The sequence below is a fragment of the Trematomus bernacchii genome, unplaced genomic scaffold, assembly GCF_902827165.1.
Source record: "Trematomus bernacchii unplaced genomic scaffold, fTreBer1.1, whole genome shotgun sequence".
In the NCBI taxonomy this organism is placed as follows: Eukaryota; Metazoa; Chordata; class Actinopteri; order Perciformes; family Nototheniidae; genus Trematomus; species Trematomus bernacchii.
The window spans coordinates 390,121-454,185 of NW_022987604.1; the positions used below are offsets into that span (position 1 = coordinate 390,121).

General features: G+C 41.0%; 1 protein-coding gene across 1 annotated transcript; it reads right to left on the reverse strand.

Annotated features, from left to right (window-relative positions):
* Positions 1–548: 548 nt before the first annotated feature.
* LOC117482643 (protein NLRC3-like) lies at positions 549–43,555 on the reverse strand. The gene is made up of 17 exons (XM_034130817.1): positions 43,465–43,555; positions 33,100–33,255; positions 31,171–31,275; positions 30,033–30,100; positions 28,407–29,885; positions 27,983–28,307; positions 27,022–27,195; positions 20,368–20,538; positions 19,109–19,282; positions 18,531–18,696; positions 17,410–17,508; positions 17,285–17,331; positions 16,673–16,890; positions 9,537–9,796; positions 1,875–1,991; positions 1,614–1,755; positions 549–1,126 (listed from the first exon to the last, which is right to left on the reverse strand). Exons 1-17 carry the CDS (start codon positions 43,509–43,511, stop codon positions 738–740), a joined length of 4,137 nt encoding a protein of 1,378 aa, XP_033986708.1. The 5' UTR covers positions 43,512–43,555; the 3' UTR covers positions 549–737.
* Positions 43,556–64,065: the final 20,510 nt, after the last annotated feature.

Below are 64,065 nucleotides of genomic sequence, written 5' to 3' on the forward strand. Positions count from 1 at the left end.
TAGTTTTGTTTCTCATTGTAATGACTACAGAGATGGGAAAAGTACTCAGATCTTGTATTTGAGTGAAAGTAGAAGTACTCAGATATTGTTCTTGAGTAAAAGGAGAAGTACTCAGATCTTGTAATAAAAGTAGAAGTATTCAGATCTTGTACTTGAGTAAAAGTAGAAGTACTCAGATCTTGTACTTGAGTAAAAGTAGAAGTACTCAGGTCTTGTTCTTGAGTAAGAGTAGAAGTACTCAGATCTGGTTCTTGAGTAAAAGTAGAAGTACCAGAGTGTAGGAATACTCTGTTACAGTAAAAGTCCTGCATTCAAAATGTTCCTCAAGTAAAAGTAGAAAAGTATTAGCATCAAAATATAGTTAAAGTACCGACAGTAAAAGTAGTCATTGTGCAGATTGGTCCATTTCAGAATAATATATATGATATGTTTTATAATGATTGATCATTAAAGTGTTCTCAAAGCTGGTAAAGGTGCAGCTAGTTTGAATGACTTTGTATACTGCAGGGTAGCTTGTGAATTTACTCCAGGTGGAACTAAAGTCTGATTTAACACTTGATTATATTTCACATCATTCATCCAAATCTGTAAAGTAACTAAAAGTATTACATACATGTAGTGCAGTAGAAGTACAAAGTACCATACAATTGCAATACTGAAGTAACGTATGAGTATCTCAGGTAACAAAACAGAGGACTAGGACTTCAACTGTCACACACACTCCACAAGGTTTTGCCTCAGCTCAAATTGAGCTCTTCGTAAAGATACGGGTCCAGCTCACGGAGAGCATTGATCAGAACCCTGCTGGCTGCAGCTCCTTTTCTCCGCACCGCGTCCACCACCTCTCGTGCTCCGTCATTTTGGGGTTTGGTTCTGGCCGACGTCATTTCAGATTCACTGATCACTTCAGACTCAAAGAGTTTATCCAGAAGGTCGATCAGGACAGTTGGAGTCACTCTTTGAATGAACTCTGTCCGAACTGAGCGCAGCCTCTGGTCTGCTGGGACTCTGCTCTCTGCTGGGACTCTGCTCTCTGCTGAGACTCTGCTCTCTGATGGGACTCTGCTCTCTGCTGGGACGCTGCTCTCTGCTCGGACATTTCTCCGGGACAATTCACGCCTTGGAACTGGAAGATAAACAGGGAAATACTTTTGTTAACGAACAATCACATTAAACAGATCTCTTAAAAATTACTCAACATTCCCAGAGGGGGATTTCTGTTCACTTAAAGTTATAATATGTAACATTTCCTCATTAAAATGTATAAAAACTCCTACAACTGTATTATTTATATTTTGTTGAGTTGTGTACAAACATTATCGCAAATGGTTCAGAGAGATGTGTAATTTTAATCAAGGTAACAGTACGTTCATCACGGTCTCCTGTAATGGCGGCGTATCCACTTAAGCATTAGAAGCTGAAGACTCCAACTCCCATAATGCCACGCTGTTTCACCACTGCACAACACTAGTTTTTATTATGGTTTTAGAATATAACAGGTTGTGTGTTTAGTAATGATGCGCTGCCATGGAGCCTTAATGGAGAATGCTATGAGATGGAGCTTTAGAGTTATCCAGTCTATCACTGGGTCTGAGCTCAGGTGGAGTCTTTACCTTCCAGTGACACGCGATAATACCAGACTACGTTTCCACCTTGGTCCTTGACCTTCAAAACCACTCTCTCTGTGCTCGTCGTCAGGGAAACTTGAAATGTCGGGTGGTAGTTTGGTCCAAACCTGGAATCAAATGTTTTACTCTGGAAACCAGAAGCAGAAGTTAAATGTTTATCTGGATCTTTCCTGATTGTGAATCCACATGCAGATAAATGTGTGTTAATGATCATTGTGTTTCTTTAGAGGAGTATCAGTGACTCACCTCAGGCTGAATGAAGAAGCCCTCAGGTTCACAGTGCACACTGTAACTGTGATCAATGTCCAGCTCACAGTCGGAGGAGATTGGGATGTTCACAGCACGTCTGTGTTTTTTAACAACCTTCAGAAACAGGACATTTTTGATCAATTTAAAACAACCTGTTGACAGACCTGCTCTACAGAGATATAAGAATTACAATCAATTAAGAATAACATCATGAGGACATATGTGAGTAGATTAATTAAAGTGTATAGGTTAGATTTCTTTTTTTGCGTTTATGAAGAAGATGTCCGGTCGCCAGGGCGCGCGCGTGTGTGTGTGTGTGTGTGTGTGTGTGTGTGTGTGTGTGTGTGTGTGTGTGTGTGTGTGTGTGTGTGTGTGTGTGTGTGTGTGTGTGTGTGTGTGTGTGTGTGTGTGTGTCAATGGCATTTGTTTTCAGAAGATATTGTGATAGTGTTGTTCGTTCCGGTGCACTCCGACAGGACTAAGCACTACATTGACCACCATCACTGCGACAATGAAAGTGGTGAATGGTATTGCTAATATCTTAGACAAACAGAGTTGTGCAGCTCTGTTTATTGATCTTTCCAAAGCGTTTGATACCGTCGATCATCATATCATGAAGCAGAGGCTGGCCAGTATTGGCATATCCAGCCATGCAGTGGGGTGGTTTGTGAACTACCTCTCTGAAAGGTCCCAATGTGTTCAGTTTGATGGGCTGTCTTCTGAGTGGTTAAACATTACAAATGGTGTACCACAAGGTTCTGTTTTAGGTCCACTTTTATTCTCCATCTATATCAACAGCTTAGGTCAAAATGTGGATGAAGCAACTTTACATTTTTATGCGGACGATACCGTGATGTATTGTGCAGGTCCCTCCATTAAGGAGGCTGTTGTTAAATTGCAGGCAGTTTTTAATATTATTCAGACTCAGCTCTCTGAACTTAAGCTTATTTTAAATGTTGATAAAAACTAAGGTAATGCTATTTTCAAAAGCCAAAAAGACACCGGAGACAACTTTGGATATTGTTACTACGCAAGGATAAGTACTTGAAGTGGTTGCCTGCTATAAATACCTTGGTATCTGGGTTGATGATTGTCTCTCTTTTAACCTGTTAAGCCTGAGAGACACCGGTACCGGGGCACTGCTGCAACATCTTGCAGGAAACAGTGTCTGAGGGCATATTCATTTAATAAACTATGAATGTTTTATATCCATGTAACGGGAAGAAACTCATCTAACTGATCATTTTTATTTATTTTTCAAAAGAAAACCCACAATGCTAACACTGAGCCTCTGAATTAGCAACGAGCGAAAAATGCTAACAGATTACTGCACCGAAAATCACTCACAAAACCTTATTATTTATATTTTCTCCACATCCATGACATCGTTTCACATCGTGAGGTGACACAGAATCGATGGGTACCCTCATTATCACTGAATTATACAAAATCGCGACGTTATAAGCAAAAACAGACATCAAAACATTTGACACTAGGTAGCTAAAAATGCTAACAAGGTTACCGTGGCTCTGTAGTCTCTCCAAAGTGGTCTTCAATGGCATTAAAACGATAAAAACGCTGCTGAAGTTAATCCATAGGTTAATCCAATGTGTCTGTGTCCCTTTGAAATGATTTCTGATAAACCATGAGCAATGAGACGGATAATCCATGCTTTTCCGTTTCTAGATGTCAGAGCTAGAGTGTAGCTTCACTCTAATGCGAAATTACATGCGCAAAGCCCCCACCTTTTTGTTTCACAATGAGTGTGTGTGGGGGACTCCCCCTTCGATTCTATTGGCTCTAACGGTCAGAAAGAGGTGTCAACCATCAAAATCGACCAATGGGTTCCAGAGATATGGAAAAGAAACCATTTCCACCCAAATCACCTCAGAGGTGGAGTGTTTTTGGCTAAACCTCTCTAAAAAGGTCAAATGTCACTTGTTTTGCATCAATCTTGATACAGGGTACTTATTATATGTTGTACTTTGGATTCCTAAAGCTTTTAGTCTACCTTACCATCATCCAAGGGTAGTTTTCACTATAAGTAAAAAAGAATCTTTGGACGGACACTATAATTTACAGTTTTTTACTATGTAAAATCTGAATTTTCTTTCAAATAAAAAACATCTATATTGATTCTGACTTTTCTACATCCAACTCACAGGTTTATCATTACTTTGAGAAAAAAGATTATTAATTTAACCCTTTTAGAAGGGAAGATATGGTCATTTGTTCTGGGAATGTCATTTTCGAGCCTGAGACCTGAAAAACAGGCCCAGGGCTTAACAGGTTAAACCTCAGGTCAATAATCTGCTTAGAAAGCTGAGGGTGAAGCTAGGTTTCTTTTTCAGAAACAAGTCCTGTTTCTCACTTGAGGCCAGGAAAAGGCTAGTCTCTGTGACCTTTTTACCTGTGCTGGACTATGGTGATCTGATCTATATGAATGCACCTGCCCATTACCTGATCAAGTTAGATGCCGCCTATCACAGTGCACTGAGATTTGTGACTAACTGTAAAGTATTAACTCATCACTGTACCCTGTATGCCAGGGCAGGTTTGCCTTCACTCACTGTACGGAGGCTCAGTCACTGGTACATGTTCATCTACAGAGTTGTTGGGTAAACTACCATCTTACATCTGCTCTCTGATCACACGGCAAATTGAAAGTAGCTATTGCCTGAGATCTCATGCTGTGGTTTTGTTAAATGTGCCAAGTGCTAGGACTGTCTTAGGGACGAAAGCTTTTTGTTTTTCTGTTGTTTTATGTCTTCATGTGGAACCTACTTGCAGCAGGTCTCCCTTGAAAAAGAGATCGATGATCTCAATGGGATTCACCTGGTTAAATAAAGGTTTGAAATCAAGATTAAGATTAAATAAACTTCTTTCACTTGGGAACACACACAAATACCTATGGAGTTGGCCAGATGTGTGTAAATTACTGTTCATGGTAATTTGAAAACAAATGCCGGTGTCGGACACACACCGAACACACAAACACAGAGCGCAGCAGAGCAGAGCACAAACACACACACACACATCATGTGCCCTGGTGACCGGACATGTCCTTCATAAAACGAGTAATAGGGGGAATAATCAGGCAGTTCGATGTGTGTAGAGGTGTGTGTGTGTGTGTAGAGGTGTGTGTGGTTCAAACGTAGCAGCCTCGTCTCTCTTCAGCTGTTCTAATGAAGTGAAGGCGGTGCATAGAAGGCACATCTCTTCATTCATAGATCAAGGCAGACTGGTCCACAGACTCTCCTGTTTTGTGAATCCGGTGCTTAAACAAATATCTCCCTGGCCGAAATGTCCCTAAAATGAAGTCAAAGTTCGAAATATATCTCAAATAATATATATATATGATATATCCAATGCCATTTCCCCACATAAACATAACAGAAACGGTCGTCTCCTGTGGGCTCCACTTCCTACTTGGGGCACCGGTAACTTTCTCGTGCGGACGAGAAAGTATATCGTGCGCACAAGATACTTTTTTTTTTCCATGACCCTTTAGGGCTCCGTAGTTGTCAACATTAACGTGTCAAAACTCGCGATTAATCTGGAAACTTTGACACGTTAAAAGAATGAATGCATATTAATCACATGACCAATTCCTGTAACGCGATCACACGTGATGCCGGCTCTAATCCCTAAAAACTACCAGAGGGTTGGCTAGCCATGGCTAACATCACTATGACAGTCTAATGGAAGATCAAGGACAAAACTCCTCAGTTTGAATACTTAATGTCCGGCTCTGACCTGAGGACAAGCAAAGGACTTTTTGCTCCACTGATCTAAACAAACACTAGAGTTAGATATTTGAAACAATTACTATTTATTTCAGATAGGAAAGTTTAAATTTAGCCAGAAGGTTTATTACCTGGGCGGGTTACTATACCCATCCCCCTACCTGAGGAAGACAAAAGGACATAGGAGACGCCAACTCCTCTCTTTTCCTCTCATCCCTGTAACCCCCTTTTTGTATTCTCTCAAATCCTTATCACCTTAGCGTTTTCCTCTCTTTACTTTTATTTTATTAGTTCTCAGTTAGTATTAAACATTTCACTTAAATGACATTTTTTTTTGTAACTAGTATATCCTCCAGCCACCTCCCCCAGGTCCACCGCTGTGTTCCCTCCTTTATCCAGCACAGCAGCCACCCGCTCATCGGTTCAGTAAGACAATGCGATCCGTATGCTTGGTTATGGTCATTTTCAGTTATTGATTTAAAGGTCACCTGTTAAGCCCTGACCCTGTTTTTCAGGTCTCAGGCTCGAAAATGACATTCCCAAAACAAATGACCATATCTTCCCTTCTAAAAGGGTTAAATTAATAATATTTTTTATCAAAGTAATGATAAACCTGTGAGTTGGATGTAGAAAAGTCAGAATCAATATAGATGTTTTTTATTTGAAAGAAAATTCAGATTGAACATAGTAAAAAACTGTAAATTATAGTGTCCGTCCAAAGATTCTTTTTTACTTATAGTGAAAACTACCCTTGGATGATGGTAAGGTAGACTAAAAGCTTTAGGAATCCAAAGTACAACATATAATAAGTACCCTGTATCAAGATTGATGCAAAACAAGTGACATTTGACCTTTTTAGAGAGGTTTAGCCAAAAACACTCCACCTCTGAGGTGATTTGGGTGGAAATGGTTTCTTTTCCATATCTCTGGAACCCATTGGTCGATTTTGATGGTTGACACCTCTTTCTGACCGTTAGAGCCAATAGAATCGAAGGGGGAGTCCCCCACACACACTCATTGTGAAACAAAAAGGTGGGGGCTTTGCGCATGTAATTTTGCATTAGAGTGAAGCTACACTCTAGCTCTGACATCTAGAAACGGAAAAGCATGGATTATCCGTCTCATTGCTCATGGTTTATCAGAAATCATTTCAAAGGGACACAGACACATTGGATTAACCTATGGATTAACTTCAGCAGCGTTTTTATCGTTTTAATGCCATTGAAGACCACTTTGGAGAGACTACAGAGCCAAGGTAACCTTGTTAGCATTTTTAGCTACCTAGCGTCAAATGTTTTGATGTCTGTTTTTGCTTATAACGTCGCGATTTCGTATAATTCAGTGATAACGAGGGTACCCATCGATTCTGTGTCACCTCACGATGTGAAACGATGTCATGGATGTGGAGAAAATATAAATAATAAGGTTTTGTGAGTGATTTTCGGTGCAGTAATCTGTTAGCATTTTTCGCTCGTTGCTAATTCAGAGGCTCAGTGTTAGCATTGTGGGTTTTCTTTTGAAAAATAAATAAAAATGATCAGTTAGATGAGTTTCTTCCCGTTACATGGATATAAAACATTCATAGTTTATTATATGAGAGGTTTAGCAAAAAAAACTCCACCTCTGAGGTGATTTGGGTGGAAATGGGGGTTTTACCGTTTCTCTGGAACCCATTGGTCGATTTTGGTGATTGACATCTCTTTCTGACCGTTAGAGCCAATAGAATCAAAGGGGAATTTCCCCACACACCGGTACCGGGGTCTCTCGGGCTTAACAGGTTAAGCAAAATCCACTTCTTCATGTCTTTTCTACATCAACATGTGTCCCCTCTGTGTAAAAAAAAAAAGATTCTTCTTTTTGTCCTGATCCATTTAAATAAAAACCTGTCTGAAAATGAGCTGATCAGATTTTGGCCACTTTATGATGTCATAACAAGGTTTCCAGATTAATCGCGAGTTTTGACACGTTAATGTTGACAACTACGGAGCTCCTAAAGCAGGGATGGGCAAATGGCCCACCTCCTCTTTTTGCAGCCCTCAGATTATAGGTGGGGTAGGTAATTTTGGAGAAACCAGCTCGAGATCGCTAGAATTTGAAAATACACAACCGGAGAAAATCTGCCACTTCCTTACAGAGCCCCTCCTCCAACACACACGAACGCGCACATGACCAATGAGGGCACGAGATAAGTTTGTGCACAGATGGAAGGCTGACAGGCAGGTAGGCCATCCAGTTACTTTAGCCGGGCCGGCTAAAATGATTGGTCGTGCTTTTTACAGTACTACGGCTTCCACAGATGACATTTTTTTATGGATTTTTTGTCAAAGCACTTAAGATATTCATTGCTATCGGGATGTTAAGAGCATTCCATGGAATATAACAACAAGTGTATCTCGAGCCGGTTTCTCAAACTTACCTACCCCACCTTTAATTTATAAACAACGTAATTAATTAAAAAAAGAATTTATTTTTTATTTATTTACTTGTAGTACTGATACCATCCACTAGACTCCTAGTTACGTCGCGAGCTGCGTACATGATTTCGCCAAATACCGCGAAATAATCTGTGACGAGTTTGTGTGTATTGTGTTTGTTTCCCGGTGAAACACTCACAAGAAACACCGGCTGTTGTTATGCCTGCTGTGAATTTAAGTTACCATTTGTAATTATGCCTTAAGCTTGAAAGTTGTATTTATCATCTGAATTTGGCGAAACAAGTTTAATATTCTAAAAACCAAGACTTTGTTTATTTGAAATCAGATGAAAACAAAATGTCACGGACCCTGCCGTGTTATCTATGATTACTATACGCTTTTCATTCATAATTTCAGCGGGACGGAGGGGAAGCGGTGCTGAGGAACAGCAGAGTGCGGGTTGACAGGTGTCTGTGTTGACATTCCCCTTATTGTGCGTCAGCAGAGAGAGGCTACAAAGTGTCTTAGGTTCAAGTTAGACAACTAATGTCTGGGTAGTGTTCATGACTTCATGTTTATGTCATCTTAATGGTTAATCTCAATGCACACACATTTTCCTAGCTTTCCAATAGTTTAAAATAGTTTTATTCCACTGTTAAATAACCTGTTCAATACAAACATGCCACTTGTAAAAATGAAATAACATTTCTGTGAACTGATATTTGTTTAGTGAGCTTATTAGAGGATGTTCCCTGAAAGATTGTAAAATGTCAATGAAGATGTCCGACTTAGTATATTTGTTAATAATTACATACAATACATGGAATTTGTGTGTGTGTGTTCCAAGTGAATCTGCGGCCCCCTGGTGGCCAGTACATACATTATGTGGCCCACACCACCATCCAATTTGCCCATCCCTGCCTAAAGGGTCATGGAAAAAAAAAAAAAGTATCTCATGCGCACAATATACTTTTCTCGTTCGCACAAGGTAATTTCTCGTTCGCACGAGAAAGTTACCGGTGCCCCAAGTAGGAAGTGGAGCACACAGGAGACGACCGTTTTCTGTTCTCACAACCAAGAAAGTTTGAAAAGAGGAGCAGTGGCTCTATCAGTAGGGGTTAGTGAGCTGTAGGGTCGCCGGTTCAAGTCCCCGAACAGACGTAAAATATGGAGTGTGGACTGCTACTTGGAGAGGTCCCAGTTCACCTACTGCCCTGCCGTGGTGCCCTTGAGCAAGGCACCGTACCACCCCCCACCCTCCCACTCCCATTGCTCTCCGGGCGCTGTACACTAGCTGCCCACTGCTCCTAGTACTAGACTCCTGGTACTAGGATGGGTTAAAGCAGAGAACACATTTCACTGTGTGTGCATTTATGTGTGACCATTAAAGAGGGTTTCATCCCTCCAATTCTATTCAGTAGGGAGCCTGGGGCCACAACTTCTCTGTGGAAACAGCTGTGGTTTAAAACAAGCATATAGGCTGATGGTGAGCACATTACCTCCTCCTCAAGGACGTTGTTCTGCAGCAGAAATACATCCAGTATTTGTTCCTCTCGGCCCGGGGGTCGTAGGAACAGCAGAATTTGGCCCTTTATTCGCCACTTTAGAAGCCTTTTCAATGTATCGATGATAAGGCCAAAGGAAGAGAGGTGAAGCACCTTCACCACCACATGAGTGTGTGTGACCTCCAGCGGCTCCAAGATGCTCAGGCCTTCATCAGTGATGTGGACGACAGACAACAGGCCGTCCAGGAGCAGCGCTGTGGAGCAAAGAGCTGGTCATGTGTTGCATAAAACAGCTTCATCATCTTCAATGTCACACCACTTTAGCTCAGAGCTAATGTTCATCTAATGTCATTCACTTTGGAGCCTCACTGGGATGTACCAGTTTATATCCTTCACCTTTTATTTGTAATGTTTAATTATTGTTCCGTCCCCCTGTGATCTTTCTGGATGTGAGCATGCGTAATTATTTTCTAATTTACAAGACTGCTGAAATGTTTGTAATCTGCAGCCAGAACAGCTTGACTCATGTCTGAGTGATTCTCTAGATGTGTGAAGAGTTCTCTAAAGCTTTTAGGGCGTATAAAGTCTAACTTATAAATGTTGTTGTCTGTTGTTTTGTTTTGTACATGCTTCAGCCAGACTGACAATGTAAAGAGCAGAAAGAGCAAGAGATGGATAACAAAGTAATAACTAGAGAATGCAATTCCTGAAGAAATTGCTAGTGGGAATGCTTTATGCTGAAAAGCTGACGCTAAACTGCAATGCTGAAATGTAATGTGTAAGAAGAAAGTGAAGAATTTAGATTGAAATGATACATGAACACTGGGGGCTTGAATGTGTGATGAGTGAAGAAAAGAAATTAAAAAGGCTTGGAAAAGCGGCAGAATATTTGAACTGCAACCTTTTGAACTAACTTGATGGCGAATGATCTGTCGCCATGGCAACGGCATTTGATGACACCCCATAATACGCTTAGATGCGTTGATGGCTGCGTCGTTACCAAACCTGTGAAGTTTTGGGCCATTTAGAACATTTTCACTGAAGTTATGAGAAAACCGTGTTTCATGGCGAGCATTGTGTTGCCATGGCAACGGCATTTGAAGAAACCCCATAATTGACGTAGAGCTGTTGAGGGCTGGACCGGTGATATACAAGTGAAGTTTGGGGGACGATCGGACCGTTTCCATTGGACTTACAGCGACATCGTGCTTCATGGCGAGTTGTCTGTCGCCATGGCAACGGCATTTGATGACACCCCATAATACACTTAGATGCGTTGATGGCTGCATCGTTACCAAACCTGTGAAGTTTTGGGCCGTTTGAAGCATTTTCACTGAAGTTATGAGAAAACCGTGTTTCATGGCGAGCATTGTGTTGCCATGGCAACGGCATTTGAAGAAATCTCAAAACTGTCCCGTAGATATCTTCATGGCTGGACTGTTAGCACACATGTGAAGTTTGAGCACTTTTTGAACATTTTCATAGGAGTTATAGCGACATCATGTTTTATGGCGAGGGATGCGTTTCCATGGAAACGGCATATGGTGAGATCTCAGATTTGGCGTAGAGCTGTTGAGGCATGGACCGGTGATATACAAGTGAAGATTGGGGGACGATTGGACCGCGTCGATTGGACTTACAGCGACATCGTGTTTCATGGCGAGTGGTCTGTCGCCATGGCAACGGCATTTGAAGAAATCTCAAAACTGTCCCGTAGATGTCTTCACGGCTGGACCGTTAGCACACATGTGAAGTTTTAGCACTTTTTGACAATAGGAGTTATAGCAATATCGTGTTTTAATGCAAGGGATGCGTTGCCATGGCAACAGCTTTTGAGGAAAACTCACTAATGGTATATAGACATGTTGAGGGCTGGACCATTAACTGTCATCTGAAGACTGGTGGTGTTTGGATCATTTGCATAGGTATCACGACAACATCGTGTTTTATGGCGAGGGATGCGTTTCCATGGAAACAGCCTATGGTGAGATCTCAGATTTGGCGTAGAGCTGTTGAGGCATGGACCGGTGATATACAAGCGAAGTTTGGGGACGATCGGACCGTGTCCATTGGAGTTACAGCGACATCGTGTTTCATGGCGAGCATTGTGTTGCCATGGCAACGGCATTTGAAGAAATCTCAAAACTGTCTCGTAGATGTCTTCACGGCTGGACTGTTAGCACAAATGTGAATTTTGAGCACTTTTTGAACATTTTCATAGGAGTTAAAGGGACATTGTGTTTTATGGCGAGGGATGCGTTTCCATGGAAACGGCATATGGTGAGATTTCAGATTTGGCGTAGAGCTGTTGAGGCATGGACCGGTGTGGCAGAGAGAGAGAGAGAGAGAGAGAGAGAGAGAGAGAGAGAGAGAGAGAGAGAGAGAGAGAGAGAGAGAGAGAGAGAGAGAGAGACAGATAAACCTCTTACATGTGAATGTTTTGTGGAAGAACGATAACAGATATCTGTGAAATTTCAAAACGTGAAGCATGTCAAGGAAGTTGAGTATCTGAAGTGTAATTTTTGTGTACTTTCGGGTTAATAATGTGGCCTTTTTGGCAGTTTAACTAAAGGTGTGCGGCTGCTGCTGTGAGGAAATATCTGCCTGAAATTACAATGGGCTTTAATGGAGACATGTTGAACATTTTTGTCACTTCATGCCCTCAAGAGGCATTTTGTTTAATTATTTTTGCTTAATTATTTGTCATTTTTCAAACTACGAGATGTTTTCCTACGTTTGTCATGAAAAATTATGTCTCAAGAATGTAGGGTTTGGGAATTATGGCAGTTTTAAAAAAAAATATGAAGGCACATTTCAAGATTTCTTACCCTTTAGCTGTGACATCACGCACTCTAGTTAATGTTAAAATCTGAAGAAAACCTCTTTAACAAGGTCTGAACAATGTTTAATATCTCTAAAAGTAAGAATCAGATTTAAAAGTTGTGTTACACGAATAATGTCAGAAAGATGTGTAACATTTTAAAGTTGGAATGAGGTTTCTGAGAGAAAGTATGAATGAACAGTTAGCAGTTGAAGTCGCATGAAGATTTGTTGAAGTCTGAAGAATATCTCCATTGACTTCAATGTTAAAAATGTGATGAATTATGGGATGTATCTCTGGAATTATGAAAGTTATGAATAGTTGGAATGCTGTATCAGCATTCCCACTAAATAATAATAATAATAATACATTTAATTTCAAAGCGCTTTTTCAGGTGCTCAAAGACGCTTTACAGTGGTGATAAAACAAGATAAAATAGAATTAAACAAAATATATATATATTAAAAACAGCAACACAACATAATTCACAAATTAAAAGCCAGTCTGAAGAGGTGTGTTTTGGTCAGTGTTTTGAAAGTGGGGGGGTCGGTGCAGTCTCTGATGTGTTGTGGAAGGGAATTCCAGAGGGTGGGGGCAGCGATGGAGAAGGCTCTGTCCCCCCAGGTTCGGAGCTTGGTTCGTGTGGGGATAGAGAGGAGGTTCGCTTCTGATGAACGAAGGCTGCGGGAAGGGGTGTAGTGGTGGATCAGGTCAGTGAGGTAGGGGGTGTGTTAGCAGAAGGATGTTGAAGTGTATTCGTTGACGGACAGGGAGCCAGTGCAGGTTTTGAAGGACTGGGGTGATGTGGTCTCTGGAGCGGGTGTGGGTGAGGAGGTGGGCATCGCAGTTCTGGATGTATTGTAGTTTATTTAGAATTTTGGATGATGAACGATACAGGATGCTGTTGCAGTAGTCCAGTCTTGAAGTGATAAATGCGTGGATGAGGGTTTCAGCAGCCGGGAAGGAGAGTGAGGGGCGGAGGCGGGCAATTTTTTTTTAGATGGAAGAAGGCAGTCCTGGTGATATGGTTTGTGTGTTTGTCGAATTTGAGCTGGCTGTCAAAGATTACTCCAAGGTTGCGAATGTGAGGAGAGGGGGTTAGAGTGGTGTTGTCAAGGGTGAGGTTGAAGTTCTGGGTGGTGTTGGTGCGGGATGTGGGTCCGATTATGATGATATCTGATTTGTCGCTGTTCAGTTGAAGGTAGACAGTTGGTGAGTGTGGAGTGAGTTGTGGCAGTGATGGTTTTTGTGGAAATGTAGAGTTGGATGTCATCCGCGTAGCAGTGATACTGGAGGTTGTGGCGGCGGATGATTTTTCCAAGGGGGAGCATATAGAGGATAAAGAGGAGAGGACCAAGCACCGAACCCTGGGGGACGCCTTGGGACAGAGGGGCAGTGGAGGAAGTGCAGTTATTTATGTGGATGAACTGGTGTCTGTTGGTGAGGTATGATTTCAGCCAGGAGAGTGCAGTGTCAGTGATGTTAAGTGATGATGTGGTTGATGGTGTCGAACGCTGCTGTGAGGTCGAGGAGGATGAGGATGTTGAGATTGCCGGAGTCTGAGGAGAGGAGGAGGTCGTTAGTGATTCTGAGGAGGGCTGTTTCTGTGCTGTGCTTTGTGCGGAATCCTGATTGAAAGGGTTCAAACAGGTTATTGGAGCTGAGGTGGGATTTCAGTTGGGAGTAGTTTTGATAGGAAGGGGAGATTGGAGATGGGCCGGAAGTTGGACATGATGTCAGGTGTGAGTCCAGGTTTGTTCAGTATGGGTGTAACAGCAGCCAGTTTGAGTGAGGGGGGGACTGATCCAGAGCAGAGGGAGGAGTTAATGATTGTGGTTATGAGTTGGGAGATGGGAGGGAGGCATTCCCTGACAAATGTAGTTGGTATGGGGTCCAGAGTGCAGGTGGAGTTCATTCCAGCCACAGTTGCATTGGGGTCACAGGGGAGAACCGGGATAGGGGCTGTGAGGTGAAGGGGGGGAGCCAGGAGGGGAGATGGGGAGGGCTGTTGAGGTCAGGTTTCTATAGATGCTGTCGATTTTGGATTGAAAGAATGAGAGGAAAGAATTGCACTGTGCGGTTGTGAAGGATGGGGTGGCGTTGTCACAGGGTTTAAGGAGTGTGCTGATGGTGGAGAACAGAGCCTTGGGGTTGCTGGAGCCGGAGTGTATCAGTTGTGAGTAGTAGTTGGACCGGGCTGCTTTGAGTGCGTTATTGTACTGATGTAGGTAGTCGGTGTAGGCATGGAGATTAACTGTTAGAGTGGTTTTCTTATGAAGGCGTTCCAGTTGGTGTTTTGTGATTTCATTTGGCGGAGTTCGGGGGTGTACCAGGGAGCTGAATGTGTGAAAGAGACAGTTTTGGTTTTTTGGGTGGCCAGTTCATTAAGACAGGAGGAGAGGGTGGTGTTGTAGTAGTCCACCAGTTGACATGGATTGTCAGGTGGGGGGGAGGGAAGGCGGACATCTTGCAGGTGATGCAGGCTGAGAGTGCTGAGGGAGACAGGGATTTAAGGTTTCTGAAGATTATTGTGCGCTTGAGGATGGGAATATTAATGTCCATGGTGATGGCCAGATGGTCGGTGATGTGAAGGTCGAGGCTGGATAGGTGGTGGGCGGTGAGACCAGTGGAGCAGACTAGGTCCAGGATGTGTCCACGGCTGTGTGTGGGGAAGTTGATGTGCTGTGTAAAGTTGAAGCATTGTAGAGTTTCCAGAAATTCGATGGCATGGGTCATGGTTGGGTCATCAATGTGGATATTGAAATCCCCTACGAGCAGCACAGATGGAGATATTGCGCTTAGCTGGGTTAGAAGGTCAGAGAGGTTGGAGAAAAAGGTGGGATTTTGTTTTGGAGGGCGGTAAATGATGGCTGTGACCAGGGGAGTGGGACCAGAGAGCTTTAATACCAGGTGCTCGAATGAGGGAATATCAGGGATGGAGATGGTGGTGGCTTTCACATCCTTCCTAAAAATAGCAGCAATACCACCACCCCGTCCTTGTGGACGCGGTTTATCAAAATAGGTGAATCCTGATGGAGTGACTTGGTTTAATGAGAAATAGTCCAGAGGTTTTTGCCAGGTCTCAGTGAGAAAGAGGAAATCCAGGTTATTGTCCGTTATGAATTCGTTTAGAATGTCGCTTTTATTGTTCATGGAGCGGGTGTTGAGGAGGGCCGCTTTTAGAGGGCGTTGCGCTGTGATTAGATGGCTGGACCGGGGAAGTGGTCGGAGATTGGTCAGATTCACGTGTTGTTTGTTGTTGTTGTGGCATAATGCGGAAGTGCAGCACGACCAGATGGACGGGATGGAGTGTGGAGACGTAGAGTGGGAGAAAAACGTATGGCCTGAGCCTCTGTGTGGAGGCCGTCGTCCGCGGAGTAAACCCGTCTCCTTGAGGATGTCCATACAATCGGGAGGCAGGTGGTTATTCAGAGAGTGGAGGTCTGAAGCGGAGAAAAGCGGTGGCATGATCAGGGGGTGTGGGGCTAGCACAGAGCTAGCTGTTGCCGGAAACCAGGGGCCGGATGACTGTGGCAGAAGGAGTGGTGTGAGCCCGGGTGAAAGCCACAGGATAATCCACAGCATCACAGGAGGACGATGTCTGCGGTTTGCGGAGGAGAGGTGGGAAGGAGTGACTGACGTCCGTGCGGAGAATGGATGCCGGGCGACGAGCCCGCTAGCTTGCTAGCTAGCCTGATAGCCACTGGCCGATGACCGCCTGGGAGGGAAAACGTCAGCGGGGGAAGCCCGAGTAGGGGACGAGAGCAGGTAGGCTGACCACACCGGGATGGAGAGACTCCAGTGAGACAAGCCGTGGAGCTCAGGTAGAGACGAGAGTATTCTGTTTATCGTTGTAGCCACCGGATGGCTAAGGGTCTGCTAGCTAGCGAGCTAGGAACCGATGAGCCAGCAGGTTGGTGACAGCAGCGTCAAGCAACAAAAGTAGCGATTCGGTATATAGATGAATACAAAAAGATACTGATGTTAATTAACATTTAACTGTTGTTTTAGCCAGACAAAAAATGTTTTCAAATCTGGACTGGAAACAATAAAACAAATAGGACTTAGGTGGTGGAGCGGCGGACAAGCAACGCCAGCGTCCATCCAATCTAAATCAGAAAGTAATTGTGTGAGAATATTAGGGATGTTGTTTCAACTGTTCAGGTGTTTAACAGATGTTGCTTCAACAGTTCTGGTGGTTAACAGTCTTATTGTCTTTGTTAAACTAGTTAACTTTTGAACAGTAGTGGATGGTATAAGGTGCTAAACATTATATAAGTGTATTTGTTAACACTGCAGATGTCTTTACCATCCTCTGTCTCGCTGTGTGGCAGGTGGAGCTGGCAGACGGCAGCTTCATCAGAACTCTTCACATCGAACAGCGGCCCTGCTGCCTGCTTGCCAGCTGATTGGAGGAGGCTCTCATCCCAAGTGGCCGCCCTGTACAAAAGCTCCGCCTCCTGAGCCATGACGAACACCAGGCCAGTCGAAGCACACTGGAACATACCTGGACCAGGACACCTGAACCTGTAGACACACAAGAGACAAGTTACTACAACAAGCCTTCACTGGCCTGTGTTCTGACTGACAGGTGTTCATCCAGCTGGAGTCTGACCTGGAGGAGGGTTTGTTGAAAGATCTGAAACACCTGATGATTACAGGAGCATCACTGAAGATGTGTCCACATGCATCAGAATGTGTGTAAACACATTTTCATTAAATTAACAAAATGTCTAGTCCAGCGAGGATCTAGACTGGTACAAGAAAACAATCCTACACACAGAGGCATTATTTTATTTATGTCTGTTGGAAAGAGATTGGATGCAATACCTCAAGCTGAAAGACTTGAAATGAAACAAAATTAAATTAATATATATTTTTAATGTGTTTAAAATAAAATGTGGTCATGTTATAGGATTACCTGTATGAAGACTCAGTTGTGTGTTCAGGTGAGAAGGATTCAGGAGCCTGGAACAAACAAAGTTATTTATTTGATTAGAAATCAAGTTAAGTTCTTGCTTCAACTCTCAACTGCTCCTCTCTCACCTTTCTGTCTGTCTTCACTTCCTGTTCCACATTGGAGTCACCTGATGGAGAGAAGAGGTGACAGAGAAAAATAAGAATAAAACAATAATAATTCTTGTACTATAAATACCTTTTAAGATCAGATGTATTGTAAAATATCTTGATGAATGGAGGATATGGTTCAGTACTCACAGTTCTTCTGTATCTTGGCTGTGATTGTCTCGTCATTGATCCTGCAGGGATGAACACAATCCAACAGTTTTAGATCAAGTTAAAATAATAGTTTGTTCTTTGAGTTAGTCAGCTTCAGAGTCCAGACTGATCCAATGCTTTACATCACATCATATCTTCTCTGCAAACACTACGACTGACTGCTGTTACGTGCCGTAGTGTTTGTGTGTGTGTGTGTGTGTGTGTGTCTTTCTCTCTCTCCCTCTGATTCCCCAGGTGCAGCCTCTCCCCAAGTGCTCCTAATTCCCAATCAGGGCCTCCATATAGGACCGGAGGAAGACTGCAGTGATTCCCCATTTTCCTCCTCTGGCTGCATGCGTACAACCTGTGTTCTGTAGATCAATAAGAGATGTGCTCCTGGATATGGGACACTAGTTTAATGTGCAAGTTAGCTGGTGAGCAGCCTGTGTTCTTTTTTTGACTATTAAAAGGCCTGTTCGTGACTCCAGAGAACGGTTTCCTCTCTTTTTTCTCGTGCCTGGTCAACGTTGTGTTTTGTTACTTCCCTTGGTACCCCTAGATTTGGAGGGAACGTAACACTGCCCACAGCTCTCAGCTGCATTAGAGAATTAACTAGGCATTAGTCCAGGAACATAGAAAAACAAACAGACTACCTTTTTAACTGTAACATCCCATTCGTCTGTTAATGAGTTGCACCTGAATGAAATGTGGCGTTGCATTGTCAGCTTGTATTATATTGCTTGATAATAATGAAAGAAAAGAAACATTAGATAAACAAAAGGAGAAACTGCAGACAAATGGTAACGTCCATGATTTGTTGTGCTAAGCTAGGCTACGCCTGGAAGGTGGAACTGGAGAGATTCCCCAGTGAGAGGAACAAATCCACCTCCCTGTGTTTAATACAATACTGCTGAACCAGCAGAGAGTCGACCCCTTACTGACCCGAGAGTCTCCAGTCTGCAGTCTGGACTCTCCAGAAGATCTCTCAGCAGCTCCACTCCTGAATCCTGCAGATCGTTGTTACTCAGGTCCAGATGTCTCAGATAGGAGGGGTTGGACTTCAGAGCTGAGGCCAGAGCAGAACAGCTGATCTCTGACAACCTACAGCTCCTCAGTCTGAATAAAGAACACATGATCACATGGTCAGTTTAAACTATTCAGTCAGTATAAGCATCTTTTAGCTTCATAAAAATGTTGGAAGAAGCAAATACTGAATATATGTTTTTGTGTTTGATTGGAAATACTTATTAATTGTACTAATTTGTCTTTTATATAATGTAGTAAAATGAAGCTTGATGGAGGTTCAGTGTGAATTATGCAGAGTATAATTCTTATTGTAATATTTACATTTAAAGCTTAATATTGCTCTGCCACTGTCAGGGAAAGAAACCACTGAAGAAGAAAATAGACTTCAGTATTAAGATACTCAGTGAGGATCAGGATAATATCAGCCTGATGTCTGCAGCTCAGAGTCAACACAACTCTCACATATTAATCTCAGCACAGAAGTAAAATATGGAGAACTGACATGAGACTCTCCAGTTTGCAGTCTGGACCCTCCAGAAGATCTCTCAGCAGCTCCACTCCTGAATCCTGCAGATTGTTGAAACTCAGGTCCAGATATCTCAGATGGGATGGGTTGGACTTCAGAGCTGAGATCAGAGTAGAACAGCTGATCTCTGACAAACTGCAGCTCCACAGACTGAATAAAGAAAACATGATGTGAGTTTAGAAAAACAAACTTTAGAACTAAAAGCATACGTCACCAATAATGTCTAAAATATGTGGAACATGTTGAAGTCAGTATGAAGTCTCCATCAGACGGAAAAAAATAGGCTGAGCCAGTCTAAACTCCAGTGACCACGTCATTAGTCTGCTGCTCTAATTATGTCAATTGGAGTTATGACATCATCGTGTTCCATGACACAGGTGTTTATATTTGAGCTAACGACGTGTCCAGAGATCAAAGGTCGGTCGGAGAATGATGCTGGAGCACAAGAAGAAAACAAGTTAGACGGTAAAACATCCAGGTATGAGTAAATGGCTATAATGCTAAGTAGCCTTGAAGTTATACCACTATGGTTTTACAACAATCTGGCGCAGAAAGGTTGTGGAGCCTCCGTTGATATGCCGTTGTAAATGGCTTGATGGGAAGCAGGTGTGTAGTCGGGGAGGGTGCACAGCTGATTGCAGCAGGTGAGTGGAGGTTGAGCCAGGAGCCAGGAGTGACAGCCACCACGCTCACACAAACACAGACAGGGGAAAAGAAAACAAACACAAAGGAGACGGCTGGGGAAGTACAGCCACCACAGAAGTTGCATGAAGATTGTTGAAGTCTGAAGAGTTCTCCATTGACTTCCATGTTAAAAATGGGATGTATTATGGGATGTATCTCTGGAATTATGAAAGTTATGAATGATAAAAGTAATAGCCATTGATTCCCGACCGAGCTGAACGTTTTGATGTTTGAACGGAGTTTCTGCGATGTTCAATGTGGGAGAAGAAGCAGCGCAAAATAACCCGGCGGAATAATAGAGAATTTCGTGCGTAGCATAACAGATAGTTGGAATGCTGTGTCAGCATTCTCACTAAATTATGCAGAGTTTGATTTTTCCTTAACATTGCTCTGCCAGAGTCAGGGAAAGAAACCACAGAAGAAGAAAACATACTTTAGCATTAAGATACTCAGTGAGGATCAGGATAATATCAGCCTGATGTCTGCAGCTCAGAGTCAACACAACTCTCACATATTCATCTCAGCACAGAAGTAAAAAATGGAGAACTGACGTGAGATCCTCCAGTCTGCAGTCTGGACTCTCCAGAAGATCACTCAGCAGCTTCACTGAATCTTGCAGATCGTTGTCACTCAGGTACAGCTCTCTCAGGTGGGATGGGTTGGACTTCAGAGCTGAGATCAGAGCAGCACAGCTGATCTCTGACAAACTGCAGCCAATCAGTCTGAATAAAGAAAACATGATGTAAGTTTAGAAAAGTTTCAGCTTAAAATATTCAAGGTTCAATAATCTGTTTATAGCTGGAGAAGTAGAGAATTTAGGAGTTTATAAAGTGGAAAGTGGATTTTTTTGTTATATTTTAATTTAAAGCTCAACATTAGTCTGCCACAGTTAACACATTTTCTGTAGAATCCCATATGTCTGGTAACAAGTTGCACTGACTAAGGTGCTTGCCCCACGGGAACGCATACGGCAAAACGCATAGGATTAACGCAATCGCAAAAAAGCTTCCGTCCACACCAAGCGGCAAACTCTGGGGAAGAGCCGGGACGCCAATGCGGAAGTGCCACAAACTGCAGTTCATATATTGGCCGATAGGCGCTGACTGCAGAAAGGAGCAATTTCCATAGAGCCCAATGTTAAAATGCCCAATTTCACAGCCTAAAAAAACATGTTTCTACCTATGGATCCAATAAATATTATTATGAATATAGTTAGATTCCACCTTCATGATTATGGATCTGTGAGTGAATTGTTTTCTAACACGACCCTTTTATTTATATTAGGTCTTAAAGTTTTTGCATAAATTAGGGCGTGGTCACTTTGATGGACAGGTACGTGCCTCACTGTCAGCTAACAGCAATTTGTCCACTCTGCTAGGCTACAACGTTAGTTAGTTGTAGTTGCTGTACTTGACCCTTTAGCCGTGTTCGTGGTGATTGTGCCTTTTAGGGAATATTGTTACAAATACCAGACAATTGAAATGTAGTGCTGTGCGCTTGAATGTACTAACAGACCTTCCAAGAAGTCTACTCTCAGCTTTTTTCGGTGAGTAAAATGATAATATTATACATGTTAATCCCGTTAGCAGGTGTTTGTGTGCTTGTTAGTTTAGCTTGTTATGTAGCTTATTATGTAGCTTATTAGCCAGCTAAGGACGTAACCCTTTATACATGTGTATATATATATATATACAGTTTAGTTTATGATTCAGCCTTTTATAGTATATGGCTGTGACGCCCATAATGCTAAACGGGAGCAAATGTTAAAAGGGGACCCAATTATCCCAGTGGTGGCCGCCGGAGTCCACGCCGGCCGAAGCTAACGGAGCCGCAGGGGGCTAGCTCGCTAGCGCGTCCCGGCGGCTCCGTTAGCTTCGGCCGGCGGCGGAGTCCGGCATTATAACTGGAGATCAAGGAATGCAGCGAAACGCAGACTTGGTTCGCCTGCAGCCCGCTGTAGTATTAGCTAAATAAATTATGTTGAACAAGGCTTATTAAGCTGAACATCGCCACAATTGTTCTGCTATGTATCGGTACTTATTTTATTTGATTAACGTGTGAAGGACACGCATTAAAAATAACAACAAATAGCTCATTATCTTGCAGATTGTTTCGTTTGATTATGAATGTAACGTTTATATAGTGGAACTACACTGTTTTATCAAAACCAAAGTGCCACGCAGTAACTTGGTATGCATGTATTTCAGCAGGAAATGTGCATTACCAAATTGGTATCAAATAAACAGTAACACAACAGCATTGGTAACACAACTTCCAAAGTTACAGTAAAATAAAAAGAACCCTGACTCGGACAATACACAATCCAACATGTTCAACAGAAGAGAATAAGTTATATTGTTTGTACACATGGTTCTTTACATATATATCTGTTTGTTTAAAGTTTCCAGGTGATGCAGACAGGATGGACCAGAGAGTGAGAGACAGAACTGGACTCCTCACAGCAGTGAACTTCAGCACAGGTACAAATACTCTTTTTTCATACTGTACAAAGAATCAAGAAAGATATTGGTTTAAATAAATGAAGTATTGACTTTAATACACTGATATACATTCCATTAAACAATACTAAATACTAGATCACCTACACATCAGTGAAGTTGAGGGTTTTTTCCATGCAAAGGGTTACATTTAGATGTTAACAAGCAATATGACTGTCAGCTTTCTAATTTAAGGTATTGAAGGCAAAGCTATTAGTGACAACTGCTATTTATCTCTCAATATTGTCTGTAAAAAACGTGGTAAAAGTTATGATTTCAGTGAGAGAACAGAGCAAGCTTCTACAGTTGCACTAAGTTTTGATAACAGTTAAATATTATTTTGATAATAAAATATATTTCAATGTTGATGAATGTCATACTGTTCATTCATAATCTGATTGTCTTTGTAGCTCACTGTTGAAATAAAATAAAACATTACAATTACAAAATAATTATATCTACAGCCCCTAAACACAAGCACACCTCTTTCATAAATAACACACTTGTTCTGCAATAATATGTTTTATGTTTCCTGTAATTTTTGTTAGGAAAGGACATGCCTGAAAGACACGACTCAACATTTTCTCCTTCTCTGAGGGTCAAGAAGAACATCCAAGAGGAAAATTAAAAGCTGATGTCATGAGATGTTAAGACCAGTACAGGACATTCACTAAGAAACTACTTTTATTGTGAAGTCAGCTGATCGAATGCACCTATTTCCACATCTACACTCCATCAGCTGATTAATTCTATTTGCCTCACTTTATGAGCTTCACAACATGTGCCTTGTACCGCAGAGTTTGCAACGCAAATAAATGGGGCCAATCTTCAGTCGGATGTGAATGTGTAATCTAACATTTTCAGTAAGAATAATGGACAAAAGGAGTGCAAATACAAATTCAATTTATTGAAATGTGAACCAAAAGTTAATCAAACATGTTTTAAATAAAAAGCACATATGGACAGAAGGTGTAAACCTATTAAATGTATAAGTAAACACATTTAGTCAAATAAAGTGACAGACTAGGCCTGATCAGGTGGTATCAGCTATGAATGGGCTCCTCCATCAGGCCTGGTCCTCCTCACAGAGGAAAGACCCTCAGTCCTCTCCAAACCATCAGACAGGACGTCCATCATACGGAGGTTTCTCCCTGAAGTCTCTGCAGCTCTCTGGACACCACGCTGTCTCAATCCGTCCACACTGAATATGAGAGGGGAAAATGAAAATAATAAATGCTTTAGACAATAAGAAATATAAAGTTGACTGTTGAGTTGCTCAGTTTTTTTAGATTGTCAATACTATTACTGTATAACTAATATCTCAGGTTAAGAGGCACCTTCAAATAAAGATTGGTCTTTAAATACATTTTGTCTTTTGAATTGTTTGTCTAAAGTCAAGGATCTAGAACTGGTACTTATAGTTGTAATGATACAGTCTGGTTATAATGCTGTTTGGAGGAGGCCTCACAGGTAAGAGCACTAACTAGCTATCATCACATGCACCTTAGCTTAACTTAAATGTATTAAACGTATAATTAAGTGATAGCAAAATATAAATAACTAATGTCATGCAAACATATTAATATTTGCTTGATTCCAGTGTTGCATTTAGCACATTGCATACAAATGTTAAGGGATTTTAAGATTCTGAAGTATTATGCTAAAAACTCAATAACTTAGATTATTATTTATAGTTTTGCTGAATAGTTTCATGTCCGCTTACCTTAGAAACGTAAAATGTGACGGCAGTGTGCTGATGGGGAAGCATGTTAGCTTAGCTTCTTAGCTTGAGCTAGCTCTGTTACTTCCCAGCTGGAGGCAGAAGGTCCCGCCTCGGCTCCGCCTCTTTGCCCTTATTTGGAGCAGGCTGGAGCAGGCGGGAGTTAGACTCAGACGTCACTGTCGAGCCGTTAGTGGCCGACTCCGCCTACTAAGGGCTTCTCGGCAACTCTGCAGAATCCTATGGGTGACGTCACGGACCCTACGTCCATTTATATATACAGTCTATGGTCCACACGCAATATACACCGGATAGTGTCTGTTCACACGAGACAGCTCCGTTTAGCTGTAACTTCCTCCACAAAAGCAGCGAAGAAGCATGGTTGCCCTTCTGCTTATTCACCGTGGTGGGGGCCGAGGGAACCGGGCAGAGTTTTTCGCCGGTAAACGTGTGTAAAAGTTTAAATCTTCCGGACAAAATTATAAAAGTGCCGGTCAAAGGTCTTCTTTGTTATTTATTAAGCTTTAAAACAAATGAATAACGACTATATATAATAATAAAATACAGAGCCTGTCCTCTCTTTTTCCTCTCTTCTGACAGCGTCAGTGTCAGTCTCATGCAGCAGCTGATCCAGTAATGAGTGACCCGGCCGACAGTAAAAAATAAACATATTTATAACTAGTTTAGGTAGTTTGAGAGATAGGCTAATTAAAATAGCTAAGGGTGATGATCTGACTTGAAGTCTGTGTTTTGTTGTTCCTGCTGCATCACAGCGGGAGGAGCTGCGTGTCTCCGTCCTGTCAGATTAGACTTCACTCGCGTTTATGTCCATATCGAGATAAAGATAAATAATCTGAATTCAGTGTGCAGTTTACTTTTGCAGGGGTGAGCAGCAGAGGTGGGGGAGGCAGGGCTATTGCGTCATCATTATCACAAAATGATCGTATAGAGGCGATCACACACGTATGACCCCCCAGAGCGCTCCGTTCCCAGATCTATCCACCTTTGGACCCGTTATCGTTTGCGGGGTCCGTTTCTATCGTTTAGTTACGGCCTCGTGTGGCAAAAAGGGCTATACGCAAGAGAAATATGCGGATACAACCCATTTTCGTCCTCGTGGGGCACCAGCCTAACATGTGGCTTTGCATTGTCAGCTTGCATTATATTGTTCTTGGGAGAATGAAAGTAAAGAAACATAAGATGAACAAAAGGAGAAACTGCAGACAAATGGTAACATCCATGATTTGTTGTGCTAAGCTAGGCTACGCCTGGAAGGTGGAACTGGAGAGATTCCCCAGTGAGAGGAACAAATCCACCTCCCTGTGTTTAATACAATACTGCTGAACCAGCAGAGAGTCGACCCCTTACTGACCCGAGATCCTCCAGTCTGCAGTCTGGACTCTCCAGAAGATCTCTCAGCAGCTCCACTCCTGAATCCTGCAGCTTGTTGAGACTCAGGTTCAGAAGTCTCAGATGTGAAGGGTTGGACTTCAGAGCTGAGATGAGAGCAGAACAGCTGATCTCTGACAACCTGCAGCGCTCCAGACTGAATAAAGAAAACATGATGTAACTTTAGAAAGCAATAGCCGCTTTCACACCAAGTACTTTGCCGTACTTAGTGCCCCGGCACTTAGTGCTCCGGCACTTTCATTAGAGCGAAGTGGAAAATGATAGTGTCTTCATGTCTTAAAGCTGCTGAGTCATATACTGCACCTCAAACAACAAATACATCCAGAGTTACAGGGTCTTTACTTCCTCTACAGAAAAAATGACAGTAAAAGAAACTCAGAAATCTCAGTTTCAGTGTAAACCTGCTGCAAACCCACCGGACATCCATCCCATAATTATTCAGAGTCAAAACAAAGCTGTCTCTGCCGTCTGATGCTCTATTTGACACCATTTTCATATTTTTGGAGGAATTATACAGTTTTTGACAAACAGAAATATGGTTTTCTGGCATCACTTTAACAATTTATGAGGAAAATCAACATTTTGGTATGCGGGCGCACGCTGACAGAAAAAGGGTGCAGCGCCCCTGTTACCCGGTTTAGACTAAACCCTGGTAAGGTTTAATAATCGGTTCAGAGCTCAAAATGGTTTTAATGTCAGCAATGATGTGGAAAACCCCTCTCCCACTCTGGCCTCCCTCTACCTGCTCCCTCCTCCAGCTCACCTGTGGCAAATCCTTTCCCCCATGAACAAAGAAGCTGGCTGGCCTCATGCAACTCCTGAGAACCAATTGTTTGTCTGAGTAAATAATCAGTACGTGTTCCTTTCCTTTGTATTGTATGTTCATAGCAGCTCGAGTAGTTTACCTCCCTATTTTCTGTACCGTTTAGATTTGGTTACTTTATTTCTACATTACATATAATAATGTAAAAAAATAACTGCTTTGCTGGAATATAATTTGAAGTATGAATGTTAAGTTTGAACTAACTAAGATGTGTTGTACTTTCCTACCAGATCAACCAGACAACAATTAAGACAAACAAGAATCAACAAATTACAATACAAACAATGATCTGGAACTCCTGCCTCCATGTGCTCATCTTTAAATCCACTGCGTTGACTGTTTAGTCCTTGAACCAACCACCCTCACCACTAGGGCTGCACGATATTGGAAAAAACTGATATTGCGATATTTCAAAACAATTGATGAGCTCAAATTCTCTGCAGCAGTTTTTCTCAGCAACATCTTTGACCTCATTCATCTCATTCAGCTCATCAGTACTGAGAACATCTTCACTTACTCATGGAGCACAGTGAGAGTGAAGGCTGAAAGGATATCTCAGATGAGAGCGGTTGGACTTCAGAGTCACACATTTACATTCTCTGCTTTTTGTTATTCTTTAAAATATTCAGCCATTTAGAAAGAAATATAAAATAATTTAAATGTCTTTGAACTCTTAGTACTAAACTCTGGAATTAGAAATAATATAAATGATAAATAAATAAAAATCCACATGAACTACAGCCAGTGATCTGACCTGAGAGTCTCCAGTTTACAGTTTGGACTCTTTAGTCCAGAACTCAGCATCTCCACTCCTGAATCCTGCAGCTTGTTGGCACTCAGGTCCAGCTTTCTCAGGTGGGAGGGGTCGCACTTCAGAGCAGAGGCCACGACTTCACAGTCAGAGTCTGAGATTCCACAGTTAGGAAATCTGCAATGACACATATATTACAGCATATGTTATTATAAACCAAGGGGAAACATTACATTTACTTCATGCATTTGTTGAAAAAACATTTTGAATATAATGTTTTGAATAACTCTGATGTTAGTACAATTAATATTTTATTGAGTTTGTTGTAAGCATTTTCAGTGTGATCTGATCCCATGTTTGTCCCGTCGGACCTACCTTCTGCTGTCAGTGAACAGAAATTAAACAAATCGACAATATAAGAGATGTCCATCATGAAAAGTTCATATATTTGGATGTGCATGACACTGAATGCATCATGTGTTGGCTTCTCAAAGTATCTAATAATGTATAATGCACACAAACATATTGAACAAACCAATAAGTTTACATTATTTTCAACAAAACACCATGAAAAAGATGTTATCTGTGTATCAGTGTTAAAACACAATCTGACCTCTGTTATTGGTGGGATTATGTAGGTCTTGTTTTAAAAGAGTCAACATAAATCAGATATTACTCTGTGTCTGATTTAACTATTAAGAAACTGCAGTAATGTAATAATAACTTTACTGCATTCACTGATATCTGTGAAATACTGCTGTATGTTGTGATCACATGTTGCTGTGATAAATCATAAGTCCTTAAGAAAAATGAAGAAAAGAAAGAACTGAAATATTTTTAATTATTAGAATAATTAAATGTTGCTGTCACAGTATTTGAAACAGCAAAAAGTTGTATAGTGTTTATTCGAAAACAAAACTTAATATCTACATTAGTTTATAAAGTTAATCACATCTGGACTCACACAGCCTTGCTGCAGTTCCTCAAAGCTGGAATCAGTCTCCGTCGTCCCTCCTCTGATGTTTCGTACTTCTCGTGGTCCAACTCATCTAGAACCTCCTCTGACATCTGCAGCATGTAGGCTAGAGAAGACAAGTAGATCCCTGATCGGTTCTCTGACTTCAGTAAATCTGTGATCTCCTGATGGACTGAGTGGTCCTTCATCTCTGTCAGACAGTGGAAGATGTTGATGCTCCTGTCAAGAGAGATTTCACGATTTCTTGCCTTCTTCAGGTTGTTGATGGCTCTCTGGATGGTTTCTGGACGGTTGTCCGTGTGACCCGGCTGGCCTCTGAGGGCTCTCTGGATGGTTTCTGGACGGTTGTCTGTGCGACCCAGCAGGCCTCTGATGGCTCTCTGGATGAATGTTGGTCTGTTGTCTGTGCGACCCAGCAGGCCTCCTAACAGTCTCTGGTTGGACTCCAGAGAGAGGCCATGGAGAAAGCGGACAAACAGGTCCAGGTGGCCATTTTCACTTCTGAGGGATTTCTCCATGGCTCCCTCCAGGAAGACATCCAGGGATGGATAATCCTGATCACTGTTATACCTGTTGCTATAGTCTCCCTGCAGGAAGTCCTTCAGTACCTCTGTGTTCCTGTTGGTGTAACAGTGCAGCATGTAGACTGCAGCCAGAAACTCCTGAATGCTCAGATGAACAAAGCAGTAGACTGTTTTCTGGAAGATCACTCTCTCTCTTTTGAAGATCTGTGTACAAACTCCTGAGTGCACCAAGGCCTCGGTGGTATCAAGACCACAGCGCTGCAGGTCTTCTTGGTAGAACATGATGTCTCCTTTCTCCAGATGTTCAAACGCCAGCCTCCCCAGCTTCAGAAGAACCTCCCTGTCAGCCTTCGTCAGCTGCTGTGGACTCGTCTCATGTCCCTCACCATACTTCTGCTTCTTCCTCTTTGTCAGGACCAGCAGGAAGTGTGAGTACATGTCAGTGAGGGTCTTGGGCAGCTGTCCTAGCTGGTCTGTAGTCAACATGTGGTCCAGAACTGCAGCAGTGATCCAGCAGAAGACTGGGATCAGACACATGATGTGGAGGCTCCTGGAGCTCTTGATGTGAGAGATGATTCTGCTGGACCGGTCTTCATCACTCGATCTCCTCCTGAAGTACTCCTCCTTCTGGGCGTCAGTGAAGCCTCGTACTTCTGTTACCCTGTCCACACACTCAGGAGGGATCTGATTGGATGCTGCAGGTCTGGAAGTTATCCAGACGAGAGCCGAGGGAAGCAGCTTCCCCCTGATGAGGTTTGTCAGCAGCACGTTGACTGAGGACTGCTGTGAGACATCAGACACAACCTCATTGTTTCTGAAGTCCAGAGAAAGTCTGCTTTCATCCAGGCCGTCAAAGATGAACAGCACTTTACAGACAGCCAGCTGCTCTGCTGTGACCTTCTGTAAGGTCGGATGGAAAACATGGAGCAGCCTGAGAAGACTGTACTGCTCATCTTTGATCAGGTTCATCTCCCTGAAGGAGAGCGGGATCACCAGACTGACATCTTGGTTTTCCAAACCCTCGGCCCAGTCCAGAGTGAACTTCTGCACTGAGAAGGTTTTTCCAACTCCAGCGATACCGTTGGTCAGGACCGCTCTGATGAGAGTCTGTTGGTCAGGTAAGGCTTTAAAGATGTCCTGGCACTTGATTGGAGTTTCATGGAGGGGCTTTTTCTTGGAAGCTGTCTCCAGCTGCCTCACCTCATGTTGGGTATTAACCTCTTCACTCAGGCCTTGTGTGATGTAGAGCTCAGTGAAGATGCTGTTGAGGAGGGTTTCACTTTCATCAGTTCCTTCAGTCACATGTTCACATCTCCTCCCCAGACTGATCCGATGTTCATCTAAAACCTCCTGCAGACCACTATCTGCTGAAGGAGAAGGAAACGTGTGAGTAATACAAATAAAACAAATAAATAAAAGGGTTCAGAATGAATGTGTCTTTGCTGTAACAAATAAACCAGGAAGAATCCTGTTTTCAGACATGAAGACCCCAGCAGACAGATATTTAGACTTACTTTGAACAGTGCTGGTCTCACTGTCTCTCTGCACTCCAGCTCTTGATCTGGATTTGTTCCTCTTCCCTCTGTTGAGATGAACACATCCTTTATAGCGCAGGTATATGTACATAATAAAAACATCTTCCTGTCTGGATTCATAACATAATTCAAAGTTGGACACAGCAAGTTCATCGTATATAGCAACTCCACGTCATCAAAACTAGGGCTGGGCGATACGGCCTTAAAATAATATTGCAATATTTTGAACCTGTATCGCGATACACAATATAAATTTAGATATTTAGAAATCCCGTTCCATACCCAACACACCAGTATGAGGATTGTTACATTAAGACATTAAGGGCTATTCATGATCATTTGCATCTCGTCTTCATCTATTGTACATCGTGGATCACGTAGAAACTTTCAAAACACCAAACACAGTAGCCACACAAATACTCGCTCAGTCTGGTCCACAAAGCCCTGCTCCCCCTCGGGAATAATGCTGAACCAGACGGGCTCGGAGGTAAAGACGGGTGAGGGTGTTTGCGGACGCAAAGGACAGCCATAGACTGTAGAGGACAGCCCGCTAGGGGAAGCAGTGAGGTCTGTTGTGTGTACCATACAGAGTCTATGGTTCATACACATACATTAAAAACACTGAATTAATATGAGGTACTGTAAAGCTCTGGCTGCTGATGTTTTCCTTTACTGATTCAACGTCAGCAGGTCAGCACGTCAGCACGTCAGCATGTCAGTGACGACAGCACGTCAGCACGTCAGCACGTCAGTGACGACAGTAGCAGAATCTCAACACTGACAGGTTTGTGCGTCAGAGCGTCACACAAATATCTCGATCAAGTTGACATTTTCAAGTTGCGGCTATACGCGGGTACAGGGCCGGCTCGTGGCATAGCGGTATACAGTAGGCGAATCCACCCGCAAATAAGGTGGGAAGAAAAAAATGTATCGATTAATATTCGCCAGGGCTGTCCGATTTTCGAATTTGATCATGGTCAGTTTCTGGCATCCCTAATTTTTATATATTTGTTTTTATATTCGGGATTGTGGGAAACGGTATTTCGATCTCTCTGTACACACAAACTGGGTCAAACATCAAGTTGAGTTTGAGTTCACAGGAGAAACAGACTCTCACTTTGTTTCTGAGGGTCCAGGTTGATCCCTGAAGTCCAGAAGTCTGCCTGTAGACTGGTCACTCTTCAGAGACAGACAGCTGGGGACTGGAGACTCTGCTCTCCGTCTGCAGAAACAGAAAATGTTTTACACACATCATTGGATTTTGAAAAGAGCAGCTGAACCTGATTAAAGATTTTTGGACTTGCTCTGAACTTTCTGTTTTTGAGTCATGCTTGCAGGTTTCAGTCTTTACAATTCATTTGTGAGGATCAATAGTTTGACATGTTTGTATTTTATTCACTTAACTTAACACAAAGTCCTACATTCCGAGTGTCAGAATGATTTCACTAAAGTAGTTTATTTTCTGTCGCTGATGAAGCCAAGGAACCAAGGAAGAAGATCTTCTTTACTTTTCTCTACTGCGTTTCTTTACTGTATGCTTCTCCCTGAGTGTTTAGATAGTTTACATCAGTCTCAGTGATCTCAAACTTATTGGACACCATTAAAACCCTTTAACTGCCGGATCAAGAAAAAAGCTATGGAAAAATTATTTGTTTGCATTTTTTTATCAAATGGGCCACAAACAATTTTAATTTTTTTGACTGACCACACAGTTTTGTTTTTATGAGCCTCTACCAACTGGTCAAGCTGGCCTTTTATGGTAAAAGTGCATTTTCAACAATCATCATATACAGTACAGTATTTGTATGCATCAAACTCAAATATGTAGTCACTGCTTTTTCGTCTTTTGTTTTCTTAGTTATGTTCTCTGTATTTTATATGTTTGTGTTATGTGTTATGTGTAACGTTGCTGCCTTCTTGGCCAGGTCAGCATTGAAAATTAGATTTTATCTCAATGTTTTTTATCTGGTTAAATAAAGGTTAAAGAAAAAGAAAGAAAATAAAACACAAACTGAAATACATTTGTTTCTTTTATGGAAAATGAGCAATATATACAACCAGATATATTCATAAAAGATAATAAATTATAATTGTAAAAAAAGAAAAATGGAAAAAAGTAATGTTAAGGGTTTTTCATAATAAAAAAAATACTTGCTCATCTTACTGTATATGCTGAATTGGCCTAATAAGAAACCACTGGCTTAACAGCAAATGTCTACATCCTGTGTTGGCCTAACTTGCTCATCTGTGTGCAACTTTGGGCTGAATGCCATGCATGAAAGGTGCTATATAAATTATTATCACTCTTTCACTCTGAGACTAATAAGGCAGTACTAGATTTAGTAATATTACCGTGAATCTAGCCATTTATTTACCATATTTTATTGGAAAACATCTCTAAAACTCTAAAAGTAATATTGCTAGTTTACCATAAAAAGCCAATTCGACCGATTGGTTGAGCATATTTTCCAAAAAATAATTACACCCTTGTTAAAACTTTTTTTGTGCATCAAGTTATCTAAATGTGTTCAGTAAGTGCTCTGACACTAAAATATGTCAAAATTGATATGGTTACCTTACATAAGTTGACCAAAAATAGTGATTTCTTCAGCAGTGATTTTTAGCATGCCAACTTCCTCAGTTGAAGCTAGCTGAAGGGCTTTCTGTTCAAACCACAGTGACATCTAGAGGTTGTTTTGTGCATAACACGTCAACCAGATGGTAGAGCTGGCTGAATCAGATGGAGTTCAACTTCTTTATTTTTTTTCAACAAGATATCAAGACACAAAATGTGCTCTACCAAATGGTGGCGCTGGCAGTTAAAGGGTTAACAACATCCTGCCCACCAAGTTCTTACTCTTGTTATTTTCCATCTGAAAAAAATCTATTCAAAAAGATGGTTCTGACCCACACCACAAGGGTTTAACTTTCTTCTTCTTTGTTTCTGTACTGCGCTCATGTAGTTACGAAATAACAGTTTACATGATCAGATAACATAAACACTGAATCCTCTTCAGGTCAGTTCACAGGAGAAACAGACTCTCACTTTGTTTCTGAGGGTCCAGGTTGATCCCTGAAGTCCAGAAATGTGCCTTTAGACCCGTCACTCTTCAGAGACAGAGAGCTGGGGACGGAAGATGTGTCCTCCTTCTCATATTTTGAATCACTCATCTTCTCCAGTCTGACAGATACACCAGTAACACTGCACAGACACACACACACACACACACACACACACACACACACACACACACACACACACACACACACACACACACACACACACACACACACACACACACACACACACACACACACACACACACACACACACACACACACACACACACACACACACACACACACACACACACACACACACATCACACACACAACCACACACACACACACACACACACACACACACACACACACACACACACACACACACACACACACACACACACCACACACACACACACACACACACACACACACACACACACACACACACACACAATTTTACATTACAATTGAATAAAAAACATCATAATGACAAACCTTGGTTTCAATACAACACATAAGTCAGACTTCTCACAGGTTGCTCATGTAACTATCATAGGAGGCTGTGGCTCAGTGAGGGAGTGCGCTGAACTTCTGATTACTGCAGTCAGCATGTCGTGGGTTTGCCCACATACTGTCGCTCTGGATAAAAGCAGAGATTGCAAAAGTACACACATCCTTTACTCAAGTAGAAATACAGATACTCGTGTTTAAAAATACACATCATTTTACATTACAATTTAACTTGTTAAGCCCGAGAAGACCCTAATCGGGGGCCTGCGGGGTGTTCTTTCACGACACTTAAAAGGGCTTCTTAATATTTAAAAACCTATTAATGTGTCATACTCACGTAACCGTTAGAAACTCAGCTAACTGAAGATATGAACCATTTTTACCGAAACAAAGCGCAAGTCTAATGCCGAGCCTCTGAATTAGCCCTGAGCGAAAAAATGCTTACGCACTTAGCACAGAACTCGGTAAAAATACCCTTATTACTGATCGTATATGCACATACAAGACATCGATTAGCATCGTGAGATTCCACAGATTCCAGATATATAAGTCTCATCACTGAGCGATTAGAACTCGCAGCGAAACGACAACAAACAACAACACAAATAAATAGCTTTAGGTAGCCAAAACCGCTAAAAACGTCTTACCTGTGTTGTTTTCTGATCAAAAGTCGTGTACAATGTCATTAAAACGATAAAAAAAACACGGCTGAAGGTTAATCCATAGGTTAATCCAATGTGTCTGTGTCACTTAGAAATGATTACTGATAATCCATCATTCCATTTTTATGTTAAAAACTGACTTTTCATATTAGCTGCTAATGATAGCAACCAGAGTGTATGACAGCTTCCTGTTCCGGGGCATTCTGGATACGTATCACTCTATTCACCAATGGGTAATGTTTAGATGGATTTTAGGAACTTCCCCTCGATTCTGTTGGCTCTAACGGTTAAAAAGAGATTTGTTTTCGAAACCTCTCTAAAAAGATCAAATGTCACTTGTTTTGCATCAATCTTGATACAGGGTACTTATTATATGTTATAGTTTGGATTCCTAAAGCTTTTAGTCTACGATCCCATCTTTCAAGGATGGTTTTCACTATAAGTAATGTTGTTGTTTTTTGGACGGACACTATAATTTACATTTTATTAATATGTTCAATCTGAATTTACTTAAAATAAGAAAATCTATATTGATTCTGACTTCTCTACATCCAACTCACAGGTTTATCATTGCTTTGAGAAAAAAGATTATTAATTTACCCCTTTTTAAAAGTGAAAATATAGTCATTTGTTCTGGGAATGTGATTTTCGAGCCTGAGACCTGAAAAACAGGCTCAGGGCTTAACAGGTTAATAAAAAACATCATAATGACACACTTTGGTTTCAATACAACACATAAATCAGACTTCTCACAGGTTGCTCATGTAACTATCATAGGAGGCTGTGGCTCAGTGAGGTAGTGCGCTGAACATCTGATTACTGCAGTCAGCATGTCGTGGGTTTGCCCACATCCTGTCGCTTTGGATAAAAGCAGAGAGGGAAAAAGTACACACATCCTTTACTCAAGTAGAAGTACAGATACTCGTGTTTAAAAATACTCTGGTAAAAGTAGAAGTACTGACTAAACTTCTTTACTAAAGTAAAAGTAAAGAAGTATGTGCTTTGAAATAAGTAAAAAGTACCCATAACTAGCAGCTGATTTAAAGAGTACCTGACCTCCCTTTATATGAATAGAACAATAATGTCATTGTTAGCTAATGAATGTTTCCATGCTGAACAACGGCAACATGACAAAGTTTTTATTGGTCCCTCTTCTTTAGAGAAGACCAGGAAATTATGGATACACGGATCGTGTTCAAATCAATAGGCACGCAATGACTCTAAATAATAATGATCACGCCACCAAACACACATTCAAACTAAAGGAACCAGCCTGTTTGGAAAATGTAAGAAGTAGAAAGTACAGGTATTTGTGTTCAAAATGTAAGAAGTAGAAAGTACAGGTATTTTTGTTCAAAATGTAAGAAGTAAAAGTAAAAAGTCGTCAGAAAAATAAGTAGTGGAGTAAAGTACTGATACCAGAAAAATGTACTTAAAGGTGGGGTAGGTAAGTTTGAGAAACCGGCTCGAGATACACTTTTTCTTATATTCCATGGAATGCTCTTAACATCCCGATAGCAATGAATATCTTAAGTGCTTTTACAAAAAATCCATAAAAAAATGTCATCTGTGGAAGCCGTAGTACTGTAAAAAGCACGACCAATCATTTTAGCCGGGCCGGCTAAAATAACTGGATGGCCTACCTGCCTGTCAGCCTTTCATCTGTGCACAAACTTATCTCGTGCCCTCATTGGTCATGTGCGCGTTCGTGTGTGTTGGAGGGGCTCTGTAAGGAAGTGGCAGATTTTTTCCGGTTGTGTATTTTCAAATTCTAGCGCACTCGAGCTGGTTTCTCCAAAATTACCTACCCCACCTTTAAGGAGATTAACGATGTATTTGTACTCCACTACTTCCCACCTCTGGATAAAAGCGTGTGATAAGGCAGTGGTCCGCGGCCTGGTACCGTCAGGAAAGATATATTCCGGCTGTCTGTGATTCGGTGTTTGTCGTCACTTCACAAGCGGTGTGCGTTGCTGCTCCAAAGTTAAACTACTTTCAACAAAGGACGTTCACAACAGTTGATTTGAGCACGCAAAAACGGTGCCGGAGCATCAGTACTACAGATGGAGCAGCTTATTTCAGACTCCAGCTTACTGCTTCCTGCCTACTACCTGCCAGCTACCTGCCAAAGACCAGTATCTGGGAATGTTAAGCCCTCCCACTATTTTCCAAGAGGGCGTTGCCAGATTTTCAATTTCAGGATTTAACCAGGAGATGGCGCTTCCTTCACAAAAACAGGAAGACAACTTTCATGGACTTTCAGTTTTGTTTAGAAGAGCATTTGAACACATCAATATTTTAGATCAAATAAAGTATATCTAATCTTGTAATTCAATAATATATAGTCTTTATATATTAAATAACTATGACCAAACTAAGACTTAGTTTTTCAAAAGAGAAAATGCAGATATTATATAAAAAACTAAAGTTAAAATCTTGTTTTTAATGCCCCAAGAGCAATAAAAACACTTGGTAAAAAAATTCAAGCTGTAAAAATACTTATATATATTTAATACTAATAACATAATGATTAATTTCAGATGATAATACTTTTCAGTGTCTGTCTCATGCAGCAGCTGACCCGGCCGACAGTAAAAATAAACATTTATAACTAGTTTAGGTTGTTTGAGAGGTAATTAAAATAGCTAAGGGTGATGATCTGACTTGAAGTGTGTGTTTTTGCTCCTAATTAAATGTGTACAAGATGTGAAGTCAACAGGTATTCACTCAGAGGGGGGTACTGTAGCTACTATTTATTTTCAAATGCATACAGTATAGGCTCAGTCAAGAATTTGAATGGGATGGGGAGACGTGTGTGATTAAAAATGAGAGTCCAAACTATGGCCAAACTAAGACTTAGTTTTTCAAAAGAGAAAAGGCAGATATTATATAAAAAACTAAAGTTAAAATCTTGTTTTTAATGCCCCAAGAGCAATAAAAACACTTGGTAAAAAAATCCTGAGTGAGGCTTTCATAAATTGCATTTTGCTGACGCTTTTATCCAAAGCGACTTACTATTTAATAAATGATAAATGATTATTCATAACAAATATGAGTGATGTGTGATTATTATTCATGCTATATACTGATATAGGGCTAAGTAAGCAATCAATCCTGCAAATGTAGTTGTTCAATATATTTATTCAGACAATGTGAGTAGAAATACAGAAATTCTGCTCCCACCTAAGGCCAACGTTGCAATATTACAACATTTCCCTAAAAACGTACCAAAACGTAAACATTTTTCTCTTTCATTTCTGCTCCAGAGGCCAGGGGTTAAATTGGGATTTGATATGTGGGGGGGCTCTGTTAGAAGGTGCGATGGGGGGGGGGGGGGGAGAGAGTTAGACGCTCGTTAACATCGTTTTTTGTAAACATATGACAAATGTGCGAGGGTGATGACATCAGAGCATCGTCCTATGGGCTTAGCCCCGGACAGCCCCGGCCCAATTTAACCCCTGCCAGAGGCTATACAACAGTGTTAATTTTGGCAGCTGTTTTTGATTTATGGCACATTTCCACTACACGGTCGGCCTCGGCCACGCTCAGTACGGCTCGGTACGGCTTGGCCTTAACAGGGCCGACTCACTTCATGCTGCGCTTCCATTACAGTTTAGGAACTGGGGTAGTTACTATAGTAACGCAGTGTAGGCGGAGCCGTGACGTCATCTTCAATGAGAACTCCAGAAACACAACACAGCCGTTAGCTGTTAGCACTCAGAGCTCACAGCTCCTTATATATGTTCAGAAACTCGACAAAAGTTAAACAAGTACACACCACAGACTGCCTGTGTCATGGCGAATACAGTCGCTGCTTTATTTATGTCTGTATAGGCCGTTGTTGTGAGTGTGGACGGTCGGAGCATATACTGCGTTAGCTTAGCCAATCTCCATCTAGAAAAACACGAATTTTAAAAGGTTTTTCGCCTGCCGTCTGTCTGCAGACTTGACAAAGCATTAATTCATGGTTTTTACTAACCGGTATCAGTATGTTGTTACTTCGGCATCATTTTGAAACGTGTATTACAATTAAATCACGGTCAAATATGTCCATCTTGTTGTAGTTGTAGCCCCCTTGCCAGCGCTCCTCTCTCTAGTTTAGCATACTCAGCCCGACTCAGCCCTGTTTGTTGGCCTCGATAGAACCACAATTTTCTCGGGCCAGAAAAGACGTGAAAAAGTGGCCCCGGGCCGGGCCGGGCCGGAACTAGGCCTAGTGGAAGCGCAACCAAAAACGGGCACGGCACGACACGGCACGCTTAAAGCGAGCTCCGCGCTGTAGTGGAACTGCGCCATTAGTCTTACGGCCCGTCCACACAGCAGCGTTAAAAAAATCTTGGAGGTGGGCGTATCTGAAGCTTGAGGATTTTTTGCGAGCAAGGCACCAACAACCAATCACATAAATCTCCCGCCCCCGACATACGAAGCAAAAAAGCCCGAAGTAAACTGGATATAAACTCCCCAAACAGGCGAAAACCTACCACTGTCTCTGCCACCTCCCTCCATGCCTGGCTCCTCCGGTTTATATCCCGGTAGGTAAATAAGGACTGGTCATAAAGCACCGGTGATTCCCTACCGCTAATTTCTCCTCCATTTTTTGGAATATGAGGAAATGACCTGCGGTATGTCTCTCCCAGCATACACGCGGTTTGATTGGCTAGCACTTGAACTGTCAGATTTGCATACACGGGATTTGATTGGCTGACGCCTCCACCTCAGCTTCAAAAGTTGAACATTGCTCAACTTTGAATCCTGAAAATCCTGAAAATCTCCGCTCGCCTGCCCACAATGCAGTTCGGCGAAAAGTGAGGCAAAGTGACGTCACCCCATTCAAAGTGAATGGGCAGAAACGTTTCAAGATTTTTTAACGCTGCTGTGTGGACGGTCCGTTAGTCTTAGTCTTTAGACGGAAATGGTTATTAGTTTTAGTCACATTTTAGTCATTTCTATCCTTCATAGTTTTAGTCTAGTTTTAGTCGACAAAAACTCAAAACGTTTTAGTCTAGTTTTAGTTGATGAAAAATTACATTTTAGTCAACTTTTAGTCAAAATGTTTTCTCTCTTTAAACCAATTCAGTTAGGCAAATACAGGTTTCTGACATTGTAATCAAGGTGACAGCATCAAGTGTTGAAATTAGTAAAGCAACATTTCACTCTCTTAACACTTTACTTGTGTAATATCTTGGGCTGGGTATCGTTAAGGTTTTCTACGGTACTACTAGTCTTATCGATACTGCTTATCGATCCGGTACTTTAACGGTATTCTTGTATTTACTTTTGTTATTTTTTAAAGGAAAAAACTAACAAATTGTTAACCGACTTAATTGCTTTATTTAAATGTGAAATAAATGAAATATATATAATTATGTTAAAATATTGTACTGTACTTGAGTAAAATGTTGAGGTACTTTTACTTTACTGGAGTATTTAAATGTTTTGCTACTGTGTACTTCTACTCCACTACAGTTCATAGTTAAATGGTGTACTTCTACTCCACTACATGTATTTAATACCTTTAGTTACTTTACAGATGTGGATGAATGATGTGAAATATAATCAAGTGTTAACTCAGACTTTAGTAAATTCACAAGCAGTATACAAAGTCCTTCAAACTAGCTGCACCTTTACTAGCGTTGAGAACACTTTAATGATCAATCATTATAAAACATATCATATATATTATTCTGAAATGGACCAATCTGCACAATGACTACTTTTACTGTCGCTACTTTAAATATATTTTGATGATCATACTTTGACTTCAGGAACTCTTCCTACACTATGGTATTTTTTTACTTAGCTACAAGATCTGAGTACTTCTCCCACCTCTGCACACCTGATGTGATAACGTTACTCGTAATTGGGGCAACAGAGCTACGAGTTAAGGAAGTCGAAAATTGTGCATTTCTCCGACTGAATATGACGCCTTTTGGCCGACTGTTTGGACAGACTACTCTACTCGTATCAACGCGCTAACGCGAACACATGGCAAACGAGCTTTGTCCACATCGAGTCTTGTAGAGTGTCTCTATACTCTCTGAACGCTCCGTCCCCGGCAGATCTCTGCCCGCACACAGAGAGAAAGGGAGATCGCTCTTCTGGAGTGAAGAGAGCGGAAATAATGATATTGCAAGTTAGAAATGTAAGATGCATTTTGACAGACAAGACACTTGGGGGGGAAATACCCTGCATTTTTAATGTCCGATAGTCCACCATTAACACCTTAGTCCCGTCTCGTCTCGTCAACGAAAACTAAATATACATTTCGTCAAATTTTCGTTATCAAGAATCTATTTTTAGCTCGTCATCGTCTCGTCTTAGTCATGTAAAAAAGGTCGTTGACGAACATTTTTCGTCATAGTTTTCGTTGACGAAATTAACACTGCTATACAACAACATCTGAAAGGTCAAAAAAACAAACAGGGCTAGACAGCCATTTGTAGCATATGGGAGAATGGTGATGTGAACTCAACACGTAGTCACTCAGAGGGGGGTACTAATTATTTTCAAATGCGCATAGGAAATGCTATCTATTTACATGTACTGTAGGCTCTTTCACTCAAGAATTTGAATTTGAATGGGATGGGGAGACGCTCTGCCAACACTGACCCAATCTTCTGCTCCTTACAACCCACTCACTGCCTGTGTTTTAACATTCGTACATTTCTGAATGAGGCCTAACATTCCGAGGTTATTCTGTATTTTCTGAGTTCTTGGTCATTTTCCACAGGGGCGTTGGGAGATGGCACATCAGCATAAATACAGCGCTGTGACACCACACCTCAGCAGGAGCCGAGGTAGCGTGCAAACCATAGGCGGCTACCCTGAGTTAGGAATGTCATGCTTAGTCACACTGCAGATGGCCGTTTCCAATTTAAAATCAGATTGTATCACGCTGCAGCATGCACTTCTTGATTCCAAACTGCTATTGAACAGTAAGAAAACCAAAGCAATGCTTTTTGCTCCCAAGTCAGCGTCCTCCTCTTGCCTCTCCATTGACACAAGTTTGTGACAAGATGAGAAGTCAACAGGTATTCACTCAGAGGGGGGTAGGTACTAAATGCCACCCATTTACATGTAGGCAAACAAAGTCAAAAATCAACATACAGTAGGGGGGTGGGGGATGGTGAACGGTATGTGGGACACTGAAAAGTCTATGTTAAAAAGCCTCAGTCACCTTAATTCATGTAATAAAAACATCTCAGGTCAGTAACACTGAAAGCTAAATGTGCAATACCATGTTCAGCTATGTTACTATTTATAATGTTATTGTTGTTACAACAGAAGATGTTTTTCTTTATATTGAAGTTAAATGCATCAATCTGGTGCACTTTGAGGTCAAAATTAAGAGATGTATGGATACCGCTGGAAAAAGCTGCAGTACATATGCCGAGCCTGTACGTAGCGCTGTAACTTCCTCCACAAAAGCAGCCTTCTGTTTATTCAACGTGGTGGGGGCCGAGGGAACCGGGCAGAGTTTTTCGCCGGTCAACCTGTGTGAAAGTTTAAATCTTCCTTATTGAGCTTTAAAACAAATGAATAACGACTATATATAATAATAAAATAAACACCGGCTGTTGTTATGCCCGCTGTAACATTAAATTACTCCGTTCTCCGCTTGTAATTATGCCGTTACAAGCTTCATAGTTGTATTTATCATCTAAATTTGCCGAAACAAGTTTAATATTCTGAAAGCCAAGACTTTGTTTATTTGAAATCAGATGAAAACAAACTGTAACGGACCCTGCCGTGTTATCTATGATTACTATATGCCTTACTGTACATTCATAATTTCAGCCGGAGGGAGGGGGGCGGCGCTGTGGAAGAGCAGATTGCGAGTGAGAGGTGCTTGTCATCTTCCCTTTGCAAGCTTCACAAATGTATTTATCGTGTGATTTTGGAAATAAAAGTTTCATATTCATACGTGGGTAGCTATGACGTCAGAAGGAGTTACCGTAAATGAGAGCTGCCGTAAAAGTGTTTCTAGGATTTCTAAACGAACTATTACAGCTGTTATAAAGCATTAAATAAAAAGTGCAATTCACCTATACTTAACCCCAAATAAAAGAACCCAATAAAAACAGTTGTTAAATAATAGTGAAGTCACGTTGTAATAATAACTCATCTCTCGGTTTGAGTGTTCTTTTTCTGCTTTGCCAAAAGCCACTGTGTCAAGTGTCTAGTGACTATTTCTCTTAGCGGATGCATGTCAATTTAAATCAATACATACAACTATTTTTTAAATCAATAAAAACATTTTCTAAATCCATAAAAGCATTTCAATTAAGATTGGGAGTCATGTCGTTACTTTGTTGAGAATGTGGCCATGTAATAAGCGGGATAATTTGCAGTGACTTGGTCATTGTGGGGAAAAATAACATCCAGTGATCCTGATCGTTTCAATGAAGTTGAATACAGAATATTCATATTTGTCAGTGATTTCATGCCAATTCGGCGAACATAAACATAAATGATCGTGGTGAAGATGATGATTAAATTAGGATTAAAAATCGGGAGAGCCGGCTGCATTTCCTCTCGTTCGTTTTTTTCGACTAAACAACATTATTTTGTTAAATAACAACATGGTGATGTTTTGTAAATGATTACATGCCTTATTTAGCACAGACTATGATCCTATCCGTGACATATGGATCTTAACAAAGATCCGCTATACAGTAGTACCAGACATACTGTACATCCAGCTTACTGTATCGAAGTTGATTTCACATGAGCTCCAGTGTGGAACCCCACTGCACCCCCTGGTGGATCAATGATCCATTGCAGCTGGCTTCACAATAATTAAATGTATTTATCACGGGGGCGGTATCAAGTCAGACTGGGGGCCGGCTCTTCATCACGAACCTTTCACGGGCCGATCACGGACCGTGCACGAGCCAACCACGACCCTCGCGTTTCAAACTGTCCTAAATAAGACGCTCCATCTGTACAGCCCTTTATCCCCCCATACTTTGAAGGCCGGTCCGTGAAAATATTGTCGGTCCAGGCAGGAAATGAAAAAGTTAAATACATTTGAAAAAGTCACACTTGACTCTACGTTGCTGATTTTTTGTCAAGTCTGTAAAAAATGTTTTTTGTGACATAAGCCTACAGTATAACAGAGTAATAATAATGTATTAAAAACCCAGCAGAGCCTGGTTTTAACCAACACTCACCCTGTTGCTCCTGCTCTGTCGAAGTGTAAAATGGAGTCTGGCTTCATCACTTCCACTTCCCTCTCTGCAGCTCCTCCCTCTGTTTATCAGCAGAGGAGAAGTACACAGATCTTCTACTTGAGTAAAAGTAGAAGTACACAGATCTTGTACTTGAGTAAAGTAGAAGTACTCAGATCCTGTACTTGAGTAAAAGTAGAAGTACTCAGGTCTTGTACTTGAGTAAAAGTAGAAGTACTGAGATCTTGTACTTGAGTAAAAGTAGAAGTAGGCCTACTCAGATCTGAGTACTTCTTCCACCTCTGATTGGCTGAAATAATCCTCTTTACAATTCCCTGCTACGTCAGTTATTCTCATATGTGAAGAAGGGACAAAGCTGAAATGTTGCAATTGTGGAGGGGAGCATAGCTCAGCGTACCGTGGATGTGAGGTTAGCAAGAAAGCAGAAGAGGTGCAGTGAGTCAGGGTGACGCAGGAAGTTAGCTATGCAGAGGCAGCAAAGAAAGTTTCAGGAGGAACGCAGGTTACAATGCAAAACAACAATAAGAGCAAAGAAACAGAAAAAGTCCACAACTGTGTTAAGTTGAAGGAGGACACTCTGATAGTGAGTAAAAGAGAGTTTGTACTGTTTATGGCAGAGATTATCAACTGTTGAGCGCAGACTACAAGCCGGAATGAAATAATCTAAATAATTGTCAAATCAGCTGAGAAGTGATGTGAAAGGGTTGCACTGGGAACATGTGAAAGATATCCTAAATGATGACGTCCAACAATCTCAGACATGGCCTGGATCATCCTGATGGTGTTAATTGTACTGCAGTGGAATGCTAGAAGTTTAATTGCAAATGGACAAGAGTTCAAAAAAGATATTGACAATCTGGGAGAGAAACCTAATGTACTTTGTATTCAGGAAACATGGCTGAAACCACAACCCCCTCTGACTCTGGCAGAGGGGGAGGAGTTGCAACATTCATACAGAGTGGTATAAGTTACAAAGTTATGCATGTAAGTACAGATCATGAAGCAATAGTTATAAGGGTATGGAATGATAGAGGACCTATAGATATAGTTAATTATTATAATCCATGTGGGAAATTAAATCTAAGTATATTAGAGGATGCTGGGGGTTCACTGCAAGACAAAGTAATATGGTGTGGGGATTTTAATTCACATAACTGGCTATGGAGAAGCAGTAGCACAGATGCAAATGGTGCAGTAGTTGAGGAATTTATAGATGACCACGGGCTAGTGTGTATTAACACTGGGGAAGGAACACGATATAATTGCACAAAGAATATAGAAACAGTATTCGACCTGACATCTAGTGCTATAGCAGGTATAAGTACATGGAATGTGGTAAAGCATGCTACAGTGCAGCGATCATTATCCGGTAATGACTAAAGTTGGGACCAACATAAGTTTTGAAAAGGAAAAGAAAATTCCTAGATGGAAATTGGGAAAGGCTAATTGGGATGCCTTCCAAGTTGTAAGTACGAATAGATGTGAAACACTTAAAGGTAGGGTAGGTAAGTTTGAGAAACCGGCTCGAGAGACACTTTTTGTTATATTCCATGGAATGCTCTTAACATCCCGATAGCAATGAATATCTTAAGTGCTTTGACAAAAAATCCATTAAAAAATGTCATCTGTGGAAGCCGTAGTACTGTAAAAAGCACAACCAATCATTTTAGCCGGCTCGGCTAAAATGATTGGATGGCCAACCTGCCTGTCAGCCTTCCATCGGGGCACAAACTTATCTCGTGCCCTCATTGGTCATGTGCGCGTTCGTGTGTGTTGGAGGAGGGGCAGATTTTCTCCGGTTGTGTATTTTCAAATTCTAGCGCACTCGAGCTGGTTTCTCAAACTTACCTACCCTACCTTTAAAGAGGAAAATGATGATGATATAAATAAATTAAATGATGAGCTGGTTAAGGTTATCATTCATTCAGCTGAGGAAACAATTCCGGAAATTGCAGGAGCTAGGCGTACCAAGAGTGTACCCTGGTGGAATGGTGAATCTAACAAATCCATTAAAGACAGAAATAAAGCATTCAGGCAACTCAAAAAACTCCATTCTCAGGAAGCTTTGAATCAGTATAAAAGGGCCCAGGCTATAGTAAGGAGAACAATAAGAACGCAAAAACGCACTTTTGGAGGCAATATTGCAATAGTATTGGAAGAGAAGTACAGCTTGCAGATGTTTGGGGCATGATTAGGAGAATGGGGGGGAATTCGAATAAATTATGAGTTACCAGTTTTGAGCAGAGGGGACAATATGGCTGTCACAAACTTAGGAAAGGTCCTAGCTCAAACATTTAGGAAAAGTTCATAGTTCAGATAACCTTACAGAGGAAGCCAGGCAGTGCAAAAATAATAGACTAATGGAAAACCCGAGCATATTGGATAGAGTAGAAGCGTTAGGGCAGGGGTGTCAAACTCAAGGCCCGGGGGCCATATCTGGCCCGCGACTTCATTTTATGTGGCCCCACAAGAGCTTGCAAAGAATAAAATATGTTTATTATACGGTTACATGCTACTTTACAGAAGCACGTTGCCCATAAACGACATGTCCCACAATGCATCTCAAATTTAACTTTTTCAGTATGCATTTTTTCTCAGAATTTGACTTTTTTTGTCCAAATATGCCTTTTTTCTTAAAATGTGCCTTTTTCTCATGAATAGATTTTTTTTTCAAAATGTCACTTCTCTTTTTCAAAATGTCACTTCTTTTTTTCTTTTAATGTGGCTTTTCTTTTAAAATCATATTGTGACATTCTTACTGAAGAGACTTGCAATTATTTGCCCTAGACTTCTGCTTTCAGACGTAGTTAATTATGAAGTTATTACCCTATCCGATAATAATCCAATGCAGAGGCAATAATGTAATATAATACATTATTATATTCAATATTTATATATGTCTTTTTATATAGTCTTAAAGTTACAACCGGCCCTTTGAGTGCAACCATAATGCTGATGTGGCCCGTGATGAAATTGAGTTTGACACCCCTGCGTTAGGGGATCAATTAGACCTGCATTTTAGTATGTTTGAGTTGAGAAGAGCAATTACTAGTGCTCGCCAAACCACTCCTGGGAAAGATGGTGTTTGTTATAAAATGTTGGAACACATGACAGATAACTCTCTAGCCTTTGTGTTAAGATTGTTTAACAGGGTGTGGGATACTGGTCAACTTTACATTACATTACATGTCACTTGTTAGATGCTTTTATCCAAAGCGACTTACATACTCAATACTGACTGCAGTGGGGTTTGAACCTGTGACCCCCTGATCCCAACACCAACGCACAACCCACTGCACCACACGCCTCCACTTCCATCAGTGTGGAAACAAGCAATAATAGTGCCAATCCTAAAGCCAGGGAAAGACCCTTCAGATCCATCCAGCTACAGACCTATTGCCCTGACATCTCATTTGTGCAAAATCATGGAAAGAATGGTTACAGAAAGGTTCACGTATATCTTAGAAAGTAAAGCTCTGTTATCACCATATCAAAGTGGGTGTCGTAGGGGTCGGAAAACAATGGATTCTATATTGTAGAATCCATTGTATATATATTTACATTACAATTTAATAAAAAATATCATAATGACAAACTTTGGTTTCAATACAACACATAAGTCAGACTTCTCACAGGTTGCTCATGTAACTATCATAGGAGGCTGTGGCTCAGTGAGGGAGTGCGCTGAACTTCTGATTACTGCAGTCAGCATGTCGTGGGTTTGCCCACATCCTGTCGCTTTGGATAAAAGCACAGAGAGCAAGAGTACACACACCTTTACTCAAGTAGAAGTACAGATACTCGTGTTTAAAAATACTCTGGTAAAAGTAGAAGTACTGACTAAACTTCTTTACTCAAGTAAAAGTAAAGAAGTAAGGGCTTTGAAATGTACTTAAGTAAAAAGTACCCATAACTAGCAGCTGTTTTAAAGAGTACCTGACCTCCCTTTATATTAATAGAACAATAATGTCATTGTTAGCTAATGAATGTTTCCATGCTGAACAACGGCAACATGACAAAGTTTTCATTGGTCCCTCTTCTTTAGAGAAGACCAGGAAATGATGGATACACGGATCGTGTTCAAATCAATAGGCAAGCAATGACTCTAAATAATAATGATCACACCACCAAACACACATTCAAACTAAAGTAACCAGCCTGTTTGGAAAATGTAAAAAGTCGTCAGAAAAATAATCTGAGACCTGTGTACACCTTCAGACAGCCTCCAAGTGAAGCACACGTAGTTTACTCACAGTTTGAAAGCAGCGTGGAGAAGTCTTCAGCTGTGGAGCTGTGATCCGCTCTGGTTAAACTGTGATACGACTTCTGTGGCTATCTACCAGCGATCATGTTTAATATTAAAGACTATACACATGTATCCCTTATCAAAATGGTATTCTGCACTTTGCAGCACTTTTCCAGATAAGATGTGACTGTTTACTTGGTTAAGTTTTGTTATGCATCGATACAGCGACACCAAATGACAAGGGCACTCACATACGTTGAGAACTAGAAACACAAATCACTTTTTCACACTGTTGTGAACATGTTTTATGCTTTTATCTTTGTGGTCTTTGTTCTCATATGTTTGATCTATTTCTGTATAACTTGGTAATATTCATATGATCGTCGGTGATGATTATAACTACATAACGAAACACATGGCCTGATTTGCATATTTGAACTTAATGTGTGCACTGGAATACATTTATATGTAAAATTACCACTTATCACAACATAATGTGGACTGGCAGGCTGATAAACTAGGATATCTGATCTCGGTGGGTCTTAATGAGGCTTGATACAGACCTCAGTCAGTATACTATTTATAAGCAAATGCCTACTATAATATTTATATTATATGGCTTAAAGTGTACATAAATTCGCTCACATTATAAATGATGGTTGGGTTGCATTTTTCTGAATCTTTTAACAATGTTAATGTGTGAAATTCAGCTGTGATGAATGAAGATGTCGTATTGATCCGTGGCTCACTCATAACGCGCAGGACTCGAGTGATTTTTGCTGTTGGGACTCGGGTTTGAGTCCAGCATGAACTTTTTAATTATTTTCATTTCGATGGACACTGAATTATATTTTTGAATAGAGGATTGGATTGGATTAGTTTTGTGTCATAAAGATAAAGCAACACTTTCTCAGAATCAAGCAAAACTAAGAGTTTAAGAGAAAAAACAACCGAGTCAAGCAAAATTAATTAAAAAAATAAAACTATAAGTTGTAAACAAACCATTTGTGTAATCATGTCAACTATAAGTCTTTTTTTCTTTGTTTTAACATATTTTTGTTCTCTTTCCTTCTTTCTCAATGATCAGACCTTTGCTCTCGCTGCAGCTCTCTCGTTTGCGCTAGTGATGTGTCGGTCACGAACGAGCCGATTCTTTTGAACGGCTCTTTGGTACGAAGGAAGGGAACCGAGTCGTACTTGGTGAGAGCCGTTCTTTTTATTGTTCAATCGTTGGTCCACACTCACTGCCTGTCAAAATCCACTCGCCTTTTAAAAAGCTTGATTTTGTTCCCCAAACGTATTCTGTGAAGACCCGCGCCTACTCTGATTGGTAGGTTTCAGCACGAGGAGTGAGATGGGGTGGGTCTTAAGGGAATACACGAGAGAGAGAAGTCATAACAAGTGGTAGCCTAAAGGACAGGTAGATGACGTGTTTTTCGGATGGAAAATGAGCCAAGCGCGAAAACGCAGCAGCATTTGGATGCACTTCAACCAAAACCCAGGCAGTGATAAAGCGGAGTGTTCTAATATTAAGAGTTGCGTGAATTTCATGCAAGGCAAGGCAAATGTATTTACTTAACACATACATAGGGTAAATTCAAAGTAGTACATTCACTGACATGAATGACATGGATATGGCGCCACCCTGTGTCATGTTTACAATGCAGATTATTGACATTAGGTCTGGCAATACAGTCAATCATTATCCTGGTGATTATTATAAACCTAGTAACCCCGCCCCCTTTAAAAAAACGGCTCTTTTGAACGGCTCTTTGAAAGGAACGGAGCCATAAGATCCGGATCCCTTCAAAGAGCCATAATTCCCATCACGCGCTCCTTCATTTTTTGTTTTCGATTCTGACACAAACATCCGAGGGGGGCGGGACTTTCAGGGGTGCGTCCCCATTGGCTACTCAGTTTTTGAGTGACAGCCCAGTCCTCCGGCGATTGTACAGTGCAACTGCGGTAGCTGAGCATGGACAGAAGACCCCCAGAAGAACCAGCATCTCAATTATTATAATACTACAAGTGAAAATATATGTAAGTATTGATCATTTGTGTTGTTTGTGCTGTACTATACGGTCTGTTTCTTTATTGTGTTAAGTGAGAAGTAAAGAAGAGCTGTGCTATGAAAGTTAGCTTTTGCTAACTTGAGATCCATAACAATGCTAGCTAAGTAGCCTAACAGCAGGGTTAGCTACTTAGCTACCAGTGCGTGAGCGCTCAGACACCGGCACACACACACAAACAGACTCGTGTGCCTGACTCTACCAACATGCTTTCATGATTCTGTTTAGATATGCAAGTATAAGCCATGATAGCTTATTTTATTAACACGCTCATTTGATATGAAAATCAATGGAGGCTGAGTTTACTTCTTCTCTCTGTAGGAAAACCTACCGTCCATGATGCCCCTGAGCTGAGTTTTATTTGTCATACAAATGTTGAGCTTTGGCTTCTCTTCTATGCATTGCAAAATGCTACACATGGGCTACTCGTTCTAAGTATCAGATTTAAGCTCTCTTCTTCTATTTTTAAAAAAATGTTGAATTAATGGCACAATTAAGTTGTTTTTTTTCTATATGGAGACCTGTTGATAGATAACTTCATATTTTTCATTTCCTAAAACAATTATGTTCCTCTCATATTAACAGTGTGGATCATTGAGACAGCGTGGTGTCCAGAGGTCTTCTCCCATTTCCCACTTCCTGTGAGGGGACAGCACGGAGGGGGGGGGGGCATGAAGAAAGACCTGAACCATCTTCATCCATGCTGGGCGTTGCTGTTATCGCTTGCTCAGTGTCATTTAATTTGACCAAATGTCTTTACATATACATTTAATAGATTTTATTATTATCTACCTTTTTGTTTTATGTCCTTTTATTTAAAACATTCTTTGAGACTTCATCTTCTGGTTCAAATTTCAATAAATGTAGTTTGTATAATCACTCTTTTGTCTTTATTCTACATGAAAATGTTAGAGATTCCATTCAAATCTGTTGATTATTCATATCTTCCTCAGGGTAGGAATAGTATGTTGAGTTTTTAATGCTAAATGTATATCATTTTCTCACAGGATATAGAATGAGACAACACAGTTTTTATCCATTGTGTATGAATGCTTCAGCTCTTCAGACCAACATAGTAAGATGTGAGCATGTTCCTAATTGTGTTGGTATGCAACCTACACTCTAAAAACTAAATCATTGGCTTTGTAGATATCACAATAATAAAAAGCTATATTACCTTAATAAAATCTCTAAATATCACCAAAGTAATTGTTTGAGTTGGACATACCAAAATAAATGCTTACAAATCCAACAGTTAATTTTGTCTTAAATTATTACTATCATTTAAGTTGATGACACGAAAATAAATGAGTATTTGACTAACAAATTATATTTTTAAGATATCCTTAATATCTTTGGCAAATTTCAGTCAAAATATTTGAGAATTGGCTAATTATACTGATCAGTTTCAGGAACAGCAATTATTACTCATTCCAAATCAATATTCTTCATCTTTAACAACAACTTAAGAAATTGAGTAAATTACACTAACGGGCCGTCTCCACGGCAGCGTTAAAAAATCTTGAAACGCTTCTGCCCATTCACTTTGAATGGGGTGACGTCACTTTTTTTCGCTTTCGCCGAAATGCATTGTGGGCAGGCGAGCGGAGATTCTCAGGATTTTCAAGATCCAAAGTTGAACAATGTTCAACTTTTGAGGCTGAGGTGGAAGCGTCAGCCAATCAAATCCCGTGTACGCAAATCTGACAGTTCAAGCTCTAGCCAATCAAACGGCGTGTATGCTGGGAGAGAAATACCGCAGGTCATTTCCTCATATTCCAAAAAATGGAGGAGAAATTAGCGGTAGCGAATCAATCACCCGGTGCTTTATGACCAGACCTACCGGGATATAAACCGGAGGAGCCAGGCATGGAGGGAGGTGGCAGAGACAGTGGTAGGTTTTCGCCTGTTTTGGGGAGTTGATATCCAGTTTACTTCGGGCTTTTTTGCTTCGTATGTCGCGGGCGGGAGATTCATGTGATTGGTTGCTCGCAAAAAATTCTCAAGCTTCAGATACGCCCACCTCCAAGATTTTTTTAACGCTGCCGTGGAGACGGCCCGTAAATGTCATGAGTGGACCCCATTAACAATCGCGCGCAAATGCAGTGTGCTCATGGGAAATCTACTTTTCTATCTGCGCCACATGTGGCAACCGCAACAAGCAAGGAAACACCACAACGAGAACCACCAGGAAAACTCCCTGCAAATCCTGGTAAGTAGCCAGCTAGCAAAAGTTAATGAAATATTGACCCTGACTTTGTGCATATACAACTTTATGGTGTGTAATTATCTAAATACTGTCACACTTGCAGCCATGCTGTCATAGGTCTAGCTAGTTCTCTGTCCGCTTCTACACACGCATGGTGGACACAGTCAACCAGGTGAAGTGAAGCTAACGTTTTACTTGAGTAAAACATTAGCACCTGCTTTGTCCGCAGTTGTTGTCTTAAGTACCTAATCAACCAGCTGTCTGTATGTAGCATAGTTAGCTGTTTGTTTTAAGCCCCTTTTACACTCTTATTCAGAAATGCTGTAGTAAAGAAGATCCGCCATTACGTCAACTTTTTAATACTTAACCAGACAATGCCAGCATAATGCTGCCCCAGTGTGTGATATTAGACAGCATGCCGGCCTGACGTGTAACACAACAGCGCCGGCGAATATGTGTGTCTGCATGTCCCGCCATGCCGGAATAACGGCGCAACAGTCTCGCCTTGAACAGGCTGTGAAGGGGGCTTTGCCGCCACACCCGGTTACTAAGCAACGCTTATCGTTTAGGTATCCCTGATAAGGAGGCAGTCATATCATTAACTAAAACTAGCTAGATCTGATCGATATGGACATAAACGCGAGTGAAGTATAATCGGGAGAGTGATCAGGTTCTGCAAACTGAGACACGCAGCTCTGCATGATCACCTGCAGCTCTGCCGCTGTGAGGGGACCGGTGAGCAGAGCACACGCTTCAAGTTAGACCTAACACATTTAGCAATCTTATCTACCTCTGGAAGTAACCGACCTAGTTATAAATATGTTTATTCTTTACTTTTGGGTCACTCATTACTGGATTAGCGAGCTGCATGAGACTAAACTGACGGGCTGTCAGGAGAGGGAGAGAGGAAAAGAGAGCACCCTGTTTATTTCTCCCGTGTTATTATCCAAAGTTACTGTACATTTTTGAATAATGTAGTTAATCTACTATTAGTTGTTTGTGTAAATGTATTACTTATATTGTTGATTTTGGTAGAAGCGCCGATAAAAGTATGGATAATACAAAGATAAATGCACCTTGTTTGTGTAAGGTGGCTATTAGTTTATTTGGGTGATTACTGTATCGTGCGAGTGATTTCAGATAACGTCTGCCTACTGCATCCGCGGCCCAGCAGCTGTTACTAGTCTTGCCTATATGCTTATGAAACTGTTTCATCTTAATTATAATAAGGCATTGCATTTTCTTAAGAGGAGTGGCCTACCTGCCCAACGTATTTGTTGTCATATTTATGAGGGAACACTTGATGATGGCTAGAGCAAGTAAAGTTGAATTTTTTTGTGAAGCATGTTAAATATTTTCAATATTTGTTTCACAGCACCGACTGCGCTAACGGTGAGAAGTCGAACGAAGATAACAAAACAGAGGAGGTACATTTCATTATTTTATTAAACACTGAAACAACGGTGCCAACATATTAGTTTGCTTTATACAAGTTTAAGAAATCGGTGAATAAGCTAAATGAGTTGCACCTTGATTTTGACCATGTTTGATTGCAAAGGCCAGGAAGCACTTGTTAGAAACATAAACAGTGACTATATACAAATATCTAGGACTTGATAATACAAACTGTTACTAATTATATCCCTGAAACATTGGGTCACGGATATTAAGCATTTACTTCCGCATTGTCTACTGCAATTGAGGATCCTGGCTCTGAACACTGCAACTTCAATCGTTTTTATTGACTGTTTTCCAAATGATTGTGCAATTACGGTAGATGTTCCATTAACTATAGTTTGGAGTAGATGTAATTATTGGCATCAATGAGTAAATATAATTGGGTGTCATTTTTAAAGCTCTGTATGATAAAACATATTAGTCCAAAAAGTATGTAGGTAAATGGAAGTAGCATTAAACCAGTCTGTTCGCTCCATGTGATAACACTATTTATCCTCACTTTTTTAGGTTGCAGCTTATGGGATGGCAATGTAAGCTCTGCACATGTGTGGCTTCAGCGAAAGGGTCACTTCTCAAGCACTATCGATTGAAGTACGGTACCTTTGGAATCTGGGAGAAGATGCGAGTGCCTTGATCAAGGACTTTGAGGTTAGTACTATGGCTGAAATGATTCCTCAAGTAACTCGATTACTAAAAATTATCGGGCAGTGGGACAGACATACACGCACTCAGTCAAGCAGACAAACAGACAGACAGCGTGGCACAGAGGTGAGACCGGGGCCGATACAGATGTGCAGTGATCAGTTACAATTATAGTACCCTTATATGTGTAGCCCAGAAGACGTATACCTTTCTTTTTTTTAAGTTATTTGAAATAAAAAAACAATAATTATTAGTTTTTGCATTTCAGAAAATGGGTTCTTTAAAACTTAATGCACTAAATGGGTCTAGCTTTGACATAATATTATTGTATGCAATTTAAACAATAACAATGTGGATTTTTCTTGTTGTTCATTTTGAGAGGCCAGTCTTATTTTCTCTTTTCTATATTTACTATTGCTCTTTTAATAAAGCAAAATAATGTATTATCCGATTAATGAATTCATCGTTAGAATACTCTATAGCTGCAGCCCTAGTTAGTACAATAGTTTTCAGGATTTTTAACAGTGTTAGTTTTGAAGTTTTAAATAATGTAATCATGGATGACTGTGAGATGATCAAGAACATACATAGTGAGTGAGCAGTGAGGAATTGCTCTTTGTGTGTCTTGTAACATGCAGGCTGAAAGTAAGCACTAACCAGTTATCTTTTCAATGTCTGCAGGATGCTGCTGATGCACCTGTCAGTGTACAAGAGGAGTTGGCAGAGGAGGTGATGAAGATGTACCTGCTGCAGAACCAAGATGGGTCAGTCGATGAACCTACTGATGTAGGGATTGTGATTGAGAGCATCCCTGTCCTCAGAAGTCTTGGGAATCTTAGCAGAGCCGGCTGCTATCTGTTGGGACTAACCTATGCCTTGGATCTGAGATACCCCAAGAATCTCAAATATAGTTTTGAGGTATTCCAAAAACTACTGTTGGAGTTGGATCCTGGCAACCTTTCAACCAAGGTTCAGAGACTGAAAAATTGCCTGCATATGTAATTGCCGACTACTGTTCAGCAAGATGCTAAAAGGTACGAGTTGAGAGTTCCATTGATTGAATTGCATTTTGGACTGGTATTGTGTTAAAGTGTCACTGTTCTTGGTGCATTTCAGTCATATGCAGAGTTCAGTTCAGCCCGTTGCTCCCATAGCTCAATGGAAATGTTCACATGCTCATTGGCAAAAATATACCTGGTTGAAAGTTAAGCTAGATAAAATGCCTAAAAGTTTTAATGTTAAATAATCAAATTTGAGATTTCCATTGATGCTAAGATTTCTCTGCTGCAATTGGTTGCATTTTACCCGTGTTTAAAAGGACCGTTTAGTTATATGCAGAGCTCAATTCAGCTCATCGTTTTTATAGCTTGGCCATTGTTACCAGGGCTGCCCCTTCTTAGTCGATTAGTTGACTTTATTTGTGGTTTTGGTCGATGAAGATTTCTTTAGTCAATTAGTAATCTTTTAATGTATTTTTTTCATGGTGAATGACTTATTTGTGAGAAACTTATATCTATGAGTGGCCGTTAGGGACATTATTCAGAAATACCGTTCACATACACATGTGAAGCACTTTACTTTACTAACTTTACTTTACTAACTTTACTCAATTTTACTTACTTTACTAACTTTACTTCCGTTTCAACTGAAATCCCTCTCACACAACATACCGAAATCGCATTTCATGTGTATATGATAGCGTTTCATTTGTGTATAAGAAATTGTTTCATATGTGTGTGAGAGCGTTTCACATGTGTGTATGAGAGATTTTTACATATGTTTGTAAATGATTTTGGTTTCAGTTGTGTGTGTGTGAGAGTGCTTCACATGTGTATGTGAACGGTATTTCTGAATAATGTCCCTAACAGACCCTCATAGATATCTCTGGTAAACACAAGGATTTAAAGTTGTGTTTTTGTGTGATTCTTTGTGAAGAATATGTTGATTTAATCAATTAGTCATCACATTTTTATGAGTGTTAGTCGACTAAGAATGTATTTTGTCAAGAACAGCCCCTAATTGTTACAAATGTAATTTGCAAACTAAACCAGGTTGAGACTTAAAGGTGGGGTAGGTAATTTTGGAGAAACCAGCTCGAGTGCGCATTTGAAAATACACAACCGGAGAAAATCTGCCACTTCCTTACAGAGCCCCTTTGCTTATTGTGTTATGTTTATCATTTTGGTTTTATTAGATGTATTGAGTCAGGTAAAGCACTCCTGGAGTAAAGAGTTAAGTAAGTAAATGTAACACATATTTATATAATTAATAGTCCAGTTTTAATTAAATGTAGTTAAAAACATAGAGTAAATTTCACACATTTGTTTTGTTAAATAATAGTCTCCTTTTCAGTTACATCTACCTAGTATTTAAGTGATATCTACTAAAAAAAAATGGTGGTTTTGACTTAGGGTTACTATTGCATTGACTTAGGATTTTAATTATATTTACTCAATTGTATATGTTATGGTACTAAATGTAGTTATTTAGACCTACTTGATTTTTTTACTTGCATTTACTCAATTCATAAGGTACATTTAAATGATTTCACAGCTTTAAGATTTACTCAATATTTTTAAGTGTAAAAATGTTTCACCAATTAAATTGAGTACATCATCGTTTTAGTTTTTTGAGTGTAGGTCTGGTCTGTTTAATAAAGCAAATCTGCCACTTTTATATTGTAGAATTTGTTTTATTATTATTAAAGCAGTCTTTAATTGTTTGTCCTAAACATAGCCATATATGCTTTTGAAATGTAACATGTCTTTGAAAAAAGAACAGTATACAGTTTATATTGTGTATCACCTTTAGCATAAAATAAATAGATAGACGGACACTTTATCAATCCCAAATTGGGAAATTATTTTGTTACAGCAGCAGTGTGTTCAGGTATTAAAATATTTAAAGTTGGAATAAAGTATAAACTACACAACACAAGTGTAATGCACAGCAATCCATAAGATAAGTCCGATATTTTCATGAAAACTCCCCAGGAGGCACCAACACAAACGTGGCCGAGTGGACTCCGGAGTTTGCTCCATGAGTTGCACTGTATGATCTGTGGTGTAGTCTGTCACTCAAAAACTGAGTAGCCAATGGTCCCGCCCACCTGGGACGTTTGTGTCAGAATCGCAAACAAAAAATGAAGGAGTGCAAAGGAGAACAGCTGCAGCGAGAGCAAAAGTCTGATAATTGAGAAAGAAGCAAAGAGAACTGCAAACAAAAAGATATGTTAAAACAAAGAAAAAAAGACTTGTAGTTTACATGATTACACAAATGATTTGTTTGCAACTTATAGTTTTTTTTTTAAATTAAATGTATTTAGCTTGACTCAGTTTTTTCTCTTAAACTCTTAGTTTTGCTTGATTCTGAGGAAGTGTTGCTTTATCTTAATGGCACGAAACTAATCCCATAGTTCATAATGTTGTTTGCCGAGACCAAAATTAATGATCAAGCAGCATTTTAAAGTCTAAATATCCCTGCACATGTAGCAATGACATTTCTGCTGCTATCTTTGCAAAACGGGGGGGAGCCTCGCTGCGGGGAAACGGTGGACCTCTGTCGCCTGTCAGCGCAACTTCAATGATGTCGTTTCAAAACTTAAAAAAGGAAGGGCGGTGCCTGCCGCCAGCGAACCGAGCCGGCCGTTCTGTGATTATGTTTGTCGTCACTTCACAAGCGATGCGCGTTGCTGCTCCACAGTTAAACTACTTTCAACAAAGGACGTTCACAACAGTTGATTTGAGCACACAAAAACGGTGCCGGAGCATCAGCACTACAGCCCTTTATCCCCCCATACTTTGAAGGCCGGTCCGTGAAAATATTGTCGGTCCAGGCAGGAAATGAAAAAGTGCTGATTTTTTATCAAGTCTGTAAAAAATGTTTTTTGTGACATAGGCATACAGTATAACAGAGTAATAATAATGTATTAAAAACCCAGCAGAGCCTGGTTTTAATCAACACTCACCCTCCCTGTTGCTCCTGCTCTGTCGAAGTGTCAGTCTGGCTTCATCACTGTCACTGTGGCCCAATCCCAAACCACTCCCTCGACCCTACCCCTCCGTGGCGGAGTGAACTCCGTCTGTAGCCACACTCGCAGCTGAATGAGGCTCCCTCCTGTCAGATGGAGGGAGTAAATACTGCGGCAAGCTTTGGGACAAACTCCCCTCTCTCCGGCAGAAACAGGAAATGCCTTAACTGTATGTAACAACGGTTTCAAATCAGCATCTCTTTGACAAAAAATCTAAATTAAGAACTCAAATAAAACTCCAAACATCTTTCATTGTGTTACTTTTTTGTAAAGCTCTTTTAGTTTTAAACCTGATGTTTATAAGCTTCTTAGTTTTTGCAACAGTCTGTAAATATACACAACTTTATAATAAAATGCACACATTTACCTTTTTCTAGACTAAACACAGGTATGATCCTAAGTTAAAAAAATATGAGGTTATCATGAGGTTGTTAACATCGCAATTTATCAGTGGATGTTTGCTGGAACTACTTGTAAACAGCGTGTTTCCTGACGGACACACACAGCGTGACTCCGGTCAGGTAGAGACCAAGCCCCCAGGAAGTGCGCCGGACTCTGATGAAAATATTCGTGCTGGCCAAACGGCGGTACTACACTTCCTTTTGGTTGCCAGGCCCGGAAACACTTTTTCCCATTGACTTACATGGGGAAAGAGTGGTCTGTAAATCGTTGGATAATTTTTTTTAAACTAAATAAACTACCCAGTATGAACACTTGTATAGCCCTTATTAAAAACATTCGTTCCTCAAGTTGTAAAATGTGCTAATAACGTTATTCTGAGAGTTATTTCCCTCTGCATTATGAACGCGCATCTAACCCACGGGACCGCGCCGCCCGGCACGTTCATGTTACGTGTTCAGCACTACATGAGTTTATCTTTACCCATGGATGCACAATAAGAACGGACCCATATCGCCTTACTGCCAGCCCACGGAGCTGTAATAATGGATATATTGCACATGTTTGCTGTAATTCATCATTTGTAAAATATTATACTACATGGGCTGTATGATTACATCTTGTACCGTAAATGTTGTATTAAATAAAGTTAATATTACCGACGTAGATTAACGTCCCTGTAGCTTCTTATTGCACTAAGAAGCTTATTGCACTGTGTGTGTATGTGTGTATATATATATATATATATATATATATATATATATATATATATATATATATATATATATACAGTGCAATAATTATTTCATGCTAAATGAAGCTCTGTTGCTTGGATATCACTAGATCCTGTTACAGCGTAATATAAAAGTACATAACGATTGATGTGTAAATTAGCATAATTACTAGCTAACCGCTAGCTGCTAACTGCAGCCTCGTTAATATCAAATCTATCATAACAAACATTACCATGCTGTCATGAACGTGCGGTGCTGTTACGTGTACGCAAATTGACGTGCTTGATGTGAACGAGCATTTTGGGGGGCATGGTTAAAGTTGCGCATGCGCTATGAGCGCACATACGGGTACTTCTCAGGCATGCCGGGTAATCTGTGACGTTTCGCTCTCTCAAAAGTTGGGCCATTTTATCATCATGCGCGAATGAGCAACTCTCATAGGAATGAATGAGGCCCCGCCTCCCACGCTGTATCCAGTTCTTATTATACATCCATGGTAGAGACCGGTCTCAAGTCAGCACCGCTGCAGACTCGCTGTTTGAGGGCTTGATAGCCCACTCCCCCTCCACACCTCTCCACACTCGTTGGTTTGGAACAGCACTTAATGTGGCGGACCCTCCGCGCGAACGCGCAAACGGAGGGGTAGTGTGTAGGGGTAGGGTCAGTGGCGGCGCCAGGGTATGGCTGGGGTAGGCTACAGCCATACCAAGAAATGGCTTAGCCCCACCTTAGCCCCACCATGAAAAGTGATGCAAATTCAATTAAATAATAAGCTAAATGACAATGTTGAGAACACGGATTGCGAAAATATACGGGTCGTGTCCACAACACACAAACTGATCCTGCTGTAACAACAAGTGCACGTTACTGATGCAATATGGTTGAGACCAGCGACGTGCAGTCAGTGGAGGCAGGGGAGGCAGAGCCTCACCTGTCATACTCCAATGTAACGGAAAAACAATTAAAGAAAAACTAAATAATAATAATAATAAAATGTCTCCACTGATCTTGTGTAAATGTGATTTCTGTATGATTCCAATCGCATTTTATAGTCAAAATCAGCAAATTTGCCGAGCTCCGCTACGTGAGCGATGAGAAGTGAGGCAGGCACGAGCTCTGCCTCTCGTAAGCCCACAGTAACTTGCTGGAGCGCGGGCACTAATTTAGCGCGGCCACTTATTTTGTGAGCGCGCTCAAGCCATTTACTGTGGGCTGGGGGAGGCACAGATGAGATCTGCCTCACTTCAGAATGCGTCACCCCACAGAAACTGGCTGGAAAGCGAACCCTAAGCGCATGCCTGTTCCCATCTCACTGTAGGTCACCAATGTAATGTTTGTAGATCCCTTTATTACTTTTATCCTCACCATCCATAGTCTCTAAATAACTTATTTCACGTATATATGATATTTAGGCTCGCTACACATATACAACGGCAATGAAAAACTCACAAGGGGAGGCAGCCATAACCTCTGCCGCACTGAAGGGGGCGCACGTGAGCCCACAGGTTCTTGTTGCTACTGTTATTCTACCGCAAACAACAAACTCGACTTTTGAAACTACAGGAAGATAAGGACGACTTTTACAAAACAGTAATAGAGATTGTTGTCCAGAAGGATAGCATGGACTTCTATTCATCTTCAAGTCAAGGTAAGACCACAACTGTAATGAAAATGGGATCTTACTTAGAAAGAACAATCCAATATTTAGATTTTGGGTATCCTTTTGTTGATCGGTCTGTTTAAAATTAATCATAGCATCAGACTAAAAAAGCTTTTGAAAATAACAGAATATTTCGATTAAGGTCAAAATAGGCTATAATATTTGTAAATCTGACTCTGAAAGAGTCAGTGCCTCACCAGCCATGAACCTCACCGCACGTCACTGGTTGAGACCATTCGGGCTTATAGAAGAGGGGTGCAAGGAATAGTCTAAGGCCCCGGCTCCACGAGGACGGAAACTGGTTGAATCCGCATATTTCTCATGCGTATAGCCCTCTAAGCTCCACGACGCCGTAAGGGAAACGTAGAAACAGACCCCGCAAACGACAACGGGTCCAAAGGTGGATAGATCTGGGAACTGAGCGCTCTGGGGGGTCCAACGGGGCCGTGGAGTCGCCTATACGGTCATTCGTTTTCATAGCCCCGCCTCTCCCTGCCTCTCCCCCGCGGGGTTGCTATCGTGCTCCAGTCGCTACTGACCATGCTACAGTTCTTTGTGCAACATCTACAGGAGCTCCTCCTTGAATTCAGATTATGTATCTTTATCTCGATATGGACATAAACGCGAGTGAAGTCTAATCTGACAGGACGGAGACACGCAGCTCCTGCCGCTGTGATGCAGCGGGAGCAAAACACACACTTCAAGTCAGATCATCACCCTTAGCTATTTTAATTACCTCTCAAACTAAACTAGTTATAAATATGTTCATTTTTACTGTCGGGTCACTCATTACAGGATCAGCTGCTGCATAAGACAGACACTGACGCTGTCAGAAGAGAGGAAAAAGAGATGTATTTGATGATTATATATCATTATATCGTCGTTATTCATTTGTTTTAAAGCTCAATAAATAACAATGAAGACCTTTGACCGGCACTTTTATAATTTCGTCCGGAAGATTTAAACTTTAACACACGCTGACCGGCGAAAAACTCTGCCCGGTTCTGTCGGCCCCCACCGCGGAGAATACACAGAAGTGCAGCCATGACAACCATTCTTCTTCGCTGCTTTTGTGGAGGAAGTTGCTGCTTTTGTGGAGGAAGTTACAGCGCCACGTACAGGTTCGGCATATGTACTGCAGCTTTTCCAGCGTTTGGATGTAAACGGAGCCGTCTCGTGGAGCTTGACACAATCCGGTGTATATTGCGTGGGGACGGAAGTTTTTTTGCGGTTGCATTTGCGTTACTCTGATGCGTTTTGCCGTATTTGTCCTCGTGGAGCCGGGGCCTAAGTAGTGGGGGAGTTTTATACACTAAAGGTGTGGAAATTCTCTGGCGTTATAATATCAGCGCGGCCGCGGTCAGATCAAAATGCCTCCGAATGCAATTTGAATAGACCTACAGCCAATCAGAGCAACGAAACGTTGTCTGCGTCATGCCTTACTGATTGAGATCAGTCGAAACCGCCATTCAGTATCCCTATTGGATCTTCAACGTGTACTATCATACGTCCGTTCACAGTGATCCCTTTTATTTACTATAAGACAAATGTGCCGTTTTATTTCATACAGTTCCATTTGATTGAGAAAGGGAAATAATCTAAACCTCACGTGTGGCATTTCACTGTTTCACGGGGGGCGATATAGCGTGTGTGTAATTCAATTGCAAATACTGACTTGAGCACCACCAGTGTATGGGTTAGCCCTACCATAGATTACCCAACAAAAATACTCTGGCGCCGCCACTGGGTAGGGTGTAGGGGGCGGTTTGGGATTGGGCCGTAGTGACAATCACTTCCACTTCCCTCTCTGCAGCTCCTCCCTCTGTTTATCAGCAGAGGTGAAGTACACAGATCTTGAGTAAAAGGAGAAGTACTCAGATCTTGTACTTGAGTAAAAGGAGAAGTACTCAGTTATTGTATTTGAGTAAAAGTAGAAGTACTCAGGTCTTGTACTTGAGTAAAAGGAGGAGTACTCAGGTCTTGTATTTGAGTAAAAGCAGAAGTACTCAGATCTTGTACTTGAGTAAAATCAGAAGAACCAGTCCCAGAGTGTAGGAATAATCTGTTACAGTAAAAGTCCAACATTTCAGAATAATACACCATTTACTTCTAACTTGTAGTGGAGTAAAAGTACAAATGCAGGACTTTTACTTCTAACAGAGTATTTCTACACCGTGGTACTTCTACTTTTACTCAATTACAAGATCTGAGCACTTCTACTTTAACTCAAGTACAAGATATGAGTACTTCTTCCACCTCTGATTGGCTGAAATAATCGTCTTTACAATTCCCTGCTATGTCAGCTATTCTCATGTTTTATTTTGAAAAACTTCTCCCGGAAGTAGTATGGAACCTGTCACTCGTGCATTAGCTGAGAAGGGTCCAGCTCATGGATGTATAGAGTGGCGAAGTCCCTCCCCTTCCGGTGGACCTCCATGGGACCTTATTTTGGAAAAATTATGTATTGAAGTCAATGGAGAGAGAAAGATTATCTTTCGATCCCGTTTGAATTGTGCCACGAATTACACATATGATGTTTGTCAATTCAAAAGATAATTTTGCAAGTCAAAAAAAAAAAAATGTCGTAAAACTGTGAAGTAACACATTTGTTTGTGTGAAACGCTCAATGAACTACATCTCTGGTCAACAACACACGTCACCAAGATGGCCGTCACTACTGTCTTGTCAACAAAACGATTGACTACCCTCACTATCACCACAATGAAACACATCCTGAAGAATGTCATGCAAAGCTGCCTGCCTGCCTTCCTTTGATTCTCTCTGAACTGCCTGGTCGTTTTAATGTTTAATGTCAACCATTTGTGCAGATAGCATGAAGTAGAGAAGATCGCCGATGCTAACATTAGCGTTAGCATTTCTCCCCCGGGCTTAAATGGTGTATTATAGAATGATCACACCGGTGACAGTACTATTCAAAGGGTTCACAAAATATGACTACTACTCTTACTGTTTAACATTTTGGGTTACTTAATGTTACTTCATGTTAAGGCTAATACAAATGACAAGGCTGTAATGCTAACTAACGTGCTAGCTACTAGCTAGGTAGCTAACTTGATCAAGCCACTCCTGGTCCTTTCATCAGACGGGAAGCAAAAGAACGAGCAAGACCCATTGC

What these genes read in the sequence shown, in the direction of transcription:
- LOC117482643 (XM_034130817.1), bottom strand. Translation starts at nt 43,511, where the DNA reads ATGAAGCCAGACTCCATTTTACACTTCGACAGAGCAGGAGCAACAGG. An exon ending in TGTAAACTGGAGACTCTCAG is followed by an intron (nt 20,539 to 27,021) that starts GTCAGATCACTG and finishes TTCTTTATTCAG; the next exon opens with ACTGATTGGCTGCAGTTTGT. An exon ending in TGCAAACTGGAGAGTCTCAT is followed by an intron (nt 18,697 to 19,108) that starts GTCAGTTCTCCA and finishes TTCTTTATTCAG; the next exon opens with ACTGAGGAGCTGTAGGTTGT.